The sequence below is a fragment of the Petromyzon marinus genome, chromosome 4, assembly GCF_048934315.1.
Source record: "Petromyzon marinus isolate PM22_M1 ecotype Great Lakes invasive population chromosome 4, UKy_Petmar_22M1.pri1.0, whole genome shotgun sequence".
NCBI classification, from domain to species: domain Eukaryota; kingdom Metazoa; phylum Chordata; class Hyperoartia; order Petromyzontiformes; family Petromyzontidae; genus Petromyzon; species Petromyzon marinus.
In genome coordinates, this window is record NC_133670.1 from 24465061 (window position 1) to 24536119 (window position 71059).

The 71059-nt window shown below is 52.6% G+C and overlaps 3 protein-coding genes and 2 non-coding genes across 6 annotated transcripts in view; 2 read left to right on the top strand and 3 right to left on the bottom strand.

Annotated features, from left to right (window-relative positions):
• Positions 1–2215: 2215 nt before the first annotated feature.
• Positions 2216–36304, bottom strand: LOC116937673 (LIM and SH3 domain protein 1). The gene is made up of 7 exons (XM_032944804.2): positions 35680–36304; positions 22084–22178; positions 9705–9789; positions 7756–7863; positions 6904–6997; positions 6298–6425; positions 2216–5746 (listed from the first exon to the last, which is right to left on the bottom strand). Exons 1-7 carry the CDS (start codon positions 35746–35748, stop codon positions 5573–5575), a joined length of 753 nt encoding a protein of 250 aa, XP_032800695.2. The 5' UTR covers positions 35749–36304; the 3' UTR covers positions 2216–5572.
• A 6562-nt stretch (positions 36305–42866) lies between these two features.
• RPL23 (ribosomal protein L23) lies at positions 42867–47526 on the top strand. The gene is made up of 5 exons (XM_032944806.2): positions 42867–42974; positions 43995–44078; positions 44763–44891; positions 46390–46503; positions 47387–47526. The coding sequence occupies exons 1-5, from the start codon at positions 42962–42964 to the stop codon at positions 47467–47469; spliced, it is 423 nt and encodes a 140-aa protein (XP_032800697.1). The 5' UTR covers positions 42867–42961; the 3' UTR covers positions 47470–47526.
• A 2996-nt stretch (positions 47527–50522) lies between these two features.
• LOC116937633 (tumor necrosis factor-inducible gene 6 protein-like) overlaps positions 50523–71059 on the bottom strand; it is a 27564-nt gene continuing 7027 nt past the window's right edge. For both annotated transcript variants that reach the window (XM_076060314.1, XM_032944802.2), the window contains 6 exons: positions 70796–71059; positions 66881–67018; positions 61735–61896; positions 61072–61300; positions 54588–54628; positions 50523–53848 (listed from right to left, as the gene is read on the bottom strand). The exon at positions 70796–71059 is cut by the window's right edge. In XM_076060314.1, the coding sequence (XP_075916429.1) occupies positions 53442–53848; positions 54588–54628; positions 61072–61300; positions 61735–61896; positions 66881–67018; positions 70796–70919 (1101 nt within the window). In that variant the 5' untranslated portion in view covers positions 70920–71059 and the 3' untranslated portion in view covers positions 50523–53441. The remainder of the gene's footprint in view (positions 53849–54587; positions 54629–61071; positions 61301–61734; positions 61897–66880; positions 67019–70795) is intronic.
• TRNAG-UCC (transfer RNA glycine (anticodon UCC)) lies at positions 56187–56258 on the bottom strand. Its single transcript has one exon. It is a non-coding gene; the product is annotated as a tRNA-Gly (tRNA).
• Positions 68737–68808, top strand: TRNAG-UCC (transfer RNA glycine (anticodon UCC)). The gene has a single exon. It is a non-coding gene; the product is annotated as a tRNA-Gly (tRNA).

Sequence of the window (71059 nt, forward strand, 5' to 3'; positions counted from 1 at the left end):
CGACTCTCGCTGTCCCATGTTCCTCGCTGGCGTTGGCCCTGAGCCGGGAATCGAACTCGGGGTAAGCCGGGTTCGTAAAGCAACGCGCTAAGCACTGCGCCACCGCTCCCCACAACAAACAAACAACAACGACCGCCACACGCCACCAAGTGGCGGTGACGTCACCACGGCGCCTGTGCCAGGCTAGGTGCACGTTGAGGCCACGTGAAGTGTCGAACGCCCGCTGGCAGGAGGTCAAGGGGCAGACTCAGGTGCCGTGGTCGACTGAGATGCCTGGAAGATGCACCACCTGTGCCCCCTACTGTGCCAACTCGCTGTGTTTTAGCCACACGGCGCTCCATGACAAACACAGCACACACACAACACACAGACAACACAGAAAACAACAACACACCCACACGCCATCGTCTCCTTATCAATCTTCTTTCGCCACTACTCGTAAATTCCCCCAACACAAGTCTATAAGGGAGATCTTTGCCGCATTGTCGTGTATGTGTGTGTACTGTGTGTATATTGTGTATATTGTGTGTATGTATTGTGTGTATTGTGTGTGTATGTATTGTGTGTGTGTGTATTGTGTGTATGTATTGTGTGTATTGTGTGTATGTATTGTGTGCATTGTGTGTGTATTGTGTATGTATTGTGTGTGTATTGTGTATGTATTCTGTGTATTGTATGGTTGTGTATTGTGTGTATGTATTGTGTGTTTTGTGTGTATGTATTGTGTGTATTGTGTATATGTATTGTGTGTATTGTGTGTATTGGGTGTATGTATTGTGTGCATTGTGTGTATGTATTGTGTGCATTGTGTGTATTGTGTGTATGTATTGTGTGTATGTATTGTGTGTATGTATTGTATATTGTGTGTATTGTGTGTGTATTGTGTGTATGTATTGTGTGTATTGTGTGTGTATGTATTGTAAGTATTGTGTGTGTATGTATTGTAAGTATTGTGTGTTTGTGTGTGTATTATGTGTGTGTATGTGTGTGTCAGTGTGTGTGTGGGGAATGATAGTGTAGCGGTTAGTGCGCTGCACTATGAACCTGGCGACCTCGATTCCCGCTCACGGCCAACACCAGTGACGATTATCTGAACCGGTCCCGGGCCTCCCCTAGGTCGGCTCAGCCTCAAATGAGTACCCGGTGTGCTGTTTAAACATCGCCACTGGGGAGACAAAGGCGGTCGGGCGCGGTGCTGGCCACCCACCCCTCGTGTACCGTTACGGCCTTCATAGGTGCTCGCTAACAGCACTTGCCCCTACAGTCTGTTAAGGCTATATGGGGGATATTTGTGTATTGTGTCAATTGTGAATGTGTGTATGTATGTCTTTGTACGGTCATTCAGCCCGCATGCCCAGCCACCGCATGCCTTAACAGCTTTTGTTCGGCCGGATCGAGGGGGCTAAACGGGCGCGGCACGGACTAGAGAAGAGATGGAGTGATGTGGTACAGGAGGATGTGGAGCTGAGTGGACTTGCCGATGACTGGTACCAGCGGTGTCAAGATCGGCCTCTGTGGAGGAGGCTCGTGAAGGACGCTGCTACTGCTACTGTGCAGTTGGAGGCAGTCGCCCTCCAGCAATAACAACGGAGGGCAGAGGAGCGACGCTCACAACAACGAGCGGAGCGCCGGGCGGTTAAATCACAGCAAGTTGGCACAGTAGGTGTATCGGCCAGTCATCTCGGTCAGTCGACCCATGGAACCTGGGTATGCCCCGTGACCTCCTGCCGGCGGGCGTTCGACACTTCACATGGCCTCAGGGTGCACATAGCCTGGCACAAGCGCCATTGTGACGTCACCGCCACTTAGTGGCGAATGGCGGTTGTATGTAGGTGTGTGTGGTGGGGAGCGGTAGTGTAGCGGTTAGCGCTCTGCGCTACAAACCCAGCGACCCGAGTTCGATTCCCGCTCACGGTCAACACCAGTGACGATTATCTGAACCGGTCCTGGGCCTCCCCTAGGTCGGCTCAGCCTCAAATGAGTACCCGGTGCGGTGTTTAAACATCGCCACTGGGGAGACAAAGGCGGTCGGGCGTGGTGCTGGCCACCCACCCCCTCGTGTACTGTTCCGGCCTTCATAGGTGCTCGCTAACAGAACTTGCCCCTACAGTCTGTTAAGACTATACGGGGGATATTAATCTTTGTGTATGTGTGTGTGCATTGTGACCGCACGCGTGCGTGACTTGGTGTAAAATGAGTCTCAAAGGACACGGGGAAGATTTGCATCTTCTACTCACTACAGCCTTTTTATTTGTATATTTTTTTGTGTTATTTTTAGTTACAAACGCTACTTTTAATCTTTATTTTTGTTTCTGCTCAGACGAGCAACACCTCTCTACTGACCCACGGAGAGCCGACGTGAAGCCATCGGCTGCTAGACCCCATCCCTGCCCCTCTCGACGCCACGATCCGCCCGCCCCTCCGCATTGAAGCGACGAAAGTCCCCGCGCACTGACGCCCGTGCACATCCCGCCAGAAATCTGCCTGCAGGAGGAACCCCGGGCGACTTGCCAGCCTACAACTTTGTTTGTGTCTTGTGCCCGCAGATTTTGTGCTTTTGTTTGTGTTTGTGGTTTTTTTCTCTCTCTCTCTCCGTCGTTCACCCGCCCGACGACCGCGCAGCGAGAGTTGCAGCGCAGCTTCGCATCTTCGTTGTGCAACAACGCTCATTCGTCGACTTTCGTCCGTGTGTCCGACTGGTTTCTTTGTGTTTTGTTTAAACGAAACCTCGCCGCGAGTTTTGTTATCGCCAAAGACGACGACGTCGACGTTTGTTCGGGTCAAGGCGTTCGTAAAGCGCTCCCCCCCCCACCCCCCACAGGTTCGTCTCATCTTCACACAGCACAAACGGACCGCTCGTGAATCACGCCCATTGCGGTTTGTCTTTTTTGGCGAATGCGAATTGGGCGAAACGAAGTAAACTTTAAATACCCCCTCCACTCCCCCACACATACACATACACACATATACACACATACACACACACACATACACACACACACCCACCCATCCACGCCGCGCCCACCCCTCCTTCATTCCAGGTAATGCTGTGCTCCTCACCCACAAGGCATTTATTGTCTCGTCAGGTCTAGCACACCCCCACCCCCGTGCCGAATACATTTAGCCACCGATTCGTCCAACCTACTTGCTGGACATCCATCTCCTGGGCAAAATATAAAGAGGCGCACGTTACACCGTGGTCTTTGCATGATCCACCAACCCCCTAGCCCCCGTCACTGCGCCGCTCGAGTCACGGGCCACGCACCGCCGCTGTCACCGCCGCCGGCAATAAATTATCCGCTTAATTCGCGCGTCAATTGAAGCCACGAATTGCCTCTCGCCCGTGTAAATCTCCCCGCGCGAACAGAGCGACTCCACGTTAATTGATAAATAAATAAACAGGGGGTGGGGGCGGTGGGGGCGGTGGGTGGTGGGGGGGTGGACGAAGCGGGTCAACTCGTCGCTGCGTCGTGAACCCGGCGACCCGAGTTTGATTCTCGACGCGCGTTCCTGCAAGCGCAATCATCTATTTTAATCGATGCAATCGATGTTGCATGCCGCAACCCCCCCCCCCCCCCCACCAAAGCCTCTTAGGACAGGAGTGGCAGCGGCACAGCAACTGGGTTCTTTGTGAACCTGTTTGTGTGCACCTGTGAGTGCTGTCCCCATGCACATTGCAGGCTTCCTCCCACTGGCAATTGAACCAACATCCCCAACTGTTGCAGGATCCTCCCGAAAAGATGTCTTGAGATTCAGCGAGGATTGGAACGCTCTTTCGTTCCATTATAATCGGAAGCCACTGGAGCTGTGCACTTTTAAATAATCTCGATTGAAAAGCCATTTCTTTAGAGCTGATTTTTTTTGTGTTTAGTGTTGCTGTCCCCCCCCCCCCTCCATCTCCGATTAGCACGGTTGGCTACGTACGGTGCGAAAGAAGTTCCCCTGGATAAATCAATGTTATTATTGTGCACCCACCGACCTCCCTCCCAAACTCCTGTCTCCTGCTGCCTGAAGATTAAAAACAAAAATGGCATTGGTGTTTAAGCACAAATGAAAGAGGACATTTTAAACAACTTGAGCAATGTCCCATCTCCATGGCAGCCAGGTCACAGAGGTCGACTCCCATTCAAGCCGGCTCCTCACCTACGGTTGAGCAACTTGGTTGCAATGCATGCAACTGGATTGCTTGTGCGAGGACGTTTCGGCAACCAGTTGCAACCGGTCGCTCAACCGGTTGCCTTCAAGCCTCGATCTGCTCGGCGATGTTTTTAGCGGCGTATTTAATCACGTGCCATGCGTTGGCGAGCCACTGTGATTGGTGGTTACAATCCTGAACGTGCCATTTTACCTTTGTTCTTACCCCGCACCCTCGATTCGCACGGTTGGTGACGTACGGTGAGAAAGAAGATCAACATGCATACGTGCAACTTCCTCAATGCGCAACTGCTCTCCCCGATGTGGACAAAGGAGTCGCGGGCGATTATTACAGTTGCACGCTTTCTGGAGAGATTCTGATTGGCACGACTGATCACTTGGATCCGGACCCGGCGTTAAAGATCGCACCTCACACACCGTGGTGTCTTGAGAGATGTCGCCAGAAAGTTGATGATTTTCAATTGGCATGAGAACAGGTAGGCAGTCCCTTGGTGCAACAATTGAGCGAGTACAGCAAACCCTTCTGAACGGGTCATGCGTGCCCCTTTCCACGAATCGGCACTGACCAGCGTGCTGAACTACGGTCAATCGATCCACCGCTACCGACATGGTGCGGAGTGGCGCCCGTTCTCAATGCACAATATTGGGGAATTGAGAACGGCCGGAGGTTTCTGTGGTATCATAACTGAGGCTGCTGAGGTGCATTATGGGAGACGGACGACATCACCTGGAACTTGTCGAGGAGCGCCACTGTTACGTTTAGGCAATGTCACGTGATGAAGAAGCCGCCGCTCGACGCATGAGCTCAGGAGAGCTCAGATGAGCTCACGTGTTCAGGTGAGTTCAGGTAAGATCAGTTCAGTCAGCCCAGGTGAGGTCAGCATCACTGGGATGAACCCAGGTTCACTCAGGTGACCTCACGTGATCTCAGGTGATCTTAGGTGAACTCCAGTGATCTCAGCTCAAGCCAAACTTCACTCACGTGAGCACAGATTCGCTCACGCTCACAGGGTGACTCGTGCTCACAGGTGAACAGAGGCTCACTCGTGCTCACAGGTGAGCAGAGGATCACTCGTGCGCTCACCCGGGTGAGTTCAGGCTCACTCGTGCGCTCACCCGGGTGAGTTCAGGCTCACTCGTGCGCTCACCCGGGTAAGTTCAGGCTCACTCGTGATCTCACCCGGGTGAGTTCAGGCTCACTCGTGATCTCACCCGGGTGAGTTCAGGCTCACTCGTGCGCTCACCCGGGTGAGTTCAGGCTCACTCGTGATCTCACCCGGGTGAGTTCAGGCTCACTCGTGATCTCACCCGGGTGAGTTCAGGCTCACTCGTGATCTCACCCGAGTCAGGTTCACTCAAGCAATCACACAGGTTCAGCAGGTGGGGGCGGGGGGGAGTGGGGGGGGGGGGCGGAGGCTCAGGTGCGCTCCACGTAGTTGGCGGGCAGCATGCCGGTGGCTCCGGTGCGTGCCACCGTGCCGTAGAGCCAGCCGTCGTCGATCCGCTGCACGTTACAGAAGAGCTCCCCCTCGGCGAAGCTCAGCTCGTCCTCGTCCGCAGCCACGTAGTCGTAGAGCGCGCGGAACGTGCCCTGTTTGGGGGGCACGGTGGGGGGGGCACGGTGGGGGGGGGGCGGGGGGGTCACAAGATAATTCAGCAGTGGCTACTGTCGCGTTAGCGAGGACATCTGTGATAAAGAGCTTAATAGCTCACTGGATTCCTCCGGTATAAATACATATTCTGATTCTGCATTGTCTGTGTCGGGTGGTGGAGGGTGTACGACAACACACGTTTTGTTTGACACGTAGTAGGCTTTCGCGACCAATATCCACAAGACGTTTGTTGGGGGTTGGATCGCGTAAATCTAAATGTGGCGGCGGGTTTAACGACACATTGAGATCTACACGATCTAACCCCAAAGAGACCTGTATTATGGACACACCTTTTACTCACGTGATGCCTTCAACTAAGAGTCTGCTGGGTGTTTGAACATCTTAACGCCCGTGTGATTGCCAGCAATGGATAAAAGCCTTTTATTATTTTTTGTTAAACGATTCCGACGCTCTCTGCCTCGGTTGGCCGTAGGAGCGCGCCGAGTTCTCCCGATCGAACTGGCTCGCGAGCGGCGCCGTCAACACTCACGTCCACCGGGGGGCGGTGGTGGAGCGGGTGGGGGGCCGTCATGGGGGGTAGCGTTCCCTGTTGGGGGGCCACGCTTGTCTGTCTCGCCTGACCGCCCCCCACGGCCGCCTTCCCCAGCTGGGGGTAGCCTGCAAAAGACAAAGACAAAGGTTCAACCCGCCCATGTAGCCTTAACAGACTGTTGGGGCAAGTGTTGTTAGCGAGCAGCACGTATGAAGGCCGGCACGCCACACGAGGGGGTAATCTGCACACACACAAAAGAAAAAGATCCCCCGTATAGCCTGGACAGACTGTTAAGAAAAGTGCTGTTAGCGAGCACCTATGAAGGCCGGCATGGCAAACTTGGAGGTGGGTGGCCAACACCACGCCCGACCGTCTTTGTCTCCCCAGTGGTGATGTTTCCACGCCACACCAGGTACACGTTTGAGGCTGGCACAGCGACAACAGCCGCCACTGGGGGGGGGGTATTTTGGCTAGACCGCAGCAGGGCACTGCAACGTTAGGGATGTGATGCAAAAGGGAGGTCGAGTTTCTGCGGCATTCGGACAATCGCGCTATGAATGTCGATCTCGGCCCCCCCCCACGTCCCCCCACCACCCCCCTCACCGGCGTGGCGACCCCCGGGGATGGCACGGCCCCCCGCGGGGCGGTCAGGCGCGGCGGCCCCCACTGACACCACCCCCGCGTCCTGGTACTTCACCTGTACGGTGGGGGGGGGGGGGGGTAAGGGAGTGTGCGGTCAGGGGGAGAGGGAGAAGAGAGAGGAGTGAGGGTGGTTAGGTGGAGAGAGAGAGAGGGGCGGAGAGATGGGGCTAGGTATAAGGTGAAAGGTAGGCGTTGGTGGGTAGGGTCAGAGAAATGAAGGAGTCAGGAGAGAGGGAGAGATGGGTCAAGGAGGGAGGGAGGGGAGGGGAGGGAGGGAGGGAGACAGGGAGGGAGGGAGGGATGAGAGGCAGATGAGAGGTCAGGAAGAGGATAAGACAGGAGATGGGTTCGGAAAAGGCAGCGGGAGAGGAAGGGAAGGAAGGGGAGGAAGGGGAGTAAGTTCAGGAAGAGAGATCAGGAAGTGCATCCCGCACCTCCGATTAGCACCGTTGGCTACATACGATTTCGAAATAAGTTCAACATACGCACACATGGGAAAGAGAGAGATGGGGGTCGCCAATTGTGCATAGGAGACACGTGATATGATCTCAGTGGATTATCACGTGGTTCTCAGGGTGAATCGTCCAGCAGGTGATCGATGGATACAAGTCTCCATTGCCCGGTCGAGGGTGTGAGCAGGGCAGGACAAGGCCACACAGCGGCAGGAGAGTGCCGAGCAAGAGGGCAACACATGCCAGGGCAAGGCTAGGAAGGTGAGCGCACATCAAATTTAAGGTAGCGTAGGGCAGCGCGCAGAGCTAGTTAGGGCAAGGTTAGGGCAGTTGGGAGCAGTTGAGGGCAGGGCAGACCCACGTTGCTTATCTGCTCCTGCGCCTTCTTCATGCGCCGCAGCTCGGGAGTGTCTGGCACGAGGCTGAACGCCTTTCCCCGGCTCTTCTCGAAGTCCTCCTTGTATTTCACCTGCAGAGGGACACGTGGCATTTAAACACGTGGCATTTAAACACGTGGCGACCACGTGTTCAAAAGCGATCAAACGTCCTGATTTGGACCGGGGGCCGTACCAGCTTCGGATTGGACGTCCGTCCCGGGTATCGCGAAATAGTTGGCCCTGATTTATTTTTTTAATCTGGCCTCATAGAGGCTGGGGCCATCGTGAAAGGGAAAAGCGAGGCCACTCACGGGTGTGGGGGGCGGTGGTGAAAGGGGGGGGGGCTGTCGGGGAGAGGGGTCACAGCTCAACACGTGTGCCGGTTGAACCTCCCAGAAATGTGTGGTGTCGTTTAGTTTTAATCATACGGTGGTATGCACGAGAGAGTGGACGGGCGGGTAAGCCAGCCACCTGAACCAGTGACAGTCCTGTGATCGTGAAACGTGCGTATTACAGCAGCTGTTTGTTAAACAGGAGCACAAACCGTGGTCTGGATTTGATTTTAAACTGTAATTTTTATTTTATTTTACCAGGTAAGGCTCCACTGAGCTAGAAGCCAGCTGGCCACAAATGACAGCTGAAAGCCGTGGCTTATTGCGTGCAAGTTTATAGGAGCCAAATACTCTAAACGCGTGATGTTGATTCTAAATGTGAAAGGGAAAACCGGAGGACCCGGAGAAAAATCCACGCGACCACGAAGAGAGAGACACCACAAACTCCAAATAGACAGCAGGCGTCAGGATCGGACCCACGACCTCCTGTATACCAGGCGAGGGAGATAACATCTCGCCATGTTGGCGCGGCCTGTTAAATAATCACGGCTGGGTTGTTTTGGTGCTATATACAGCAACAGTGTCGACATTAATGACCACTTGTCCCAGTAAACATGTGTCGGGGTGTTAATCAGCACTCCCCATCCTGTTGGCTGGTAGCTCCCCCTTCTCGTCAACAGGGGGCGGAAGCGATACCACGCCAGTGTTAGTGACCATAGCCTAAAGGGGTCAGCGACGATCCCTGAGAAGCGGATCCTGGGACACATTCCACGGACCCCGGGAGGGGGGACCGGGGGATGATGTCACCTTCCAGAAAGTTCTGGAAGGGAGGCGTGGCTAGGGCGGAGCAAGCCACGAGCCAGCCGGACCTCTCAAGGGTCTGGCTGAGTCATCTCCAAGCCGAAGACTGAAGACCTGGCCTGAAGTTAGGACCCTGGACCCCAAGCTCCGCCGTCGATCTAAGGGCCGGAGCTGAGTGAGGCCAGTGGTCAGAATCCGAAGACCCTGGCACGGTCGGGTCAGCGTAGCCTCCCCTAGGGCCACAGCCGGAGGACGGAAAGTTAACGGGGTTCCCAGTGCTAGGGCCCGTGTAGTCCGGAGGCCATACCTCCCCAGGTATCGGGTAAAGGGGCCGCTACCCCTTTGTGTTAGGGACCTTGTATAATAGAAACCTAATAAACATCGTGTTGCCTCACGAGAAGGTCTCCATCAATTATTACCCACTACACATGTAACGTTGGGCAGACGTCAACCAAACGTAAACCAACGTTTGCATGTTTACCGCGTTTTTTTTGCCAGATTATGAACGCGAATGTATATGTATTATACTCTTTGGTTCTATTCGGTAAAGTCACGTAAAAGTATAAAACAACAAAAAATGTAAAATAAAAAAAATACAAAATTCACGACGTTTCGGCCACAACACAAGTGGCCTTCATCAGGTGAAGGGACCAGACTGTCTCGAGGACAGCGCTGACTTCACCGAATAGAACCAAAGAGTATGGATCCTTGCAGTCACGAAAGCTTCAAATCTAGAATATATTATTATTGTTTTTGTTTTTGAGTGAGCCACGGTGAGGAGTCAGCACCGTGCGAGTGACCTGGCTCTGTAGTTCGCTCTGCTGCTTGAGTCTCAGGTTCTCGGGGGTGTCCGCCACCGTGGTGAACGTCTGTTTGGGGTAGTGCCTGCACCGCATCAACACATCGTCGTCACCGTCGTCAACAACATCAACAACATCATTGTCGTCATCAACTACATCAACAGCAACATCATCGTCATCAACAACATCATCGTCGTCATCAACAACAACAGCAACATCATCGTCGTCATCAACAACATCAACAGCAACATCATCGTCATCAACAACATCATCGTCGTCATCAACAACAACAGCAACATCATCGTTGTCATCAACAACATCATCGTCATCAACAACATCATCATCAACAACATCAGCAACATCATCAGCAACATCGTCACGATGATGATCATGCTGCTGATTAGTGCTTGGCACAAATGAACCACAAAACCTCGCTCATCTCTGTCAAGGAGCACAAACCACCATCACGCGACACTCCGCTCACCCCCCTCGCAGCGGCAGCAGCGGCGGCGGCTTCTGGCTCAGCCGTCGGACAAAGACGGCGGTCACCGAATCGTCGCGGGGCGCTTTCAGATAACGCTGCTTCTGCGGCCGTCTGGAACGCGCTCTTGCCTTCCGATATTGGGAAGCCATTGGAGTTATGCAACTTTTAAATCATCAACCACCAGCACCAACCAAATATGTCAATTCTCACACTTTAAAAATCCCGTACCACCCGCTCTGTGCGTCCTAGAGCCCGTGCCCGTGCCATCAATGTGATTACATCGCCACTGTGAAGAGGGGGGGGGGCGAGTGGGGGGGGGGGCATCCCAGGTCCGGGTTTAGAGAGCAACCGCGTCACAGAGGTTCAGCCGTCGTCGGGAAGTCCGACTGGGGTCGCCGGGTTCACGGCGCAGCGCCGCTGTGTCACCACTCCACGCCCCTCCGCCCCCCTCCGCCCCCCACCGCCCCCCCACCGCCCCCCACCGTCCACCGCCTCACAATTAACGTGGAGTCGCTCTGTTCGCGGGGAGATTTACACGGGCGAGAGGCAATTCGTGGCTTCAATTGACGCGCGAATTAAGCGGATAATTTATTGCCGGCGGCGGTGACAGCGGCGGTGCGTGGCCCGTGACTCGAGCGGCGCTGTGACGGGGGCTAGGGGGTTGGTGGATCATGCAAAGAACACGGTGTAACGTGCGACTCCTAAGAGGTGGCCAGAAGATGGATGTACAGCAAGTAGGTTGGACGAAGAGGTGCCTACATGTATTTGGCACGGGGTGGGTCTGCGAGACGTGAAGAGACAATGTATGCCTTTTGTGTTGAGGAACGTACAGCAAGTAGGTATTTAAAAATACATGCCAACAACGACTGCGCATTGCCACCAAGTGGCAGTGAGATCACCACAGTGCTTGTGCCAGGCTAGGAGTCCACCTAGGGGAGGCCCAGGACCGGTTCAGATATTCGTCACTGAGTGTTGGCCGTGAGCGGGAATCAAACCCTGGTCGACAGATTCATAGCGCAGCGCGCTAACCGCTACACCACCGCTCCCCACTCACTCACCCGCACGCACGTGCGCACCTACACACGGCAAAAATTGCGCACCCTGAAATGTAACAACGCAGCCAGAGCGCGCGCCCCCTCCTCCCTGGTTACCGGTTACCAAGCAGACGGCACCGATAACGCGCGCCACGTGCCGCGTGCCAGGTGGGCGGTGATAGCAGCTACAGCGCAGAGGGGTTTCCTCCTGAACTAAATACGCCACTAATTGATTACCGATATGGGGGTTGACAAAGAGCCGCGTGCGCGTGGTTTTTTTGTTTGGTGTTCAAATCCCCGGCAAAGTCGGCGGTGAGCCGCATTTCGTTGGGTCCTTCTGGACCCAACGAAATGCGGCGCGACGGAATACGACGAGAGGAGGCGACAGGCGCCCGCTGATAACGAACACGCGCCGCATTGTAAACATCGCCACTGGGGAGACAAAGGCGGCCGGGCGTGGGGTTGGGCACCCACCTCCTCGTGGGGCCGTGCCGGACTTTATAGGTGCTGTTCGCTAACAGCACTTGCCCCGACAGTCTGTTGCAGGCTATATGGGGCGGGGGGACCTTCGTTTTTATTCGAGTCAGGCAGGGCTGGTTCAGACATCACTCCCCGATAATGTCGGCAGTAGTGGCCGGGAATCGAACCCAGGTCGGGAATCAAACTCGACCTACAACAACAACCGCCATTTACCACTAAGTTGCGGTGACGTCAACACGGCGCCTGTGCCAGCCTGAGTGCACTTTGAGGCCAAGTGAAGTGTTGAAGGCCTGCTGGCAGGTCACGGGACAGACCCAGGTGCCATAGGTTGGCTGACTGAGATGACGCCTGGCAGATACACCAGCTGTGCCTCCTACTGTGCCAACTTGCTGCGTTTAGTATGTGTAATGACAGTAGAGTCTACCTGCGGTGTGAGTGGACTAGTGGCCACGGGAGGTAATGACAGGGGAGTCAGCTTGCAGTGTGAATGGACTAGTGGCCACGGTAGTTAATGACAAGGGAGTCAGCCTGCAGTGCGAATGTACTAGTGGCCATGGAAGGAGCGTGGTCTGCTGGTGGAGTGAGCGTCCAGAGCCAGCGAGCAGGTTCGGGAATGGGGGCCCGGAAATAAGAGAGACGCGCGGGAGACTCGAGGCAGTTGCAGTGGGGGTCTCCGCCCGTTCGAGTCAATGCGTCCCGTCAATATAGAAACCACCTCGAGACAAGTGCATCGAAGTCGTCATTATATATGTGCGCGCGTTTAAATTCTTTCGCGGCCGTACGTAGCCAACCGTGCTAATCGGTTGGCCACTGCGCGACACCGCACACACATACATAGCCGGCGACAGGTTGCCGAGGACAGCACAGCATTCTGTGGGTCCTCAACAGCGTCAGAGCTCACTATGTGATTCCATATCCGGAACTCAACGCGACCGCCAATGGCGACCATGCTCAAAACCAGCGGCGCAACGGCGCTCTGGGATTTGCAATATTCCCCACGACCGGGGAGCCAGGCAGACCTCTGCAAGGGACTGCCACGGTGTTCATTTGAAACACGAAGCGGTGCACCGGACACGTCACCCGTTCTCCCGGGTGGACTCACGTCCAGGGGTTTACCCCAGGGCGTGAGTCCACCCCTGGCGAGCTTTTAATTTGCTCCACACCGAGCGGTCTTTGTCGTGCGGTGGGCGTCAGTGGGTCACACGAATAATAAATAAATGCACACGTGCATGTATTGACATTCACATGCATTGACATTTTCTTGTGTATCCGGTGCTCGTAAGTGTGCGCAAGTCACGTGTAAAAGCATTCGCTGAGCAAATGAGAGAGCCGCAGCAGCAGCAGAGGACAGCGCTTGACCAAGTCGGATTGGCAATTGACAGGGCCTGGCAATCGGATTTGTGTGCCCCGGGCCGGATAAAACACACTAAGAGAGACGTGGATCATCATCAGAATTTCACACAATCGCAGAATGCATAAGGAACCCCTCGGGTGTGATATCACAAACTTTCCAACTGTGGCTCAAGCGCCCCGAAAAGCACGCACTCGCACACACACACGCAACAACAACAACCGCCATTCACCACTAAGTGGCGGTGACGTCACCACGACGCTTGTGCCAGGCCATGTGCACCTTGAGGCCACATGAAGTGTCGAACGCCCGTTGGCAGGAGGTCATGAGGCAGACCCAGGTGCCACGGGTCGACTGACTGAGATGACTGGTGATGCACCACCTGTGCCCCCTACTGTGCCAACTTGCTGTGCTTTAGCCACCAGGCAATCCGCTCGTTGTTGTGAGCGTCGCTCCTCCACCCTCCGTTGTTGTTGGAGGGCGACTACCTCCAACTTCCCAGTAGCATCCTTCACGAGCCCCCTCCACTGAGGCCGATCTTGACACCACTGGTACCAGTCATCGGCAAGTTCACTCAGCTACACGTCCTCCTGTACCACATCACTCCATCTCTTCTCTAGCCCATGCCGCGCCCGTTTAGCCCCCTCAATCCGGCCGAACAAAAGCTGTTTAGGCATGCGGTGGCTGGGCATGCGGGCTACATGACCCAGCCAACGCAGCCTTGCCTGCCGAAGGAGCTCACCGATGGGACTTTGCCCAGATCTTTCAAGGATTTGTGAGCTCCTCGCACAATCCAGCCTGGTTAAACCCAGGATGGATCATAGGCAGGCCAGCCTAAATGTTTCTAACCGGCGAAGATGCTCCATTAAGGGGGTCCACGTTTCGCAAGCATAGAGAAGGAGGGCGGAGCGACAGACCAGGTAGCTTCGACACAGTGTTACGCAACCAATGAAAATATATTTCCGCTCGACTGATTCGGAGTGGGACCTCTGCTGTTAAACCGGAGCCGGTCATGAGCACACTGCCCAGCTATGGGAAACTCTCCACTCTCTCCACAACTGCCCTATCACCGATTGGAAGTTGTGGGGGTGGAGTTTGCGATGGTACAAAATACCCAGGCAGGTGCTTAGTTTTGGTGCGGCTGATGGCAAGGCCCCACCTCTTAGTGGCACGCTGCAGTTTCAGCAGCAGCGCCTCCAACTCCTCCTTTGAATGAGCAGCAATTACCAAATCATCGGCATACATAACGTGGTTGACCAATAGGGAGCCATCCCTTGACCGCACCCGGGCATCAATCAGCCTCCCATTATATCTGTACCAAATGGAAATTTCCCCAGTACAGCTATTGAAGGCTTCACGAACTACGTGGTCAAAATAGATGTTAAATAATGTGGGAGCCAGAGGACATCCCTGTCACACCCCAAGGTGCACAGGGAATGGCTCTGACTCCCGGCCACGTAGTTTTACCCGGGCCCGCTCACCACCATGAAGGTCCTTAATGATCGTGAGCAGAGGGTCAGGGACTCCGAAAGCACGAATAACAACCCAGAGCCCAGGCCTACTGATGGCATCATAGGCCTTGACCAGGTCAATAAAGCAGAGATGTCGGTCTTGTTGGAATTCCCCACACCTGTGCTGTAGCAGACGGACAGAAAATATGGCATTTGTGCAGGACCGCCCTTTCCTGAAACCGCATTGGGGATCCGCAAGCCTCTCCTCAGCGTGCCTAGCAAGGCGATGTTGAATAATCCTTGCCAGGACCTTTCCCGGCACACTGAGGAGTGAGATGCCCCTGTAGTTGTTACAGTCTGTGCGGTCCCCCTTCTTAAAGAGGGGGACCACCAGGGCATCCTTCCAATCCTGCGGATCCCGTCCAGTGGTCCAGACTGTTGTTATGATGTCATGGGCAGTCTGTGCACAAACGCCACCCTCCCTCAGCATTTCGCTTGGGAGATCATCTCTGCCCAGTGCCTTTCCTGGTCTCAGACTCTGGATCGCCTTCAGTACTTCCTCAACAGATGGCACATCAGCCAGCCACTCACAGGGGGTGACTTCATCTTCCAATATTTGAGGCACCGCAGCCTCAGCAGGATCATCCCCATTTTGTGCCATGATGTTTTCCTGGCTGAGGGATGTCCCCTCCCCCAGGACCTCCCAGAAATGCTCAGCAAATCTGCAAACCTGTTCCTGGGGGTCGGAGATTGGATCACCATTTTTTCCCCTAATGATGGTAATAGGTGTGGCGCTGCAGGTTACTTTTTTGATGGAGTTAAATAGGGATTTGTGATAGCGGGCCATTGAGGCAGACTCCATCTCCTCAGCAACCCACGACCACCACCCATCCTTACAGCGCCTCACGGCTCTCCGAACCTCTGAGCGAAGGCTGCGGTAAGCCTCCTCATTCTCTGAAGTGGGATGCTGTAGACGATTAGAGTGGGCCTGTCGCTTTTTCTCAACCATCCTCAACACCTCATCTGTCAGCCAGTGTCTCTGGGGACGTCTGGACCGCGTACCCAAAGCAGCCATTGCAGCTGCATGAGTCACAGTCCTAAACCTCGCCCATTTACCCTCGACATCAGGAAGAGTGGGGGACGATGCCAACCCCAGCCGCAAGCGATGATGAAATTCTAGCTTGCAACTTTCATCAGCTAGCTGAGACCAGGCCACCTTAGCTTGAAATGGGGTCCTGGGTGTACACCCACCACCGGAGTGAAAGAATGGCAGGCGCATCTTACAGATGACTAGTCGATGGTCAGAGGGCAGATCAGCTCCACGGTAGGTCCTGGTGTCAGGAACATGGGCTCGCATCCGCTGCTCCGTCACTATGTAGTCCAGCAGATGTTATTGCTTGGACCCGGCATGCATCCATGATGTTGTGTGGATGCACCGATGCCTGAACAGCGTGTTGGTAATTACGAGCCCATGGGTTGCACAAAAATCTAGCATCCTCCTACCGTTTTTGTTGAGCTGATCTGTCCCATTCCTTCTAATCACTCCAGACCATGTGCCAGCATCATGACCAACTCGGGCATTGAAGTCACCCAACAAGACGACTCTATCCCAAGGGGCCACTTTAGCCAGCACCTGTGACAGGAGATCATAGAAGGCATCTGACTCATCGGCCTTGCCTGCATCCCTCCACGGATGTTCGTCTTCGGTGGGGGCATAATTCACCATGACCACCACTCCTCGCCTCCGGTTGATGGGAAGGCGAGGCCAAAGTAGCCTGGGGCTTACAAGCTTCCCACACCTCACCGCCACACTCCCACGCCCCCCTTCATTATTTTGTTTAGAAGAGCCACACACAGGCACGCACTTGCTCACACGCACGCACACGCACGCACGCGCACGCACACACACACGCACGCGCACGCACGTGCTCACAAGCGTCGCCACGCCATGCGCATCATACGTCTTAAGTGTTATTGTTATTTTAAGCCGTTACTGACCTGTTATATAGACACCGAGAAACAGAAATGTCGGACGTGATTCATATTCGCGTGATTCTTCTTTGTTTAAGTCGCTGCTAAATGCGAAAGGACAATCCTCACGCCAGGGATCTCGGGGTGTTGATTCAATGACTCAACTGGAACTCGCTTTTGTCAAAAGCAAACATCGCCCCCCCCCCCACTCCTGTGCTGCAGGAATCCTCCCATCTTGACAGGGGTCGTCACCGGGGGAGGGGGGTGGGGGGTCCCCATCGGTCCCCACATCTCTCATTATTGTTTCAGGGATCGGGGGGTCAACTTGAGGCATCGTTGTGCAACGGCACCACGTGTCCCCAGGGGTGCTTATGGAACGCTCCGAGTCAGTACTTTCTCTCGATTTTCGAAAAACAAAACATATATGTAAAAATAATTCACTGGCTTCTCGAAAACTAAACTTATACTTTACCAGGTAAGGCCCCACTGAGCTATGTAACTATTTTTAAAATGCGACCTGGCTATCACAAGTGATAGCTCAACGAAGTGGCCTGTCATCATCGTGTGGAAATTCATAGCAGCAGTTAAAAACTCTGAATGCACCTTGGTTGTGAATGTTGAGGGAAAACCCGGAGAGGAGAGAGAGAGAGAGACATGCAAACTCCAAATATAATCCATACTAGAGGTGTTTTGGGGTTAGATCGCTTCGATATAAATGCATCGTTAAACCCGCCAACACCCGACACGGCCAATTAGTAAGGGTTGTCACGTCAACAAAACATGCAAATTCGTTACTAGTACAGCACACCGGTGTGTTGAAGAATAAACCCACAACATTTACAATTCGAGTACGACGATTTGCCAGTAATTACAACCAGATTTGGTGGAGAAACCCTCGTCCTGTTTCGTTCTTAAATAACGACGCATTTATATTTACGCGATATAACCCCCAAAAAAACTCTTATGGATGATATCCGTCGCTAAAAGCCCTGCTGCGTGTTCAATGCAAATGTCATACAGCAGGCAGTGTCGGAATCGACATGGGTATGGGATCCACCCCTTCCCCCATGATGCAGTGGATGGACCACGGCTGATTATCATCATTATCATCATGTGTGTCACTGGTGCACGCATGCCGGCCGCGCCGCTACATACACCACAGATGTAAAATAAAAAAATACATTCTTGAATGGAATCGTTACAGACCTCGTCACCACCACTGTGCAAACCAACGCTTAGCGCATTCGGCAGGATGAACACCGAGGAGATGGAGCGATAAAATCGATGAACGTGCAGGCGCTGGGTAGATTGTTTACATCGCAGGATCGCGAGAGGTGGTGGCTGCGGCGGCGGCTTGGGGGGTCCTTCATCCAGCAGTGGATCGACCACGGCTGATAATGGTGATGATGAATTGACAGAGTTGACCCGAAGGTGAATCGATGCCTCCCCCTACTGCTCCGAGACGGACTCGCATCTGTCGAGAGTTGAGCATTCACGATGCGAGAGTAGTGTACCATCATCACCAGCAGCAGCCACGGGCAATCCACTGCTGGATGAAGGCCTCCCCTAAATCAGGGTGGAGGGGGGGGGCTTGATCTGGGGGGGGGGGGGTAGAAGGATGATGACGATGAGAGGTGTTGCATCGCAATCGTGCGCAATGGTCACGCATTGAATACAAATTCGCGATTATCAACCTGGCTGCCCCTTTGTATGTACGTGTGTATGTTGAACTTCTTTCGCACCGTACGTAGTCAACCACGCTAACCGGAAGTGCGGGGGGAGGACAACAAACTAAACACAACAACAACAAGCAGTTCGCAACAAATACGTTTCTCAATCTAGATGATGTAAAAGCGCCATAGCTCCAGCGGTTTCCTAATATCGGAAGGGAAGAGCGCGTTCCAGACGGCCGCAGAAGCAGCGTCATCTGTAAGCGCCGCGCGATGATGCGGTGACCGCCGTCTTTGCTCGATGGTCAGCCAATAGCTGCTGCTCCTGCGAGTCTGACCAGAGGGACTAACTTCAGCACACCGGTGTGTTGGAGAGTAACGAATTGGCACGTTTTGTTTATGTGACAACCCTTACTAATTGGCTATGTCTGGTGGTGGTGGTGGGTAACGTTGGTCGCGAACGCCTTCGTAGGTGTCACACTAGCGAGAGAGCATGCAAGCTCGGTGGGAGGTCGTCTATGTTGACTGGTAAGGCACGTGGTGGTGGTGGGGGGGGGGGGGTGGTTGTGGTGGTGGTGGGGATGGTGGGGGGGGGGGTGGGGGGGTGGTGGTTGTGGGGGGGGGGGTGGTAGGGGTGGTAGGGGGTGGTGGTGATAGGGGTGGTAGGGGGTGGTGGTGGGGATGGTAGGGGTGGTGGGGGGGGTGGTGGTGGTGGTGGGGGTGGTAGGGGGTGGTGGTGGTAGGGGTGGTAGGGGGTAGTGGTGGTGGTGGGGGGCTTGGGCAGGACGCGTCCTGGCTAGAAGGAACGACGACAGCCGATTGGTCGAGACAAACGAGGGAGCGGCAGCTTAAGGGATGGAAGGCGCCTGGCGGGGGCGCCCCATCGCGTGGAGATTGGAGTCCGGAGATCGGCGGGTGCGAGGAGCAGGGCTGGGATATAAACTACACTAATCTATTTATATATTTTAAAAATTCCAGGAAAGGCCCACTGAGATGTACAGCTATTTTTGCAGAAGCCACTTGGCTATCACAAATGATAGCTCAACGAAGTGGCTTATCATCCTCATCGTCGTTTGGACATTGATAGCAGCAGCCAAATGCTAATAAAAGCGTGATGTCCATTCTGAACGTGGAGGGGAAACCGGGGGATCCGGAGTGAAATTAATTCAACCACGGGGAAAGAGAAAGAGAGACGCCGCAAACTCCACATTTACAGCAGGCTTCACAGTCGGAATTGAACCCACTACCTCCTGTATGCCAGGAGAGGTAGTTAACATCGCCTAGCCACCGTGGCGCATCAAAACGTGACGAGAAATTGCGCAACGCCTCGCTCCCAAACCGAGAGGAGAATAACCAAAATAAATAATCCCGCGCCGCCTGCACGAGTTCGCAAATTTCTGAGCGGTTCTCAACGCCGTCGCTCGATCGCTGGAGGCGAACGAGCGAGCCGGGACCCCCCCCTCCCCCCCACCAACTTCGTAGGCATACACCGGTTCACTCCCCCCACCGCACCCCACACATGGAGCCACGTGGCGTCACTGTCAAGCTATTAAACGTTTGATTTAAAGCTTTCGTGACTGCAGGGATTCATATTCTTGGTTCTTTCGGTAAAGTCACGTATAGAAGGGAAACAATGAAATAATAAAAATATAAAACAATAAAATTATCACGACGTTTCGACTGCAACACAAGCAATCGTCATCAGGTGTGAAAACCACAACAAGAAAATTTGAAAAAAGTGGCGGTTTTTTTAACGTTAGCACAATGGATAGCGATTTTACAGTTTGTTCAGATGGACGAGTCTATTATTTTTCGTCTCCCCCCTCCTCTTTTGCGAACATAAATGGACTCGTCCATCTGAACAAACTGTCAAATCGCTCTCCGTGGTGCTAACGTTAAAAAAACGCCACTTTTTTTCAAATTTTCTTGTTGTGGTTTTCACACCTGATGACGATTGCTTGTGTTGCGGTCGAAACGTCGTGATAATTTTATTGTTTTATATTTTTATTATTTTATTTTTTCCCTTCTACGTGACTTTACCGAAAGAACCAATACTATTCAAACTTTGTTTTTTATTTGACCAGGTAAGCCCCGCTGAGCTCAATATAGCTCTGTTTTCAGGAGCTACCAGGCCACGAATGCTTAGCTCAACAAAGTGGCTTATCGCGTGCAAATGTATAGCAGCCAAATACTTTAAACGCGTGACGTTGATTCTAAATGTGGTGGGAAAAACCGGAGGACCCGGAAAAAACTCCACGCGACCACGGGGTGAGAGAGACACGCAAACTCCAAATATACAGCAGCAGGCGTCAGGGTCGGGATCGAACCCACGACCTCCTGTATACCAGGCGAGGTAGTTAACATCTCCTAGCCACCGTGATGGTGATGAGAGAGAGACACGCAAACTCCAAATATACAGCAGCAGGCGTCAGGGTAGGGATCGAACCCTCGACCTCCTGTATACCAGGCGAGGTAGTTAACATCTCCTAGCCACCGTGATGGTGATGAGAGAGAGACACCGCAAACTCCAAATATGCAGCAGCAGCAGGCGTCAGGGTCGGGATCGAACCCACGACCTCCTGTACACCAGGCGAGGTAATTAACATCTCCTAGCCACCGTGATGGTGATAAGAGAGAGACACGCAAACTCCAAATATACAGCAGCAGCAGGCGTCAGGGTCGGGATCGAACCCACGACCTCCTGTACACCAGGCGAGGTAGTTAACATCTCCTGGCCACCTTGGAACATTATGTGTGCCGGCGTCTCAGCCAACATCCCCAGCTCTCGGGTCACGCGCCGTGCCGTGAGTAAACCTGTGACACGTTAAGTGTCCCCGGCACGGTAACCACGGAGACCGGCGTGACAGGTGACATCATGAATCTCACTTGGATCGCACGTGGGTTCAATAAAGAACATTGAGATTAATCGAGACGGACAGGGCTGCAGCAGCTGGGAAAATCAGCGGGGGTGAGCAGGTGGTGTGGTGTGTCAGTGTGTGGTGTGTCAGTGACTCAGGGTGTGGTGTGTCAGTGTGTGGTGTGTCAGTGTGTGGTGTGTCAGTGTGTGGTGTGTCAGGGTGTGGTGTGTCAGTGACTCAGGGTGTGGTGTGTCAGGGTGTGGTATGTCAGGGTGTGGTGTGTCAGGGTGTGGTGTGTCAGGGTGTGGTGTGTCAGTGTGTGGTGTGTCAGGGTGTGGTGTGTCAGTGACTCAGGGTGTGGTGTGTCAGGGTAGGGTGTGTCAGTGTGTGGTGTGTCAGTGTGTGGTGTGTCAGTGTGTGGTGTGTCAGGGTGTGGTGTGTCAGTGACTCAGGGTGTGGTGTGTCAGGGTGTGGTGTGTCAGTGACTCAGGGTGTGGTGTGTCAGTGACTCAAGGTGTGGTGTGTCAGGGTAGGGTGTGTCAGTGTGTGGTGTGTCAGTGTGTGGTGTGTCAGGGTGTGGTGTGTCAGTGTGTGGTGTGTCAGGGTAGGGTGTGTCAGTGTGTGGTGTGTCAGTGTGTGGTGTGTCAGTGTGTGGTGTGTCAGGGTGTGGTGTGTCAGTGACTCAGGGTGTGGTGTGTCAGGGTGTGGTGTGTCAGTGACTCAGGGTGTGGTGTGTCAGTGACTCAAGGTGTGGTGTGTCAGTGTGTGGTGTGTCATGGTGTGGTGTGTCAGGGTGTGGTGTGTCAGGGTGCGGTGTGTCAGGGTGTGGTATGTCAGGGTGTGGTGTGTCAGTGACTCAGGGTGTGGTGTGTCAGGGTGTGGTGTATCAGGGGGTGGTGTGTCAGTGACTCAAGGTGTGGTGTGTCAGGGTGTGGTGTATCAGGGTGTGGTGTGTCAGTGACTCAGGGTGTGGTGTGTCAGGGTGTGGTGTGTCAGGGTGTGGTGTGTCAGGGTGTGGTGTGTCAGGGTGTGGTGTATCGGGGTGTGGTGTGTCAGGGTGTGGTGTGTCAGGGTGCTCACGCGCTGCAGTAAGGCTTCTTGTCGTATCCCTTGTAGTTTTTCATTTGCAGGGTCATCTTGCAGACCTCGCAGTGGAAACACGCTTTGTGCCACACCTGTCGAGACACGTACACCCCATCACACTCAACCACACTCAACCACACCACCACACACACTCACCCACACCACACTCAACCACACTCCACACCACCACACACACTCACCCACACCACACCCAAACACACTCCACACCACCACACACACTCACCCACACCACACTCAACCACACTCCACACCACCACACACACTCACCCACACCACACTCAACCACACTCCACACCACCACACACACTCACCCACACCACACTCAACCACACTCCACACCACCACACACACTCACCCACACCACACTCAACCACACTCCACACCACCACACACACTCACCCACACCACACTCAACCACACTCCACACCACCACACACACTCACCCACACCACACTCAACCACACCACACACCACCACACACACTCAACCACACCCCACACCACCACACACACTCACCCACACCACACTCACCCACACCACACTCAAACACACCCCACACCACCACACACACTCACCCACACCACACTCAACCACACACCATACCATCACACACACTCAACCACACCCCACACCACCACACACACTCACCCACACCACACTCAACCACACCTCACACCACCCGACCTAACCCCACAAACATCCATCATGAATCAGTTCCGCCGGCTTTGTGGCGCAGTGCTTTAGACACTGCGCGTCTGGGGGGGAGTCGATACATCATTGGTGTGACATCCCAACAGCAGAGACCCCCCCCTGGTGTGACATCCCAACAGCAGAGACCCCCCCTGGTGTGACATCCCAACAGCAGAGACCCCCCCTGGTGTGACATCCCAACAGCAGAGACCCCCCCTGGTGTGACATCCCAACAGCAGAGACCCCCCCCTGGTGTGACATCCCAACAGCAGAGACCCCCCCTGGTGTGACATCCCAACAGTAAGGGACCCCCCCCCCCGGTGTGACATCCCAACAACAAGGGACCCCCCCCCTGGTGTGACATCCCAACAGCAGAGACCCCCCCCTGGTGTGACATCTCAACAGCAGAGACCCCCCCTGGTGTGACATCCCAACAGCAGAGACCCCCCCTGGTGTGACATCCCAACAGCAGAGACCCCCCCCTGGTGTGACATCTCAACAGCAGAGACCCCCCCTGGTGTGACATCCCAACAGCAGAGACCCCCCCCCCTGGTGTGACATCCCAACAGCAGAGACCCCCCCTGGTGTGACATCCCAACAGCAGAGACCCCCCCTGGTGTGACATCCCAACAGCAGAGACCCCCCCTGGTGTGACATCTCAACAGCAGAGACCCCCCCTGGTGTGACATCCCAACAGCAAGGGACCCCCCCCTGGTGTGACATCCCAACAGCAGAGACCCCCCCCTGGTGTGACATCCCAACAGCAGAGACCCCCCCCTGGTGTGACATCCCAACAGCAAGGGACCCCCCCCTGGTGTGACATCTCAACAGCAGAGACCCCCCCCTGGTGTGACATCCCAACAGCAGAGACCCCCCCCCCTGGTGTGACATCCCAACAGCAAGGGACCCCCCCCTGGTGTGACATCCCAACAGCAAGGGACCCCCCCTGGTGTGACATCCCAACAGCAGAGACCCCCCCTGGTGTGACATCCCAACAGCAGAGACCCCCCCTGGTGTGACATCCCAACAGCAGAGACCCCCCCTGGTGTGACATCCCAACAGCAGAGACCCCCCCTGGTGTGACATCCCAATAGCAGAGACCCCCCCTGGTGTGACATCCCAACAGCAGAGACCCCCCCTGGTGTGACATCCCAACAGCAGAGACCCCCCCTGGTGTGACGTCCCAACAGCAGAGACCTCCCCTGGTGTGACATCCCAACAGTAAGGGACCCCCCCCCCTCAACAAATTCTCCCGAGTTTCGGTGAGGCCTCGAAGGCGATTGTAGGAGCAGGGCAGTCCGAATGGATGTTTTTACTCAAGAGTTAATCAGGCGTAAGGGGCCGTCCATAAATGACGTCACGCACCTAGGGGTGGGGGGGGGGGGTTCAGACATTTGTGACGATGTGTGACGAGGGGGGGGGGGTTTGAGAAATGTGACGTCACATCAAAATGCGCAACTTTAAATAAATATAGACAACACGTTCTACTTAATGAAATAGACTTTTTAACAAATGTTTTCTCCTACAACATCAGAGTGCAGCGCCACATTAAATACGCACTACAATGACAATAGTTTAAAGCGATTTGAAGCATGTTTTATTTTCAAAATGGAAACATGGTTTAGGGGGAGGGGGGGGCAAAGCTTTGTGACGTCATATTTGAGGCGGGGTCTGACTTTTTGTGACGCCGTGTGACGAGGGGGTGTGGGGGGGGGTCAAAAATCGTCCAAAACCGCGTGACGTCATTTATGGACGGCCCCAAATCAGCCCGGGCAATGATGACCGCGGGCGCCGGGTGTCCACGTGGAGCCGCCACGTGCCGAGGGCGCGTTTGTGTTGTGGTGAGAGCGGTGATTGTGTACCGCACTGTACGTGTACGTGATTGTGTACCGCACTGTACGTGTAGGTGATTGTGTACCGCACTGTACGTGTACGTGATTGTGTACCGCACTGTACGTGTAGGCAGCGGTAGCGTCGTGGTCAGCGCTACCTCGCCACGAACACGGCCACCCGAGTTCGATTCCCGCTCGCGACCAATAGCTGGCATCCCCTAGGTAGACTCAGCCTGCAATGAGTACTGGTACCTGGCGTGGTGTGTAAACATCAGCACTGGGGAGACAAAGGCGGCCGGGCGCTATGCTGACAACCCAACTCGTGCGCCGTGCCGGCCTTAATAGGTGCTCGCTAACAACACTTGCCCCAACAGTATGTTAAAGGCTATGCGGGGGATCTTTGTCCTTGTCACATTACTGTAATTAAAACAGGTTAACAAATCGTAGTTAATGGTGGAAATTCCACATTCTTCTACCAGGAAACGGTGGTTCATGGATGGCTCATTTGGGAGCCGGGCTCCACAATCTTGAACCTGTAATCTCTGCCTGGGGTCAACTGAGGATTCAGCCGCATCGCCACTAACTTCCTTAACCACCACTAACTACCGCCTCCACCACAGCCATCATAGCCATCACCATCTCCAGCATCATCATCATCGTCACCACCACCACAATCACAATCACCGAAAACCTCATCAAAGACAACGATCTCCCGTACAGCCTGTAACACACTGGTAGGGCAAGTGCTGTTAGCGAGCACCTATGAAGGCCGGCACAGCCCACACACCCGGCCGCCTTTGTCTCCCTAGTTGCAAACCTTTACAAATCGCACCAGGCACTCGTTTTGAGGCTGAGTCGACCTACGGGATACCCAGGACCGGTTCAGATAATCGTCACTGGTGTTGGCCGTGAGCGGGAATCGAACTCGGGTGACCAGGTTCGTAGCGCAGCGCGCTGACCGCTACACTATCGCTCCCCATCATCATCTCTACCACCACCTACACCACCACCAACAACAACACCACCAACAACACCACCACCCACAACAACAACACCACCAACACCACCAACAACACCACCAACACCACCACCAACAACACCACTACCACCAACAACACCACCACCCACAACACCACCACCAACAACAACACCACCAACACCACCACCAACAACACCCGCCTGTCGCCACTGACTGGCGGTGACTTTAAAGACCACAGTGCACTCTGGGCCACGTGTAAGTGCTGAAAGCTCGGCTAGAAGGTCATGGGACAATCCCCCCCCAGGGTGTTGTGGGCCAACTGACCGAGATGACTCATGATTCACACGTAGAGATACACGAAGAAAAACACACGAACCAAAGCCAAAGATCACCCGTGTAGCCTGACAGACTGTGGGTGCAAGTGCTGTGAGCGAGCGCTTATAAAGGCCGACACTGCACACGAGGGGTTGGGGATTGCCAACACCACGCCCAGCCGCCTTTATCTCCCCAGTGGCGATGTTTACACACCGCACGAGGTACTCATTTGAGGCTGAGACCGGTTCAGATAATCGTCACTGATGTTGGCCGTGAGCGGGAATCGAACTCGTGTCGCCAGGTTATGTAGCGCAGCGCTCCAATCGCTACACTACCGCTCCCCACCACAACAACAACCGCCATTCGCCACTAAGCGGCGGTGACGTCACCACGACGCTTGTGCCAGGCCATGTGCACCTTGAGGCCACGTGAAATGTCGAACGCCCGCTGGCAGGAGGTCACGGGGCAGACCCAGGTGCCACGGGTCGACTGACTGAGATGACTGAGATGACTGGCTGATGCACCACCTGTGCCCCCTACTGTGCCAACCTGCTGTGCTTTAGCCACCCGGCGCTCCGCTCGTTGTTGTGAGCGTTGTTGGAGGGCGACTACCTCCAACTGCCCAGTAGCGTCCTTCACGAGCCTCCTCCACAGAGGCCGATCTTGACACCACTGGTACCAGTCATCGGCAAGTCCACTCTGCTCCACGTCCTCCTGTACCACATCACTCCATCTCTTCTCTAGCCCATGCCGCGCCCGCTTAGCCCCCTCGATCCGGCCGAACAAAAGCTGTTTCGGCATGCGGTGGCGGGGCATGCGGGCTACATGACCCAGCCATCGCAGCCTTCCCTGCCGGAGGAGCTCACCGATGGGACCTTGCCCAGATCTTTCAAGTATTTGTGAGCTCCTCACACAATCCAGTCTGGTTAAACCCAGGATGGATCGTAGGCAGGCCAGCCTAAATGTTTCTAACCGGCAAAGATGTTAAACACACACACACAATAGCACATACACACGTAAATACAAAAATAGCCGCACACCCATATTTCACGCCGACTATTTTATAGTTATTTTAAATTCTCACCAAATATTTTACTGACAAACTGAAGTCAGAGAGAGAGAGAGGTGTGTGTGCATACTGGATGTGGAGTTCCGGGTGCGAAAATATTTCCCGAACCGCTGATCCGGAGACAGACAACAGCTTAAATTAATCAGTCACTTCTGTGTGGGATAGAGTGCTTCCCCCTCGCACGCGCTCGGTTTTTCTCCGGCACTGCGGTTTCTTTCCACGTGTATAACAAACACTCAGTAATTGCCTGAAAACATCTTAATATACAGAGAACTGCAGAGCAATCCTTGGGTCCTGCTCACTGCCTGACAGCCGTCCGGATTGGTCTGTGGAACCTCGGCGATTGTGAGATGCAATTTGCCCAAACGACTCGAGATAAGATGAATAATCAAAGATTGTTGTTAAATCAATGAAGTCCTGGCAATAATAATATAGCGTTAATAATAATGTAGTGTTAATAGTGATATAGTGTTAATAATAATATAGTGATTATAATAAAATATTGTAAAAGAAAAGTGTTAATAATATAGTGTAAATAATAACATAGTGTTTAAAATAATATAGTGATAATAATATAGTGTTAATAATACTATAGTGTTTATAATAATATTGTGTTCATAGTAATAATAATATAGTGTTAATAATATAGTGTTAATAAGTGTTCTATCTGACCCGGATGCTACCGATGATTAGTGAATCACTTACTATACAGTACTGTGCTTTATTAAACATTTATGTACATTCATATACATTTTATATGCATTCTTACATTTTATATAGACACTCATATAGGTGTACAGTAGTATTTAGTTGTGTGTAGTGTATCTCCATATACAGGATATAAAAGGCAAAGTTGTGATTATGTGTGTCTGTTGAAAACTTGAAATTTGCCATGTGGGTACTTTCTGGACTGTGCACCATGCAAAAATTATAAAAAATATATATATATATGAGCTCCTCCCCCCCAAAAAATATATATATATATTTTTTGGGGGGGAGGAGCTCAATAATGCATTTATTTTTTTGCACGGCAAGTAATCTGTGACGTCAAATCTGTCACGTGACCCGCGCGTGTGGAAGCGTAACGCATTGTAGTGTAGTGGTTAGCGCGCTGCGTTACGAACCCGGCGACCCGAGTTCGATTCCCGCTCACGGCCACCACCGGTGACGATTATTTGAACAGGTCCTGGGCCTCCCCTAGGTCGACTCAGCCTCAGCCTCAAACGCGTAACTGGTGTGGTGTGTGAAGATCGCCATTGGGGAGACAAAGGCGGCCGGGCGTGGTGAAACCATTTCCCGGGCGAAGCCGCGTAGTTAAGCTAGTAGTAGTACATAATATTACATAGAAACATTCTATATAGACACTCGTATAGACGAACCGAAACTTTCGCGAATTCGCGCTTATGCTGGAGTACACGGAACCGAACCCCGCCACGTTCTCTGAGTCACGTAGAAGGGAAACAATAAAATAATAACACAATAAAATTCTCACGACGTTTTGACTGCAACACAAGCAATCATCATCATCATCAGGTGTGAAAACCACAGCAAGAAAATTTGATATAAAACTAGTTTTTATTTTACCTGCCCAAGGTTTGCATGCAGTAGGAAACCATGTCAGTGTCGCCACAGTGTCCGTGTGCTGCAGCTAATGAACGTTGACTGTAATTACATTCTAAAGCTTACAGGCATGCAAGGCGGTGTAGTCACATGCCTCTTGTATCCTACAATCGCTCCTATTTTTTGAAACACATCGCTCGGGCTGTCTCGTATTTCGCCTGAATGCATCTCTGTTCTATCCCTTACGATTAGAGATCTTCATCCTTACATCCCTGTTTCCTATCCCCACGGCTCAATCCCACGTCTCGGACATCTCACAACAAACCTCTATCTTGACACCTTCCATCTCCCCGCACCACTATCTCTTGCCCGACATTCCTCCTTTCGATTTAAAGCTTTCGTGACTGCAAGGATTCATCTTCTTTGGTTCTTTCGGTAAAGTCACGTAGTATGAGAATAAAATAATAAATTGATCAAATAAAATAACTCAATAATATTCTCATTTATTATTATATTCTCATTCTACGTGACTTTACCGAAAGAACCAAAGAAGATTCCTCCTTTCATTCCACCGTATATCGAGTCGGCATCTTCATCATCCAGCAGTGGAGTGACAACTGGCCTGTCCGCATGCGGCATCTCTCTTAGCTCACTGCATCATCTCTAACCGCCGTCTGCAATCTCTTATGTCATATCCATTTGTCTGCACTCTACCACTGGCATCTCACGAGGATTGCATAACTTGACAATATTCAACCGTGCCTTCTGTTCAAATTTGCTTACTAATTCCATTGGGATTTGTTGTTTGATACTTGTGTGAGGCGTGATGTTGAGCAATAAAGCAAGATGATGATGATGATAATCATCTTACACTCGTGGTTAGCGAAGCCCGCGCATGATGTCCTTGCATATTTCTGCACACGTGGCTAGGGCCGTCCACACCACGTGACCGTCCCTCTCCTCCGACGCTTTCAAACTAAACTACATCTGACATCGTGACGTCGAAGGGCCGGCCCCCCTCCACTCCCCCCCCAAAGCGTGGGGCCCAGGGCGGTCGTCCCGATTCGCCGTACCCCCCAGGGACGGCTCAACCGACGTGGCTAACCCACTCGGCGCGACTCGATGGCCCTTCGCTGTCGATGGTGCGCATCCCCTGCCGCTGTTACCGGCGTGCCGCATGACCTCAGCATTGTTTTCCGGCAACGCGTTTGCTACTCATTATCTGCGATGTTATGGATTCATTTTCCCGCGACTTTGTTTCTTCTCACCAAAGTCCACCACGGGTCACGCTTGTGAAACAGCTTACGGATGAATGCTTCTCACCCGCGTGAACGAATAATTACAATAACACTGACGACGACGAAGATCATAACGAAGGTGGTAATGGAACCTCCAGAATATGGATTCTACTTTGGGCCCACTCTGTGCTCGCAGTGACACCGTTAACCCACCAAACTCGCCACATTTGGGGAGTCTAACTGTGGGGGGGGGGGGGGGGCATCTCGTCGGTACGGGTGAGGAACGACGTGCCACAGCTTGCGTCCCGAGCAGCCTTTGTTGAGATCTCTCACTCACGAATGCCCTAAATCCCTTTTTAATCGCAAACAGCGGCCACCGACAGAGTGGCCTCGCCTGGAAACACAGGTCACGTGGTGCAATCAAAGACAAAGCTCCCCCGTGTAGCCCACACGAAGCTCGGGTCGCCCGGTTGGTGGCGCAGCGCGCTAACCGCTACACGACTGGCGCAATCACACACGCAGCAGCAGCAGCAGCGACACACACACACGCAGCAGCAGCGACACACACACACAGCAGCAGCGACACACACACAGCAGCAGTGACACACACACACAGCAACAGCAGCGACACACACACACACAGCAGCAGCGACACACACACAGCAGCAGCAGTGACACACACGCAGCAGCAGTGACACACACACAGCAGCAGCAGTGACACACACACACGCAGCAGCAGCGACACACACGCAGCAGCAGCAGTGACACACACGCAGCAGCAGTGACACACACACACAGCAGCAGCAGTGACACACACACACGCAGCCGCAGCGACACACACGCAGCAGCAGCAGCGATACACACGCAGCAGCAGCAGCGACACACACACGCACACACACACACGCAGCAGCGATACACACACGCACACACACACACGCAGCGACACACACACGCAGCAGCAGCAGCGACACACACACACACAGCAGTGACACACACACACAGCAGCAGCAGCGACACACACGCAGCGACACACACGCAGCAGCAGCGACACACACGCAGCAGCAGCGACACACACGCACGCAGCGACACACACACGCACGCAGCGACACACACGCGCACGCGCCAACACACGCGCCGTTACCATGCACACCTCGCACAGATCGCGTGTGTGTCCGTGTGTGCGCGCGTCGTGGGGAGCGGTGGTGCGATGGTTAGCGCGCTGCGAACCCAGCTACCCAAGTTCAATTGTTCGTTCACGGCCAAGACGAGCGACGATTATCTTCCTGCCCCGGTCCCGGGCCTCCCCTCGGTCGACTCAGCTGTCAATGAGTACAGCATCTGGTGCGATGTGTGAACATCAATCAGTCGAGAGACAAAGGCGGTCGGGCGTGGTGCTTGGCCAACCATCCCCCTGGCGTACCGCTCCGGCCTTTATTGTTAACAGCACTTACCCCAAACAGCCTGTTCAGGCTGTTCGGGCTTATACAGGGGAGAGCTTTGTCTTTGTGCGCGCGTGTGTATGCGTGGAGGTCTGCATCATCCACCCACGCAACTGCGTTACGAAGGCACACACGACCCGAGTTCGACTCCCGGTCGCGGGAAAAACGTGAACTCACAAATGACATCCGACCCTAACATCATGGTGCTCCCCCGAAGGTTGGCTCAGCCTGAAATGAGTGCCTCGCGCGGCGCGTGCACACCGGCGCTGTGCCCTCGGAAGCGGCCGGGCGTGGTGCTGGCACACACCACCACCAGCACGTCTCGTTGCACCGTATCGGCCACAACAGCAGCTCAACAACAGTTGCTTTCTGCCCACATACTGTCGGCCATATGGGGGGGGGTTGAATCTTTGTCTAGACGACTGCTCGCAATCGGCCGTCCGCGTGTATTCGATATGACACGTGTGACGTATGTGTCGTGGTTTTTATTTCGTTCGCTGGCTGCGTTGTGTGTTGTGTATATGCTGCGCGGTGGTTATACGAGCGTCGTGTGCTTGTGTGTATGTTGGCTATGTGCTCTGCTGTGTCCTCTTCCTGTGCCGTATGCTGCGCGCGCGCGCCTGTGTGTGTGTAGTATGATGTGCGTTCTACATGCTGTGCTGTCTGGGGGTGTATGCTATGCTGCAACGTTCAGTGTCATTCGCTGCGTGTGCTGCCGTTTGCTGTGTGTATAAGTTACCCTGTGCCACGCGTGATTTGCAATGTGTTTTGTGTGCTGTGCCTTGTCCTGTGCCCTGTATGCTGTGTTTGCTATGTGATGTGTATGCTGTTATGTCTGTGTGGTGTATAAACTCTGACATATTTGCGTGCTGTGTATGCTATGCTGTGTAATGTATGCTATTCCATGTTCTGCGTGCGCTGTGCTGGTATGCCTTTTATATGATGTTATGGTGTGCTATGCTTTATGCTATGCCGTGTAATGTGTGTGTGTTATGATTTGCATGCCGGGCTGTGCTTGAGGCTATCGTGTTACTTTTTATGCTGTCCTCTGTATGATTTTATTTGTATGCTACATGCTGTTACGTGTGCTGTTTGTGTACCGCTATTGGCTGCTCTGCTGTGTGCTGTGCATTATTCATGTACTGTGCATACTCCGTATATGCTATACTGTGCTATGCTTTACGCTATTCCGTTTCATGTGCACATTATGTATGTTGTGCTATGCTATTCCGTGTGCTGTGTATGGAATTCTGGGCTGTGTGATGTGATATATGGCGTGCAAGTTCGTGTGTTGTATATGCTATGTGTGCTGTGGTGCGAGGTATGCTGTGTTGTGTATGCTACGCTATGATCTTCCTTGTGCGGTATATGCTATTTCATGTGTAATTCCACGTGTTGTAGATGCTTTTGTATGCTGTACTACGTGATAGTTCGCGTGGTGTATATGCTATGTATGCTGTGCTACGTGCTAGTCCATGAGCTGTGTATGCTATGCTACGTGCTAGTCCATGAGTTGTGTATGCTGTCCTACGTGCTAGTCCATGTGCTGTGTATGCTGTGCTACGTGCTAGTCCATGAGCTGTGTATGCTGTGCTACGTGCTAGTCCATGTGCTGTGTATGCTGTGCTACGTGCTAGTCCATGTGCTGTGTATGCTGTCCTACGTGCTAGTCCATGAGCTGTGTATGCTGTGCTACGTGCTAGTCCATGTGCTGTGTATGCTGTGCTACGTGCTAGTCCATGAGCTGTGTATGCTGTGCTACGTGCTAGTCCATGTGCTGTGTATGCTGTGCTACGTGCCAGTCCATGAGCTGTGTGTGCTGTGCTACGTGCTAGTCCATGTGCTGTGTATGCTGTGCTACGTGCTAGTCCATGTGCTATGTATGCTATGCTACGTGCTAGTCCATGCGTATGCTATGCTACGTGCTATTCCATGAGCTGTGTATGCTGTGCTACGTGCTAGTCCATGTGCTGTGTATGCTATGCTACGTGCTAGTCCATGAGATGTGTATGCTATGCTACGTGCTATTCCATGAGCTGTGTATGCTGTGCTACGTGCTAGTCCATGAGCTGTGTATGCTATGCTACGTGCTCGTCCATGTGCTGTGTATGCTGTGCTACGTGCTAGTCCATGTGCTGTGTATGCTGTGCTACGTGCTAGTCCATGAGCTGTGTATGCTGTGCTACGTGCTTGTCCATGAGCTATGTATGCTGTGCTACGTGCTAGTCCATGAGCTGTGTATGCTGTGCTACGTGCTAGTCCATGTGCTGTGTATGTTGTGCTACGTGCTAGTCCATGTGCTGTGTATGCTGTGCTACGTGCTAGTCCATGAGCTATGTATGCTGTGCTACGTGCTAGTCCATGAGCTGTGTATGCTGTGCTACGTGCTAGTCCATGTGCTGTGTATGCTATGCTACGTGCTAGTCCATGAGCTGTGTATGCTGTGCTACGTGCTAGTCCATGAGCTGTGTATGCTGTGCTACGTGCTAGTCCATCAGCTATGTATGCTGTGCTATGTGGTAGTCTATGAGCTATGTATGCTGTGCTACGTGCTAGTCCATGAGCTGTGTATGCTGTGCTACGTGCTTGTCCATGAGCTATGTATGCTGTGCTACGTGCTCGTCCATGTGCTGTGTATGCTATGCTACGTGCTAGTCCATGAGCTGTGTATGCTGTCTTACGTGCTAGTCCGTGAGCTGTGTATGCTGTGCTACGTGCTAGTCCATGAGCTGTGTATGCTGTGCTACGTGCTAGTCCATGTGCTGTGTATGCTGTGCTACGTGCTAGTCCATGAGCTGTGTATGCTGTGCTACGTGCTAGTCCATGTGCTGTGTATGCTGTGCTACGTGCTAGTCCATGTGCTGTGTATGCTATGCTACGTGCTAGTCTATGTGCTGTGTATGCTGTGCTACGTGCTAGTCCATGAGCTATGTATGCTGTGCTACGTGCTAGTCCATGAGCTGTGTATGATGTGCTACGTGCTAGTCCATGTGCTGTGTATGCTATGCTACGTGCTAGTCCATGAGCTGTGTATGCTGTGCTACGTGCTAGTCCATGAGCTGTGTATGCTGTGCTACGTGCTAGTCCATGAGCTATGTATGCTGTGCTATGTGGTAGTCCATGAGCTATGTATGCTGTGCTACGTGCTAGTCCATGAGCTGTGTATGCTGTGCTACGTGCTAGTCCATGAGCTGTGTATGCTGTGCTACGTGCTAGTTCGTGAGCTATGTATGCTGTGCTACGCGCTAGTCCATGTGCTATGTATGCTGTGCTACGTGCTAGTCCATGAGCTATGTATGCTGTGCTATGTGGTAGTCCATGAGCTGTGTATGCTGTGCTACGTGCTATTCCATGAGCTGTGTATGCTGTGCTACGTGCTAGTCCATGAGCTATGTATGCTGTGCTACGTGCTAGTCCATGAGCTGTGTATACTGTGCTACGTGCTTGTCCACGAGCTATGTATGCTGTGCTACGCGCTAGTCCATGTGCTATGTATGCTGTGCTACATGCTAGTCCATATGCTGTGTATGCTGTGCTACGTGCTAGTCCATGTGCTGTGTATGCTGTGCTACGTGTTAGTCCATGTGCTATGTATGCTGTGCTACGTACTAGTCCATGAGCTATGTATGCTGTGCTACGTGCTAGTCCATGAGCTATGTATGCTGTGCTATGTGCTAGTCCATGTGCTGTGTATGCTGTGCTACGTGCTAGTCCATGTGCTGTGTATGCTGTGCTATGTGGTAGTCCATGAGCTGTGTATGCTGTGCTACGTGCTAGTCCATGAGCTGTGTATGCTGTGCTACGTGCTAGTCTATGTGCTGTGTATGCTGTGCTACGTGCTAGTCCATGTGCTGTGTATGCTGTGCTATGTGGTAGTCCATGAGCTATGTATGCTGTGCTACGTGCTAGTCCATGAGCTATGCATGCTGTGCTATGTGCTAGTCCATGTGCTGTGTATGCTGTGCTACGTGCTAGTCCATGAGCTATGTATACTGTGCTACGTGCTAGTCCATGTGCTGTGTATGCTGTGCTACGTGCTAGTCCATGTGCTGTGTATGCTGTGCTACGTGCTAGTCCATGTGCTGTGTATACTGTGCTACGTGCTAGTCCATGGGCACAGGATGTCGGGAGCTGTCCAGCCGCGCGTGGTTCTAAAAAACCGAACGTGGCCCCAAGGCGTAAAGCAGCTCTGTTGAGTCGCTCAGAATCTTTAACGCGGATTAAGCCCTCTCGAGGCTCCGTGGTTAGGAGCTGTAACACCCCCACCCCCCCAAAAAAATAAAAAATCACATATATCGGCGTCTCCCTCCCTCCACACCATCCTCTCTTTCTCTCTCTTTCTACACACACGTATTGCTTACACACAAACACTGTATACGATATCCCCGCGTACAACAATAATCGCAAAAGGCGCGTGCGTGGGCGCCGAGGAGTAACGGGACGCGCCTACCTTGTCCAGGCAGCTCACTTTCTCCGTCGGGTACACGATCTTGTCGCATCTCGCGCACGGAGGGTTCATGACGGCGGGAAGAGCTTCACAACCGCGGCGGTGACGGTGGATGTCGGCAGCTCGGCGCTTGTGCGCGCTCTCTCTCTCGTCTGTGGCTCGCTACCCCCCCTCCTACTCTGTGTGCTGCTCGCTCTCTCGTTTGCTCTCTCCCCCTCTCTCTCCCACTGTGTGTGTGTGCTGTTCGCTCTCTCGTTTGCTCTCTCCCCCTCTCTCTCCCACTGTGTGTGTGTGCTGTTCGCTCTCTCGTTTGCTCTCTCCCCCTCTCTCTCCCACTGTGTGTGTGTGCTGTTCGCTCTCTCTCGCTCTCTCGTTTGCTCTCTCCCCCTCTCTCTCCCACTGTGTGTGTGTGCTGTTCGCTCTCTCTCGCTCTCTCGTTTGCTCTCTCCCCCTCTCTCTCCCACTGTGTGTGTGTGCTGTTCGCTCTATCGCTCTCTCGTTCGCTCTCTCCTCCTCTCGGCCGGATTTTTTTTTTGCTCAACTCTCCCAGCATTCAGCGCGCAATGCACCAGCGGTCTGAGATATTGGCTGAGGGGAGGGAGAACGAGGGAGGGCTTGGGTGGGGGTGTGTTGGGGGGGGGGGATAAGAAAGGGTTGGGTGAGAGAGGATTTGTGGTGGGGGTGGAATCGGGGGGAGGTGGGGTGGAATGGGGGGGGGGGGAAGGAGGATTTAGTTGGGGGTGGAGGTGGGGGGGAGGGAGATGAAGGAGGCTTGCGTTGGGAGGCGATGAGGATGGATGATGATGATGGGGAGTGAAGAGAGCTATTGAGGAGGATGACGAGGGACGTTCGGGGGGCGGTGGAGAGAAGCAAAAGAAGGGGGTGCTTGTGTAAGGGGAGGTGTTACGAGGGAGCAGGGAGATGGTGTTGTGAAAAGGAGGGAATACGACGGTGAAGGGAGGGAGGAACGAGTAAGCTCGTCGAGGTAGGGGAGATGTTGAGTGAGCGATGACGGGGAGGGAATGGAGAGTAGGAGGGAGGATTGAGGAGGAGGAGGAGGGAGGAGCAGGGAGGAGCAGGGAGGATGTGGGGTGGTACGGGGGGAAGGGGGCAGATACGTGTCGAGAACGGGCCGCGAGACGGCGTGCATTGTGAATGCGCGCACACACACGCGCACACACACACACGCACGCGCACACACACACACTCCATGTCGGTACTGGGGACAGTTTGACCATACTTCACCACGCCTGTACAATCCGGTTTGGTGAAGGCGATGCCCAGGACTAGTTCAGGCATCACATCACTCGCCAATGTTGTGTTTAGTTCCTTGTCCTTCCCCCGTATCTCCGATTAGCACGGTTGGTTACGTACGGTGCGAAAGAAGTTCAACATACATCACCGTTCGCCGCGCCCAGGACGCGAACTCCGATCGCGGGGTCGATAGCGCAGTGCGCTAATCACAGCCCCACCGCTCCCCCGCCCTTGGCAATTACATATAATTTGATCGTGGTTACCGATCAATTATTGAATCATGTTCTCAAGAGAGGACACTCAGTGACAAACCTTGGATTTCACTGCATAACAATCCGTTATGCATTATGCATCGAGAAGTTTCATGTTAATATTTCCATGAAAGCACACGCAGATCCCCCGTATAGGCCTAACTGACTTTTTGGCAAGTGCCGTTAGCGAGCGCCTTGGACGGCCAGCACAGCACGCGACGGCGTGGGTGGCCAGCAGCACGCCGTTATAATTATTCGTTAATTAATAGAGCTTCTAGAAGACAACAACAATTATATGCTTAGTGAAATTCAATTCAATGCAGCCAATGAGACGGAACAAACTAGGCAGAAAATGCAAGAGAGACGATACACACGACACAAAAATAATACAATAATGAATCATTTTTTTTTTGTGCGCAGAGGGAATGAGGTGGTGAATGCGGGGACTGGGGGAGAGAGGACGGCGGGCGGTAGGAGAGGAGGTGGGAATTCAAACGTCCAATGCTCGGCTCCAATTGACACACGTGTCAGCTAAATCGGTGGGACGAAACGTGGGTGTTGTATTCACTTTTGCATTGGCAAGTGGGGCAGTTGAGGGGCGGCTAGGAGATGTTAACTCCTTCGCCTGGTATGCAGGAGGTCGTGGGTTCGATCCAGACCCTGACGCCTGTTGGATATTTGGAGTTTACATGGTCTCCCCGTGGTCGCGTGGACTTTTCTCCGGGGTAAAAATCACGCGTTTAACTGCTATTTGAAAAAATACATCCACGTGATAAGCCACTTCGTACGTAGAGCAATCATTTGTGGCCCGGTCGCTTCTGAAAAAGAGCTATATAGCTCAGTAGACCTTACCTGATAAAATAAAAAAAATAGTTGAGTTGATTTCACCAAGAAGCACAAGTTTCGCGGGCCGGGTTTCAACCATTACTCGGGTTCGACTCCCTACTGTTGTTTTTTTAATATTTGAGAATCTATGGCGATTGATCTCAACAGCCAGCCATAGAGTGCCCTTGTTATGGGCGGTCTTTCGGGCTTTGACCACTTCAATGTGAAATTGTAGTTCTTGCTCTGCATCTGCATTAGCCATACAAAATAAGAAGATGCGTGGTCTTTATTATAAAAAGCGTGAAAATAACAAAGAAACAAAAAAAATCTTAATTGTTTCTATAACCCTACAAGTGCATTCCGTGTAATTAAATGTCCTGTCAAGAAAAGTAACATTTCCTGTTGAGAGAACGTTTGGTTAGGGCCCAGCGATTCTTAACCTGGGGTGCACGCACCCCCTGGGTGTGCGAGATGCCCTTTCTGGCGGTAGCGAGACATGGCCAATTTTTTTTTAGAAGCTGAATAATCGAAACGCAAATTAAGGCACGGGCACGTAAGTACAACTACTTGATTTCATAAAACCTATATACTAACATTTTGATTTTTTTTTTTTTACGATTGAGAACCAAAGGGGTGCAAGGCTGCAGGAAAAGGTTAAGAACCACTTGCCCGCTAGGCCACGTCGCTCGAAGGGACGATGGCCGCTCGTCAAGGCTAACGGCGGGGTGGCGGTCAACGGAGTCCACGCGACACGGAGGATGTCCGCCGCCCAGATGGGGGACGATGACGGGGACGAGCGGCAGAGCGATCGTCGCTTGTCGCAGAGATTCGCGGCATCTAAACAGCGGCCGCCATCGTAAATACTGGTGGGTGCATTAACCATAAAAATCATACCCGCCGTTTGCTTCGCAAGTGGACGTTAAAGATCCCGTGACGTAGTTCTCAAGAGTATTGCCATTGCGTGGCGGCGTCGTGGTCCAAAATTTGAAAAATGTAACCGGAATTTTTTTCATATTTCAATCATCGCGCCCCGACTGGGAAAACTTGATGGGACCCTCCTGGAAAGAGTCACGCGAGCTGGGTAATAAAGGTGATGCGGCGATGACATCAGCCCGTGTGTGGGTGGCGAGATGGAGTGTTGCATCACTGGGCCGTCTTTTTTTTTCGTATGGCTGCTGATGTTATGATGATATTGAGACACGTCTTCTGCAAGATCTTTCTAAACGGACGGTGGTGGTCTTCTGTCCTCTGGGTGGTTATGGTCAGGCGTTGCTATGAAGATTCAACTTCCAGGGTGGTTATGGTCAGGCGTTGCTATGAAGAATCACCTTCCAGGGTGGTACGGTCATGTGTTGCTATGAAGAACCACCTTCCAGACTGGTACGCTCATGCGTTGCTATGAAGAACCACCTTCTAGAGTGGTACGCTCATGCGTTGCTATGAAGAACCACCTTCCAGAGTGGTACGGTCATGCGTTGCTATGAAGAACCACCTTCCAGGGTGGTAGGTCACGTGTTGCTATGAAAAATCACCTTCCATAGTGGTACGGTCATGTGTTGCTATGAAGAACCACCTTCCAGGCTGGTACAGTCATGCGTTGCTATGAAGAACCACCTTCCAGGGTAGTAGGTCATGCGTTGCTATGAAGAACCACCTTCCATAGTGGTACGGTCATGCGTTGCTATGGAGAACCACCTTCCAGGGTGGTAGGTCATGTGTTGCTATGAAGAACCACCTTCCATAGTGGTAGGTCATGCGTTGCTATGCAGAACCACCTTCCATAGTGGCACGGTCATGCGTTGCTATGGAGAACCACCTTCCAGGCTGGTACAGTCATGCGTTGCTATGAAGAACCACCTTCCATAGTGGTACGGTCATGCGTTGCTATGAAGAATCACCTTCTAGAGTAGTACGGCCATGCGTTGCTATGAAGAATCACCTTCCAGGGTAGTAGGTCATGTATTGCTATGAAGAATCACCTTCCAGAGTGGTACGGTCATGCGTTGCTATGAAGAACCACCTTCCAGAGTGGTAGGTCATGTATTGCTATTAAGAACCACCTTCCATAGTGATACGGTCATGCGTTGCTATGAAGAATCACCTTCCAGAGTGCTACGGTCACGTGTTGCTATAAAGAACCACCTTTCAGAGTGGTAGGTCATGTGTTGCTATGAAGAACCACCTTCCAGAGTGGTACGGTCACGTGTTGCTATGAAGAATCACCTTCTAGAGTGGTACAGTCACGTGTTGCTATGAAGAATCACCTTCTAGAGTGGTACGGTCACGTGTTGCTATGAAGAATCACCTTCTAGAGTGGTACAGTCACGTGTTGCTATGAAGAATCACCTTCCAGAGTGGTACGGTCACGTGTTGCTATGAAGAACCACCTTCCAGGGTGGTAGGTCATGTGTTGCTATGAAGAACCACCTTCCAGGGTGGTACAATCATGGGTTGCTATGAAGAACCACCTTCCAGAGTGGTACGGTCATGCGTTGCTATGAAGAACCACCTTCCATAGCGGTACGGTCACGTGTTTCTATGAAGAACCACCTTCCAGGGTGGTAGGTCATGTGTTGCTATGAAGAACCACCTTCCAGGGTGGTAGGTCATGTGTTGCTATGAAGAACCACCTTCCATAGTGGTAGGTCATGCGTTGCTATGAAGAACCACCTTCCAGGGTGGTCGGTCACGTGTTGCTATGAAGAACCACCTTCCATAGTGGTAGGTCACGTGTTGCTATGAAGAATCACCTTCCAGGGTGGTACGGTCACGTGTTCCTATGAAGAACCACCTTCCAGAGTGGTAGGTCATGTGTTGCTATGAAGAACCACCTTCCATAGTGGTAGGTCATGCGTTGCTATCAAGAATCACCTTCCAGGGTGGTAGGTCATGCGTTGCTATGAAGAATCACCTTCCAGAGTGGTACGCTCATGTGTTGCCATGAAGAACCACCTTCCAGGGTGGTACGCTCATGCGTTGCTATGAAGAATCACCTTCCAGGGTGGTAGGTCACGTGTTGCTATGAAGAACCACCTTCCAGAGTGGTACGGTCATGCGTTGCTATGAAGAACCACCTTCCATAGTGGTACGGTCATGCGTTGCTATGAAGAATCACCTTCCAGAGTGGTACGGTCATGTGTTGCTATGAAGAACCACCTTCCAGGGTGGTAGGTCACGTGTTGCTATGAAGAACCACCTTCCAGAGTGGTACGGTCATGCGTTGCTATGAGGAACTACCTTCCAGGTGGTAGGTCATGTATTGCTATTAAGAACCACCTTCCAGGGTGGTAGGTCATGTGTTGCTATGAAGAACCACCTTCCAGAGTGGTAGGTCATGTGTTGCTATGAAGAACCACCTTCTAGAGTGGTATGGTCACGTGTTGCTATGAAGAATCACCTTCCAGAGTGGTACGGTCATGTGTTGCTATGAAGAACCACCTTCCATAGCGGTACGGTCACGTGTTGCTATGAAGAATCACCTTCCAGAGTGGTACGGTCATGCGTTGCTATGAAGAACCACCTTCCATAGCGGTACGGTCAAGTGTTTCTATGAAGAACTACCTTCCAGGGTGGTAGGTCACGTGTTGCTATGAAGAACCACCTTCCAGGGTGGTAGGTCATCTGTTGCTATGAAGAACCACCTTCCAGGGTGGTAGGTCACGCGTTGCTATGAAGAACCACCTTCCATAGTGGTAGGTCATGTGTTGCTATGAAGAACCACCTTCCAAAGTGGTAGGTCACGTGTTGCTATGAAGAACCACCTTCCAGGGTGGTAGGTCATCTGTTGCTATGAAGAACCACCTTCCAGAGTGGTACGGTCACGTGTTGCTATGAAGAACCACCTTCCAGGGTGGTAGGTCACGCGTTGCTATGAAGAACCCCCTTCCATAGTGGTAGGTCATGTGTTGCTATGAAGAACCACCTTCCAAAGTGGTAGGTCATGTGTTGCTATGAAAAATCACCTTCCAGAGTGGTAGGTCATGTGTTCCTATGAAGAATCACCTTCCAGGGTAGTAGGTCATGTGTTGCTATGAAGAACCACCTTCCAGAGTGGTACGGTCATGCGTTGCTATGAAGAACCACCTTCCAGGGTGGTAGGTCACGTGTTGCTATGAAGAACCACCTTCCAGGGTGGTAGATCACGTGTTGCTATGAAGAACCACCTTCCAGGGTGGTAGGTCACGTGTTCCTATGAAGAACCACCTTCCAGAGTGGTAGGTCATGTGTTGCTATGAAGAACCACCTTCCATAGTGGTAGGTCATGCGTTGCTATGAAGAATCACCTTCCAGGGTGGTGGGTCATGTGTTGCTATGAAGAACCACCTTCCATAGTGGTATGGTCATGCGTTGCTATGAAGAATCACCTTCCAGAGTGGTACGGTCACGTGTTGCTATGAAGAATCACCTTCCAGGAGATCAACACATCGGTGTGGTGCTGACGCAGTCGTAATTTGGCCACGTTTGTTCATATCGTGACAACTTCATTAATTGGCTGTCGGGTGGTGGAGGGCGTACCACACACATTTTGCTCACGCGATGCCTTCTAATAATTTTCTAACGCGATGTTTGAACGTTTGTTATCGATACACGATTTTCAATACATACTCTGTTGCCGTGTTGTGGCCAGGTCGCTTCTGATAAAGAAGCGAAAAGCCCATTGGGGCCTTACCTTGAAAAAAACCCATAAATTATTGAATTTTATTTGTATATATTTTTAAGTGATTTGTTCACCTTGCCTATACCTTGCACTCTTTGTTGGTTGTCACGTTCAGATTCTTCTCGCACGCCACGATGGCGTCACCGAATCGGGCGTGCGCGGTGACGTCGCCACGCCTCCCGCGACGCGGTTGCGTCATCGCGTACACCCCGCCCCTCCGCCCGCCGCCCCCCGCCCCCCGCCACCGCCTTCGTCCTCCCACAATCCCGCGCGGCTCCTTCTTTTCCGGGCCGCCAACATGTCGAAGAGAGGTGCGTGACGCCGGCTCCCGCTCCCGCTCGTTGCAATCCGTCGCCATCCTCGCTCCCATCGCCTCTGCCACGTTTTGCCGCCGCGAGGCTCCCTCGATACCAGTGCCCGCCTGCCACGGCGTGGGGAGGGGAGTTGCGGCTGCGGCGGCAGATGATGATTACGGGCGATGGTTTGGCGGTCGGTCGCGAGCGGTGGCTGTTCGTGGCGGCCATCTGCAGCGATGTTGAATTTAGAGTAATTGTGAACTGAATGATCGTCCTTTTGTGTAGCTTTTACGTAAGTAACTTCACGTGTGCGTGCGTGTGTTGAGAGTGAGTACGTGTTGTATAGTTAGACTGGTCATAGAAGCGTCTGTGCCCTAGGCCTGAAGCCTGAGTTGAACGATTACAAGTAATCGTGACTTGGGGTGTAAATGCCGAGTTAGCTACGTGCTGTATGCATGCTTGCGAAGGCCACGTTCAGGTGATCAACCGCACTTATGAACCTGCGCGTACTATGGGGGGGTGCCTGCGTATTGGCATCGCGAGAGCTGGGAAGACAAAGGCGCGCGGGAGGGGATGCGCGATGTGCTTCCCGCTATGCTTTTACCCCATAAACGCAAACACGCGGCTCCATCTGTGTGAGAGTACTCACGATTTACCCCACCACGAACGTACACGCGGGGCCCGCGGTAGGCTCGAGTCCTGTGTTCTTTGTGATTGGCAGTGGTGGTTCATACGCGTACATAATTTAAAAAAAACCCACGCAGTAGTTTGTGTCGTATGGGTTCATAATTGCGGATTAAAGGTGTAATTTTAGATGTGTTATCCACTCCGTTCAGAAGCAAAGTGGATCTTGTTCACTCTGAGGAGTTGAAGACGGCAGCAGCGGAGTTTACGGTGTGGTCAATGGTTTGAGATTCGTGGCCGCAGTCGCAGGCCACGAATCCGTAACGCCGTTTCGGGCAATGGCCCTTAATCATGTCATCTTGAGAGAGAGGAGTGCTTGTGGTGCCGGCTAACGTCGAGTTCTCTTGGCAGGACGTGGCGGGTCGTCCGGTGCGAAATTTCGCATCTCGCTGGGTCTGCCCGTCGGCGCGGTCATCAACTGCGCGGACAACACTGGTGCGTGGGCCCTGTGTGGGTGCGTGGGCCCATGTGTTGGGTGCGTGGGCCCATGTGTTGGGTGCGTGGGCCCATGTGTTGGGTGCGTGGGCCCATGTGTGGGTGCTATTATGTATGTTGAACCTCTATAACTCCGTGCTAATTGGAGGTGGACGAAACGATGAGTGGACTCCCCCAACTTAATTTTTTTTAAATTAGGCCATCAACACAATGGCTCTTGTGCAGCATTGTTCGTTCACTTGATGATTGGGAAAGAAGTGGGATGAAATCTATTCAAAGATAAGTATATTCTATCGGTACATAACCGTGAAGCAGTTATCACCCGCGAGAGCCGTTCCTTCCCAAAAAAGCATCCGCCCCATAGTCCACGCGGGCCCTGATGGGGTGGGTCGTCACCGGAAGGAGAGCAAACTCGGCATTGCTAATGGGTGAGGGGGCAGCACTCACTGTTGCAGCACCTCTCAATCAGTAGTGCTACAGTAAGAACCACGAATAAGCTGGCTTTAGAAGCTGCTATATTTAACAAGTCACCACGGTGGGGAAATGTGGCTCATTTTTTTGATGGCTTTCAAAAAATGTTGCCTTTTTGAGAATGCAATAATGTTGGTGACTGTGAAGTTGGTGTTGTGTTTTTGACGGCGTTCGGTTTGTGCCCCCCATTTGTGTGTGCCGTGTGTTCCACAGGCGGTAAGAACCTGTACATCATCTCGGTGAAGGGCATCAAGGGTCGTCTGAACCGCCTGCCAGCTGCCGGTGTGGGTGACATGGTGATGGCCACCGTGAAGAAGGGCAAGCCCGAACTCCGGAAAAAGGGTCAGTTGCCCTCGCGTCAGGATGGGACTAACTTACATTTGGGATTTTGTGCCATAGCTCATAGCACAACAGGCCACCACGGAGGGTGCTTTGCTCGTGAGGAGGTTTGACTGAATGAAGGCCTTGCTGGATGGAATAGAGGACATGAATGGAGCTGAGTTTGGAGGATCTTGGAATGAGATGATAGAGGCATATTATGACAGTTTACCCAAATCTGCAACATCTTGTTAAGATAACAGATGTGTAAATCTTGGAATGAGAAGATGTAAAGAGAAGATTGAGGGATATGACAGTTACCCCAAACGGAGCAAAATCTTACAAAGACCACAACAAGACATATAAACGTAACAACTAGATAAAGGAACAAAAAAACATAAGGCAGTTGTGAACAGCGAGTTCCTTTCCAAAAAAGCATCCGCCCCATAGTCCACGCGGGCCCTGATGGGGTGGGTCGTCACGGGAAGGAGAGCAAACTCGGCATTGCTAATGGGTGAGGGGGCAGCACTCACTGTTGCAGCACCTCTCAATCAGTAGTGCTACATTCTAAGTCGTTCTCACACTGCACATGCGCTTTGATTGCTGAGCGTGTGGAATTAGTCATCGAAAAGACTTGATTTTGTTTCGTGGATTTTGTGTACGGCGATCTGTTATCCCTTGATGAAGCGCAATATATACGTCCAGTTTATGTATTCTCCGTAAAATTATAAGCTTGTCACAGTTCAGCCTCCCCGGCCCCTCCATCGTAACGATACGGTGGCTTTTCAAGACTAGGTAGGGATTAACAACTCCATTTTATCGTTTTATTTTCTCTTAGCCTAAATGCAACAGCATATAATTTACACATGTATCCTAATTTATTTTCATGATTGATATCACTTTTTTTATTGCATTGTATTTTAGTGTTACATGGCTGTTGGCCAGTATTCATTTTGTGGCTGCTGTATATAAAGTGTGCTGTTTGATCGGAGATAAATTACAGTTTGAGCTAAAATTGTTATGTTATTTACTAGTCATGTTGAGATATTCAACATTTTACGAAGTATAAATTCCGTTTGGCCTTCTAATGAAGGGCTTGGCGTGGATTATTTTGCATTGGCTATTAAGGGTCTCCTGAGTTCACGTGCCGTGTGGGTTTACACGTGTCCATTGAAACAGCATTAGCAATTCACATACACGCTGAATAGCCCAGCATGTATGGCACATCCAAGCCGGCAAGACGTGAGCAGTCCATTGACTGATTAATCCGTTTCATTCCGGATGACCCAAGCGGGGTTGGTTATTTGACGCTAATGGATTGGTACTTTATAGAAGTCGATATCTGCTGTGGTGGTGGTTGTGAGATGGGAGTATGGGGAGGAGGGTGGTTGTTATTGGTCTTGATGTAAGGATGTCGATGGTGCTTTTTTAAAGAGGGCCACAGAAGTGGTTGGGGGTTGCGGAGCAGGTGGCATGGTGAGGTGCCGGTCTTGAACTCGGGTGGCTTTGTGTTTCCGTGCAGTGCATCCTGCGGTGGTGATACGGCAGCGGAAAGCCTTCAGGAGAAAGGACGGGGTGTTTCTCTACTTTGAAGACAACGCAGGGGTCATAGTGAACAACAAGGGCGAGATGAAAGGTGGGTGTGCCTCTGATGGAAGAATGTTAAGAAATACTCTCGCCGATGATTGCTGTGACTTGATGAGGAAGTTTGACCGAAGGCCTTACTGGATGGAATAGAGGACATGAGAAGATGTAAAGAGAAGATTGAGGGATATGACAGTTACCCCAAACGGAGCAAAATTTTACAAAGATCACAACAAGACATATAAATGTAACAACTAGATATATAGGAACAAAAACCATAAGACAGTTGTGAACAGCGAGTTCCTTTCCAAAAAGCACCCGCCCTGTAGTCCACGCGGACCCTAATGGGGTGGGTTGTCACGGGAAGGAGAGCAAACTCGGCATTGCTAATGGGTGAGGGGGCAGCACTGCCTGTTGCAGCACCTCTCAATCAGTAGTGCTACATTCTAAGTGGTTAAACAATGTGGACAGAGAACATCCCAGGAGTGTAAAGCCACAGTGACGTCCGCTGTACATGTTGCAGCAGTGGTGGGATGCGTTGATAGTTGAGTGAACATAATAGCGATTTGTGTGGACAGCATGTGTCTCTAGGTACCAATTAAGTTCTTTCGGTAAAGTCACGTAGAATGATAATATCATTATCATTCTACGTGACTTTACCGAAAGAACCAAAGAAGATGAATCATTGCAGTCACGAAAGCTTTAAATCGAAACCAATTAAGTTGTGCAGGTGGTGGGGTTGCGAGTGCCTGGCTGAATATTCTCAGTGGAGTTTGTAATTGGTTGTGTAAGCATGCTGTGGTGAGTGTTCGTTTGTGCAGTGCCTTGATAGTGTGTGCATCCTGGTAAAGTGAGTGTAGTTGCTTGGGCGTTGTCGAGTGGCTTGTCGTCGTGTGTGATTGCGAGTCGCGTTGATGGGGTTGGTGTCGTTTCAGGCTCTGCCATCACGGGCCCCGTGGCTAAGGAGTGCGCGGACCTGTGGCCCAGGATTGCCTCCAATGCGGGCAGCATCGCCTAGCCCCGGCCACATCACGTTTGTCACAATAAAAACAACCATCCAATTCAATAGAACGTGTTCATGGGTGTGTGTGCGCACTTTTCTGTGTCTCAGGTGGTTGGAAACCTAACAGAAATGGGTTGGGGTTTTGACTTGATGAAATCTGCACACCTATATGTAAAGTACATACAAATGCACCGTTAAAGCGTCCTTGCGTTCCAAAAGAACGCATGCAAGTTATACTTGTACACGTGGCAATCGGTTTAGAAGTTTTTATGGTTTTGGTGAAAATGTAAGGTATCCTCGGACTGTTTTTGTACAGCTTACAATCTCTTAAAGGCGAAAAGTTCATTTAAATATGATTTACACCAACCAGGTTATATTAATCCATCAAGCTCCATACCCATGGGGTGAGTTTTAAGGACTTGACATCTACTACATGTCTTGACTAGATCTAGGAAGAGTAAACAGTGGTCTCTTATTGGTGGTTGCTGCTTCAATTTTTTTCTCCAACGTCGCAAATAAGTGCGGATTAATGTTTGAGAATGGAGCTAAGTGAGCTCTGCCTCCTAATGTAGATTTTCTGTACATTTGCAGACCAGTCGCTGGGTGTGTGGCCCATTATGAAGCTTGTCCCTGAGGCTTGCATGCTATCCAGCATGAGGCCTGGGTGTGTAATTTGGGCATCATTTCTCTGCAAGTGAATGCGTCTGACTCCTGAGTTGGGCTTGAACCAATGATGAGTTGTGAAATAATCAAGAACCAGTTTGGCACGATATTGCATGTACGTATGTTGAACCGTGCTAATCGGAGGTGTGGGGGAAGGACAAGCTCAACAAAACAGTTTCCAATCGATATGGGTCGTCAATAGCTCCAGTGGCTTTCTAATATCGGGAGGAAGAGCGTTCCAGACGGCTGCAAAAGCGCATCTGAACGTGCATGATGCAGTAACCGTTTTTGCTCGATGGCTAGCCAAAAGCCACTGCGAGGATGACTAGTTCTCGTGATTGCTTCTTGAGATCGGTGAGATTCATTTGTGCCAAGCACTGGGTAATGAGTGCTTGTGATATATTGGACAACTTGGAAGCCATTGCAGCTCGGCGAGCATTGAATGGAAATTGAATGGAAATGGCCGGATCTTGCAGCACCCGTCACGACACGTCCCACAATATTGTACGCTAATACAGAACCAGCGGCGTGCAAAATTATTTGCAGGCTGCCTCAACAAATGTGCGCAGCCCTATGTCCTTGTAAATGAATACTTTTAGTCGCATTAAGTCGGTACAAGCAAACTGGACCGGTGTGGTGCTTTTCCAGGAGGCTGTGTTGACGGGAAGTCGACAGTTCATACAGCCAAGCTAATGCTAAAAATGCTTGGGGTTCAGTGTTAATGGCTTAAGTTTAAGGCTTGAATATATAAGGTGTAATTTTAATAACAGGCTCATGGACTTAAAGCATTCGTGACTGCAGGAATACATATTCTATGGGTCTTTTGGTAAAGCCACGTAAATAGAAAAATAAAAATATCACGACGTTTGATCGCAACAAGCAATCTTTCACGTGAAGACGATTGCTTGGGTTGCGATCGAAACGTGATTTTTTTTCTATCACTTTTAGGCTCGATATTACAGAGCCACTAGGCTGATGTAGATCCAGTGCAACGACTACAATTTCATATTCAGGTGGTCAAGCCACAAATAAGCGCGTCACGAGCAGCGGAGTGCGTTGCTGTGATGTTGCCGTATGTGTGGATCGGGACATTGCGTTTTTGTACGGTCTGTTCTGGATGACCACATTCGAAAACTGCGCCCAGGTTTGTGCATCGTCACCAGGTATCCGCATCTACTGCTGCCACGGTTTGCGTAGCAGTGGATGCGGTTTAGGGTGAACCACGTGCTTCTTGGTAGATTAAAACCAGGCATCTTGAATAACCAAGCTGCCTCTCACCCCCCCCCCCGCGCGCCTCTCCACCCACCGTAACACATTATAATCAATGCACCCAGCACAATGGGGGAGATTGTGTAGGGGAGCGTGCACACTGTCGCCCGTGTGTGGTGTGTCGAGTTTAATCGCTTAACCACTTCCATACGCGCGTGCCTTCAAGTTGCACGTCATCTCTGATTCAATGAACAACCCTCCACTTCAGTGGCGAGGTATCCCGCTCAACGAGCGAGCTGAAATTCAATTACGCAACACGATGCATTTGGCGCTGTTTATAGCGCCAATAAATGCGACCGCACATCTTGTAAGACATTACGGAAACGGTGGGAATAATCGCAGAGGAGGAGGAGGCATCCTGCGAGTCGATAGAATTATAGCAACATTGGATTCTATAATGTGAGTGTTATGGATAGGCGTGCCTTGCACTTTGTTGTGTTTTAGAATATACCGGAGGAGTCTGATGAGCTACAAAGCTTTTTTTTGTTCACAGATGTCCAGTAAATCCGTACTCCATGCCAACTGAGAAGCGTTACAGAAAGTATGGAGCGAGAAATGTTTGAATTTGAGACCCTTCGCCTCACGGGGCTAAAGGACTCCCGCGTGTGCAAGGGGAGAGAGAGGTCTGTGCGTGTGTGAAAGATCTCGTTGTGTTAGAACACATTCAACCCAAGAGCCCCAAGAGGACACCTTCCCAGCACTGTAGGTGGCCATCGAGTGGAAGGAATAAGCTGAAATGTTCTCGGAACACTGCGACCCCAGAAGCCCTCCACTAACGAGTGCTCACTGCCTGTTGACGCTTCTCGAACTCCTGGCCACGCCAGCTGCTTTTCATTTCACGCGATTGTTCCAACGAATGAGCCGAGGCTCGTTAATTTACCGCATCTTGACTTATTAATTACTGCCAGCTGACAACTTGGAACGCCGATTGGTCAATGTCTTGAGACGCATCTCCAATATCTTCAGGCAAACTACTTCGATTGCCTCGTCTACGCAAGATAAAAAAAAAAAACATTTGCGCATAAAGCAGTGGTTGGCAGTGGCACGAAAAATAATCTGTGAACACTTGTCAAGCACCGCATTTAAATGATGTATAACAGGCCACGTTTCATGCAATATCCCTTCATACACAAGACGACAAGTACGCCTTTTATTTTCCCTGCTGTGTGCGGTCATCATGGCGCTCGAATGAAAACATTTTAGGTACGCAAGAGTTTAAATCACGCCGAGTTTAAGTGACAACCTGAATGTTTAATACGTTCGATGTGTGTGGGTGTGGGGTCGTTCGTTCAGGGGCACAGTGCAGGGTACATCTGCCAGTCATCTCGGTAAAGTTGGCACAGTCGGTGGTACAGCTTGTGCATCTGCCATTCATCTCAAATCAGTGAAACCATCGCATCCGAGTCTGTCCCGTGACCTCCTGCCCGCAAGCCTCCGACACTTAACGTGGCCTCAGCGTGCACCTAGCCTGGCACAGGCGCCGTGGTGACGTCGCCGTCACTGAGTAGCGACCGGCGGGTCCTGGCGTCGGTTCGAGAAGGGCAGAGAGGCCCATGGACTCCGTCACACTCGAGAATAGTCCAGTTCTAATCACGGGCTGGCTGAGAGAGAGCTCTGCGCACATGGCCATTGTCAACATGCTCCTGAACAATTACCCCCGGGTCGTCTAAAAAATAAGAATCTATGTCCGTGGCTTGTTTCGCACCACCGACGCGTGCGTTCACCGCGTCAGCTGCTACGGAATGAATTCACGCAACATGCACGCAAAGAACACAATCTGGCCACTTTTTGTGTGTGTACATATATAAACGTAGGCTTTCACGACCGATACGATTCATAATCGGTTTTCGTATGGGTTAGGTCGTCGTGTAAATAAAATAACAAAAAACGGTGTGTCGTAAGCACTCCTCCACCCAACGCAGCCAATTAATAATTGCAAGTGTCACGTAAAATCAAGCGTGGCCAGACCCAATGCACTGCGGCACAACATTCACGTGGTTAGGGTAACGACGTGTCGTTGGATATCACATTAATAATCGTGAGGTCGTGAACAGGAGCTCAGATCGCGCACCAACGTGCATGTTGTGAGATTCCTCTCCCAACATCAACACCGCCGCTGCTGCTGCTGCTCAAGCAGTCATAGATTTGGCAACGTCTGATGCACGTGACACTTGCATTATTAATCGCCTCTGTTGGGTTGGAGAGGGTTTACGACAAACCTCTGTACACGATCAAATCCAAAACAAGCCAATTGTGGAACACAATCTGCCATGTCTTAGTACAAATTGTGTACATGCGATATATGTATACTATAGTTACACTGCACGCGGTCCTCGGTTGTGAACAGCATGGCACACACACGCACGCGCGCGCGTGTCCGTATGCATGCGTTGTGTGTACAACGGGGGCTACGCGTGGCGTCATAAACACGTCACACGTCCCTCACCTGATTGGAAGCATCTGCACACGCGAATTGCCTTCGGCTAAATCACCAGGAACGCGGCGTAGCGCAACACCCCGGTCGTCGATCACCGCGTGGGAGCGCTCGAATCGTGTGCTGTGATGCGCGCGGTTCCTTTGAGTGCCTTTTCGTGTTCGCGCCATCGGCGCCGTCTCCTCGGGGTGCACGGCGAAGCGATGGCGACCGCCGCCCCAGGCCCCGCGCTTTGGGGGGGGGGGGGCGCGCTTCGACGTCACGGTATCAGATGTTTGTAGGCGTCACTTCGGTGTGCCTGCAGGAGCTGTACACCCATAATAGAGGGGGTTTTTGGGGGGTTAGATCGCGTAAATAATTGGTATTGGTCGCGGAAGCCTGCTGCTACGTGTTAATAAACCAAGTAGTTGCGAGGTTGTCGCGTTGCGTAATCCCAATGTGAGCAGTTTGAGGGCAATGTTTTGAAACTTGGAATGTGACGCCGCTCGTAACACAATGGCCACATTGCATTGCCAAATGACACGGACTTGTAGACGGAGCGCCCATTCCTGTTCGCCGTGGCGTCTCACGCCAACTCACATCTCACACACTCGTGTGTCGACACGTTTTAAAGGGGAACCCCCCGCCCCCATGCAGCACGTGGCCTGCGAGCAGCTTTTAGTCTGCTCGCAGGCCACGATGATCGCTTCGTGGTCTTGCCTAGGGCACCCCCAGTGGCAGCTGTCCCTATGCGGCACACACTGGTCACGCAGCACGTGGCCTGCTAGCGGACATCAGTCTGCGGGGGGGATGATTGGTGCTGTGTGTGATCCCAACTGAGTCAGTTCAGACAGCGCGCACTATGTTCTGGTTAAGACATCTGAAGTGTTAACACACCTGAAGTGTTGACCAGGGCTGCCTGCCAGATTCCAACCGCGAACCTCTGCGACAAGCGGCGAACGCGCTACCGCTGGCTGTGTTGATGCATACACATACATATATATGCATCATATATACACCCTCTATATGTGTTTCTATGTATTTGGATATACGCCTATTTAAGTGTGATTTCACACGTACAAGTAGAATATAAGTGTACATTATTTGTGTTTGTATGTATGTGCATACGCACATATCTGCACGTGTGTACTTATATGTGCACACACGTGTGTGCAGCCGCGCATGTTATACCTGTATGGCTATGTGTATACTGTAGTTTTTAAAACATCGAATATATACAGGTATAGGAATATTTGTGTGCACCCACGTGAAAGCATATTCGCATATGCCAGATTGCTTGTGTGTATGTGTAAACTATACATGTGAACATTTGCATATGTATACACCCTTGTGTTGTCCTGCTGATGTGTACACGTGTGTGTAGACCGCATGCAGGCACACACACGTGTATGTGTATAATTGTACACGTGTGTATGTCTGTGTACATCTCTAACGAGAGACACACACACACCTATGTACGCGTCTGACGATGATTCTAAACTACCTGGTGGACAAGACGTACAACTCGACGCATTCGGCAATTACACTGTGGCCTTAAAACGGAATAACAAGATATAATCGGCGACGTTCCGGGCAATGGGCCTTCTTCAGAGCACACGAAGAAGGATCACACAGAACAACACTAAGCATTGCCATTGGTGCTGCTGCTGCTACTGCTGTTGTTGTTGACGCTGCTGCTACTGCTGTTGTTGACGCTGCTGCTACGGCTGTTGTTGTTGACGCTGCTGCTACTGCTGCTGCTGTTGTTGATCGTCTCTCCGCCGTAGTTGCTGCGACTGCTGTTGCTGCTACCGTTGATGTTGTCGCCACCTCTGTTGATATGAGCAGTGTTGTTGACGCTGCTGCTGCTATTCGACTTGTTGTTGTGTTTGTGGTTGTAGTCGTTGTAGTTGTGCCTGGGTTCCCACGGTGTAGGAGTGGCACCCGGGAGCGAACTTGGCCGTGGAGGCTTCAGAACGCGGTAATGCGCCACGAAGCCACGGTCGGTCACAGACGAATCCGATCGGAACTTTAGGGTCATCACGTTACCTGGGGGCGGAGGGGGGCAGTAGGGGGGGGGGGGTGGGGGGCAGGCATGGGGCAGGGGTTGAATATCGCAGGGACAACAGCGCAGGTCACGACGAGGTACCCCTGGTGATCCAGCGCCCGCTTGGGAGACGAGGGTTGGTGCATCACAGCGAATTATAAAATATCACACCCGCCTGGGACTGCGAGATTCCGCTACGTGGAGCGAATGGATTCTCGCAACCATCTGTGCGGAATTATATTAGTAGGCGTCTGTACACTCGTAGACGTGGAGTTTCTCCAGGTTACTCGGGTGTCATTCCCCCTCTCGAGTCAAACTCTCATTCCTGGAATTAACCAAACACGCGCGTTCCTGGGCGTGATTCTAAAGTCGTGTGTCTCTCCGTCTCTCTCTCTCGCGTTAGACGCGTGTGTTCTGTCCTTGCGGCACGATGGCACGATGTTCAGGAGCCGAATGCCACCAACGTCGAGGTCTGCTGCCGGCCACGACGAGAGGGCTTCACGAGAGAGAGAGTGCGAGAGAGCGAGACTGTTCGTGCCGTTTTGATTTTCCTCCTCTTCCATAAAAGACGCGCAGACCTACAGTGGTTCACTGCTACGCTCCAATAGTTTGGGTTGCATGGCCACAGTCGCACTGTGCATGGCTTGTCTCCTGCCGGGAGTGGTTGTGTCGCTCCGAGAGATGAAGCTGCGTGGTGTCGCGAGTGTACGAGCGAGTGGGTGCGGGGGGGGGGGGTCTTACTTGTGCTGACGATATCTTCGGGTAACTCGCTGCCACAGAACCTGCGGCGGGAGAGACAACGGCGTGAAAGTCCGCGCCCGAAGGTGGTGCGTTACCCCCCCCGAACGAGGTTCCACCAATACCCGCCAATCGCGACGAAGCGACTGTGACGTCACCACGCGCGCCCGTGCCAGGCGAGGTGCGCTTCGAGGCCACGTGAAGCGGTCGAAGGCTCGCTGACGTGAGGTCACGGGAGCAAGACCCAGGTGCAATGCGTTGGCTGAGCTGACTGGAAGAAGCACCCACGCGTGCTCCCCACGTGCATACACCCACACAGCTCACGGCTACAATTAACAGTGCAGCAAATAGGTTGTGTGCGGTTGATCGGAGCAACCCGGCGCTGCGCTCGATCCCAGTCGGGATCTCGGAAGCTCAGCAGGCTCGAGCCTGGACAGCGCTGGGGTGGGTAACGGGGGCCCAGCGGTAGAGGCACGCGTTGCGGGTGAGTGCTCAGCTGGGATGCGAACCCGGCTCCCTTCGTCGGCGGCTCGGATGCGGCCTACGTGTCGTCATCACGCGCTTGCTTACGACGCACCGGATGAGGAATTGATTATTAAAATAAACATCCTAATTAGAATGGAAACCCTCCTGAAAGAGGGGAGTCGTTGAGAGTCTTGAGACTGTGAGGAGGCTTTCTTGGCAAACCAAAAATAAATCCTGCGCTCGGCCCTCCAGGGGGCACCTGAAGGTGGCCGATCGAGAGGAAGACGTCGTCAGTTGAACGCGCAAGTGGCTCTTCTTCTTCTACTTAATCTGGGGTGCGCGCACCCCCTGGAGGCGCGAGACACGGCTAGATGTTTTTTTAGAAGGTAAATCACCGAAACACAAATTACGCACGACAATAATAATGATGGTGGTAATGGTCAGAGACGTCTATAGGGGTGTGTGGGACCCAGGGAGAATCGTGTGGGCCCCCTCGCCCCCCCCCCCAACGAGGCCTTCAAACTAAACCGGTAGTATTACATCCGACGTCGAAGCGCGCCCCCCCCCCAACAAAAACACGGGGCCCGGGCGGTCGCCCAGATTCGCCATTCGCCGTAGCGCTAGGGATGGCTCTGATATAATGAATGGTTATTGGTGCCTGTACTCCGCTAACAGCACTTGCCCCAACAGCCTGTCACAGGCTATACGGGGGATCTTTGCCTTATGGTATCTGTACCTAAACCCCAGCCAGAAGATGGTGGTGACGTGCCTGTGAGAGCCGTCCGTGAAGGACCTCTCGACTCTGTGTGTGTGACAAAGGGCAGAACTAAAGCCACACTCTGGTTGTTGTTGTTGGCGGTGGTGGTGGTGGTGATGGGACCGCGATATCTGGCAGAAGGAAGGAAGCGATGGTGCGGTGTGATGCCACGAACGGAAATTTCCTTCACGACCCCTTTAACCTTTCCCTATGAGCGCAGTTCGACATGGGTCTTGGACACGTGGAGACGAACACCGTTAATTATCACTATTTAAAGCACACAAAAATGTCTTATTAGTACATTCATAAAAATAATAAAAACGACATAGAAGCGGGTGGGGGGGTGAGTTGAAAATAAATATGTATTAAAAAATATTGGTTGCGACGGCCGGGAATCGAACCCGGGTCAACTGCTTGGAAGGCAGCTATGCTCACCACTATACCACCGTCGCGCACGCACTCCCAAGCGCGCGCCACGCATTCTAATTCTCGGCGCGGAGTGGGAGAGACGGCGATGATGGAGTCTGGGTGGGTGGGGTTGTTATTTTATTTCTTTAAATCACAGTTGCTCGCCGCAGAACCAAAAAGCCGAGCGGCCACCAACAAACAAGTTTGTTATTATTGTTAAAATAAGAATTGGGAGGGTGGGGGTGATGATGGAAGGAGGAAATTCCAAAGTGGAGTCGTGCTAGGGAAGATGCAGAAAGAGAAGTGAGGTGACCTGCAGTGTGGTGAATGCGTGGGGAGTGAGTGAATGCGTGAGTGGGTGGATGTGTGAGTGAATGTGTGAGTGGGTACATGTGTGAGTGAGTGAATGTGTGAGTGGGTGCATGTGTGAGTGGATGCATGTGTGATTGAGTGAATGTGTGAGTGGGTGGATGTGTGAGTGAGTGAATGTGAGTGGGTACATGTGTGAGTGAGTGAATGTGTGAGTGGGTGCATGTGTGAGTGGGTGCATATGTGAGTGAGTTAATGTGTGAGTGAATGTGTGAGTGGGTGAATATGTGTGTGAGTGGGGAGCGGTAGTGTAGCGGTTAGCGTGTTGCGCTATGAACCTAGCGACCCGGGATCGATTCCCGCTCACGGCCAACACCAGTGACGATTATCTGAACCGGTCCTGCTCTTCCCCTAGGTCGACTCAGCCTGAAATGAGTACCTGGTGCGGTGTGTAAACATCGCCAGTGGGGAGACAAAGGCGGTCGGGCGTGGTTGCTGGCCACCTACCCTCTCGTGTACCGTTCCAGCCTTCATAGGTGCTCGCTAACAGCACTTGCCCCTACAGTCTGTTAAGGCTATACGGGGGATCTTTGTTTTGTGGGTGACTGTGAGCAAGTGAATGTGTGAGTGGCTGGTTAACTGTTTAAGTGAATGTGTGAGTGAGTTGGTGAATGTGTGGGTGAATATGTGAGTGTGAATGGGTGAATGTGTGAAAGAATGAGTGAGCTGTACATGCTAATTAGGATATCGTCGAAAGAGTGTGGAAGACCGAGTCCTCAACATGGGTGGAGAGTTGAATACACGAGAGAGGGGAACGGGAAGGGTACCCACGGTAGTAGCGATAGAAGAATGACAGGGAGACGACTGCCTGCCGATGAGCGAGTGACTGGAGCGAATCAGTGAGTGCTGGATCATCAATCAAAGATCCCCCGTATAGCCTCAACAGACTCTTGGGGCAAGCGCTGCGAGCGAGTCGCACCTCTGAAGGGTCGGCACGGCACACGAGGGGGTGGGTGGCCAGCAGCACCACGCCAGACAGGACACCACTGCTACCATCACCATCACAATACCATCGCGGTGGCTAGGAGATGTTTACTACCTCGCCTGGTATACAGGAGATCGTGGGTTCGATCCCAAACCCTGACGCCTGCTGCTGTATATCGGGAGTCTGCGTGTCGCTCTCCCCGTGCTCGCGTGGATTTATGTCTCCGGGTGCTCCGGCTTTTCCCTTCCCAAATTTGAAATCAACATCACGCGTTTAAAGCATCCGGCTGCTATACATCCCCACGCGACAAGCAACTTCGTTGAGCTCTCATTTGTGATAGCCTCGTCCCTTCTGAAAGAAAGAACGACGGAGCTCAGCGGGCCTTGCCAGGTAAAATAATAATAATAATAAATAAGTAAATATTTTAGTTTATAACCAGGGCCCCTCTCTCACGAGCCTCGCTCGTTACGCCACTGCTTGGACTTCACCGCCACGGCCGCAGCTCGGTGGCTCATCCTCGACGATCTTCCCACACGTGGGAGGTGGACACCTCATCTCCCACACGTGGGGGGTGGACACCTCATCTCCCACTCGTGGACGCCTCATCTCCCACTCGTGACAGGTGGACGCCTCATCTCCCACACGTGGACACCTCATCTCCCACTCGTGACAGGTAGACACCTCATCTCCCACACGTGGGAGGTGGACGCCTCATCTCCCACACGTGGACACCTCATCTCCCACACGTGACAGGTGGACGCCTCATCTCCCACACGTGGACACCTCATCTCCCACACGTGACAGGTGGACGCCTCATCTCCCACACGTGGACACCTCATCTCCCACACGTGACAGGTGGACACCTCATCTCCCACACGTGGGAGGTGGACGCCTCATCTCCCACACGTGGACACCTCATCTCCCACTCGTGGACGCCTCATCTCTCACTCGTGACAGGTGGACGCCTCATCTCCCACACGTGGACACCTCATCTCCCACACGTGACAGGTGGACGCCTCATCTCCCACACGTGGACACCTCATCTCCCACACGTGACAGGTGGACGCCTCATCTCCCACACGTGGACACCTCATCTCCCACACGTGACAGGTGGACGCCTCATCTCCCACACGTGGACACCTCATCTCCCACACGTGACAGGTGGACACCTCATCTCCCACACGTGGGAGGTGGACGCCTCATCTCCCACACGTGGACACCTCATCTCCCACTCGTGGACGCCTCATCTCTCACTCGTGACAGGTGGACGCCTCATCTCCCACAGGTGGACGCCTCATCTCCCACTCGTGGGAGGTGGACGCCTCATCTCCCACTCGTGGGAGGTGGACGCCTCATCTCCCACTCGTGGACACCTCATCTCCCATTCGTGACAGGTAGACACCTCATCTCCCACACGTGGGAGGTGGACGCCTCATCTCCCACACGTGACAGGTGGACGCCTCATCTCCCACTCGTGGACGCCTCATCTCCCATTCGTGACAGGTGGACGCCTCATCTCCCACTCGTGGACGCCTCATCTCCCACTCGTGACAGGTGGACACCTCATCTCCCACTCGTGGACGCCTCATCTCCCACACATGGGAGGTGGACGCCTCATCTCCCACTCGTGGACGCCTCATCTCCCACGCTGCGTTCGAGCGCGGTTTAGCGAAGTCCGTCACGTTTTGTTTTTAAAATTTGTATTCGAGCGGCAGCAACGTTTGGCTTCGGCAAATTGCGCAAATCAAATATTGGGGGAGGGGGGGGGGGTGCCAACCTGATCCCCCCCACCGCCCCGAGCTGACAATGTAACCACTACGCCAAGCGTGTGTATGTGGAACTTCTGTCGCACTGCACGTAGCCAACCGTGCCAATCAAACAACACATCACCGCCCTTCGCACTGCATCCTCGTGCCGGTGTCGCTGCGATACCCACGTGGCGCCTCGCCGCCTCTTGCTGGGAGTGGGTGAAACAAATTCTCGGCGCTCACCGTGAACGCGTTGCGAGGCCGTGGCTGTTCCCTTCACGCCGCGCGGACGACGAAGCCACGCACCCTCATCGCCATCGTCGCCATCATCATCGCCGTCGTCGCCATCATCATCGCCGTCGTCACCATCGTCATTGCCGTCGTCGTCATCGCCGTCGTCGCCATCGTCATCGTCGTCGTCACCATCGTCATCGCCGTCATCGTCATCGCCGTCGTCACCATCGTCATCGCCGTCATCGTCATCGTCATCGCCGTCGTCACCATCGTCATCGTCGTCGTCACCATCGTCATCGCCGTCGTCGTCATCGCCGTCGTCGCCATCGTCATCGCCGTCGTCACCATCGTCATCGCCGTCATCGTCATCGTCATCGCCGTCGTCGCCATCGTCATCGTCGTCGTCACCATCGTCATCGCCGTCATCGTCATCGTCATCGCCGTCGTCACCATCGTCATCGCCGTCGTCACCATCGTCATCGCCATCGTCGTCATCGCCGTCGTCGCCATCGTCATCGCCGTCGTCACCATCGTCATCGCCGTCATCGTCATCGCCGTCGTCACCATCGTCATCGCCGTCGTCGTCATCGCCGTCGTCGCCATCGTCATCACCGTCGTCGCCATCATCATCGCCGTCGTCGCCATCATCATCGCCGTCGTCACCATCGTCATCGTCGTCGTCACCATCGTCATCGCCGTCGTCACCATCGTCATCGCCGTCGTCACCATCATCATCGCCGTCGTCGTCATCGCCGTCGTCGCCATCGTCATCGCCGTCGTCGCCATCATCATCGCCGTCGTCGTCATCGTCATCGCCATCGTCACCATCGTCATCGTCGTCGTCACCATCGTCATCGCCGTCGTCACCATCGTCATCGCCGTCGTCACCATCGTCATCGCCGTCGTCACCATCGTCATCGCCGTCGTCACCATCATCATCGCCGTCGTCGTCATCGCCGTCGTCGCCATCGTCATTGCCGTCGTCGCCATCATCATCGCCGTCGTCACCATCGTCATCGCCGTCGTCGTCATCGCCGTCGTCGCCATCGTCATTGCCGTCGTCGCCATCATCATCGCCGTCGTCATCATCGTCATCACTGTCGTCGCCATCGTCGCGAGGACCATCACGGTCAACGTCGCCACCGCTGTCGCCATCGGTATTGGGTGGGCGTTAAAATGACCACGCGTCAACCCTTCACCACCACCACTGTTTGCCGCTGTAACTGCGAAAAAGAGCTTCATAGCTCATCGGATTCCTCCTCCTCCAGTCTAAATACAAATTCTGATTCTGAGTGGAATGGGAGGGGGGGTCAGAGCCACTCCCCCCAGTGGGCATGCCGATACGTTGCCCGAATGTTGGCCCAACGTTGGCCCAACTTTCCATGTATAATGGGTTGGGGCTGTCCCTCGCTTGTCTCTCTACCTCCTCCCCTCCACCTCCTCCCCTCCACCCCTCCACCTCCTCCCCACCCTCCTCTCCTGCCTCCAGCGTCCCGTGGCGGCGCCGACCGTGTGAAACGGCAAATGTGGCATGCTCACACCGCATCGCACCGCACCGCATCGCACCGCACCGCACCGCACCTGCCCACGAGTCCCGAGACGTCGTCGTAGCTGTCGTAGACCTCGAGGAAGTCGGCGAGGCACGCCACGGCGTCCTCCTCCACGCTGAAGTCGCTGAACGAGATGACCACGCGGCTGCCGTAGGGCACGCGAATGTGCCAGTAGCAGATGCTTCTGTCGCGGTAGGCCGGGTAGTCTGGTGACGTGAAGTCCCTCTGCTGCTCCGTGAAGATGCCTCCGCACTGCTTGCCTAGCGGCGGTGGAAGACGCGTTTTGCCCGCACTCCGGTTTGATCGCGAGCTCGCGCACGCACGCACGCACGCGCGACGCACACGATCGGACTCGAGACAGATCGGTTTTCTTTCTGCTGCCAATTGTTGTGAAACGGACCAAAAGAAATTCAAGTGAAAGACAGACGAAGAGAGGAGCGGGGACCGGATGAGAGAATCGCGTCTTGGAGGCGGACACGGAACACCGGGGGAATGAATGAACGATTCGCGGTGGTGGTGGCGACCCGCTCACGGCCAACACCAGTGACGATTATCTGAACCGGTGCTGGGCCTCCCCTAGGTTGGCTCAGCCTCAAACGAGTACCCGGTGCGGTGTGTAAACAAAGGCGGCCGGGCGTGGTGCTGCCCAGAAGAGTCCGTCAAGGCTCCACGGGGCATCTTTGTCCTTGTTTACCCTTGGGGTTGAAGCAGTAGGCGTCCCACCGCTCCTCCTTGTCGATGCGAACCCCGTACTCCACGACGCCCTTGACGCCGAAGCCACAGTTGTGGCTGGGCTTCACGATGGGGTAACCGACGCGGGCCCCCGCCAGCCAGCCAGCCACGCAGTTGTGCAGGCCTGGGAGGGAGAGAGAGAGAGACACACCGAAGTCTCCTCTTTTACACAACGCGATTATTAACGAAAGCTAAACAAAATTTTTTATTGTACCAGGTAAGCCCCCCACCCCCCACCCCACTGAGCTGCTACGTCGGCTCTCTTTTCAGAAGCGATCTGGCTAGCACGAGTGATGGCTCGACGAGGTGGGCTCATCATCATCATCATCAACACGTGGCAATGTTATAGCAGCAGCCAAACAGCTCCGAACGCGTTTGGTGTTGATTCTGAATGTGGAGGGGGGAAGGGGGGAACCGGAGGACCTGGAGGAAAATCCACGCGACCACGGGGAGGGAGACGCCGTGAACTCCAAATAAACAGCAGCAGGCGTCAGGGTCAAACGCATAGTATGGAAGTCAGATGATGATGATGATAATGAGTGGTACGTGTTATGATCCACGTGATGGTGGCGAGCGGTGAGTGACAGATTTATCGATGGTTGTGATGATGACGGGTGGTATGACGAGTGTTGGTGTGACGAGTGGTGTTGTGACGACGAGTTTTGGTGTGAAGAGTGTTGTTGTGACGAGTGTTGTTGTGACGAGTGTTGGTGTGACGAGTGTTGGTGTGACGAGTGTTGTTGTGACGACGAGTGTTGTTGTGACGAGTGGTGTTGTGACGAGTGGTGTTGTTGTGATGAGTGTTGTTGTGACGAGTGTTGGCGTGACGAGTGGTGTTGTTGTGACGAGTGGTGTTGTTGTGACGAGTGGTGTTGGTGTGACGAGTGTTGTTGTGACGAGTGTTGTTGGTGTGACGAGTGGTGTTGTTGTGACGAGTGTTGTTGTTGTGACGAGTGTTGTTGTTGTGACGAGTGTTGTTGTGACGACGAGTGTTGTTGTGACGAGTGGTGTTGTGACGAGTGGTGTTGTTGTGATGAGTGTTGTTGTGACGAGTGTTGTTGTGACGAGTGTTGGCGTGACGAGTGGTGTTGTTGTGACAAGTGGTGTTGTTGTGACGAGTGGTGTTGGTGTGACGAGTGTTGTTGTGACGAGTGTTGTTGGTGTTACGAGTGGTGTTGTTGTGACGAGTGTTGGTGTGACGAGTGTTGGCGTGACGAGTGGTGTTGGTGTGACGAGTGGTGTTGTTGTGACGAGTGTTGTTGTGACGAGTGTTGGTGTGACGAGTGTTGGCGTGACGAGTGGTGTTGTTGTGACGAGTGGTGTTGTTGTGACGAGTGGTGTTGGTGTGACGAGTGTTGTTGTGACGAGTGTTGTTGGTGTGACGAGTGGTGTTGTTGTGACGAGTGTTGGTGTGACGAGTGTTGGCGTGACGAGTGGTGTTGGTGTGACGAGTGGTGTTGTTGTGACGAGTGTTGTTGTGACGAGTGTTGGTGTGACGAGTGTTGGCGTGACGAGTGGTGTTGTTGTGACGAGTGGTGTTGTTGTGACGAGTGGTGGCATGACGAGTGGTGTTGTTGTGACGAGTGGTGTTGTTGTGACGAGTGTTTTTGTGACGAGTGTTGTTGTGACGAGTGTTGGCGTGACGAGTGGTGTTGTTGTGACGAGTGGTGTTGTGACGAGTGGTGTTGTTGTGACGAGTGGTGTTGTTGTGACGAGTGTTGGTGTGACGAGTGTTGGTGTGACGAGTGTTGGTGTTGTGACGAGTGTTGGTGTGACGAGTGTTGTTGTGACGAGTGGTGTTGTTGTGACGAGTGTTGTTGTGACGAGTGTTGTTGTGACGAGTGTTGGTGTGACAAGTGTTGTTGTGACGAGTGTTATTGTTGTGACGAGTGTTGTTGTGACGAGTGTTGTTGTGACGAGTGTTGTTGTGACGAGTGTTGTTGTTGTGACGAGTGTTGTTGTGACAAGTGGTGTTGTGACGAGTGGTGTTGTTGTGACGAGTGTTGTTGTGACGAGTGTTGTTGTGACGAATGGTGTTGTTGTGACGAGTGTTGTTGTGACGAGTGGTGTGACGAGTGTTGGTGTGACGAGTGGTGTTGTTGTGACGAGTGTTGGCGTGACGAGTGGTGTTGGTGTGACGAGTGTTGTTGTTGTGACGAGTGTTGTTGTTGTGACGAGTAATGTTGTTGTGACGAGTGTTGTTGTGACGAGTGGTGTTGTTGTGACGAGTGGTGTTGTTGTGACGAGTGTTGTTGTGACGAGTGTTGTTGTTGTGACGAGTGTTGTTGTTGTGACGAGTGTTGTTGTGACGAGTGTTGTTGTTGTGACGAGTGTTGGTGTGACGAGTGTTGGTGTGACGAGTGTTGGTGTTGTGACGAGTGTTGGTGTGACGAGTGTTGTTGTGACGAGTGGTGTTGTTGTGACGAGTGTTGTTGTGACGAGTGTTGTTGTGACGAGTGTTGGTGTGACAAGTGTTGTTGTGACGAGTGTTGTTGTTCTGACGAGTGTTGTTGTGACAAGTGGTGTTGTGACGAGTGTTGTTGTTGTGACGAGTGTTGTTGTGACGAGTGTTGTTGTGACGAGTGTTGTTGTTGTGACGAGTGTTGTTGTGACAAGTGGTGTTGTGACGAGTGGTGTTGTTGTGACGAGTGTTGTTGTGACGAGTGTTGTTGTGACGAATGGTGTTGTTGTGACGAGTGTTGTTGTGACGAGTGGTGTGACGAGTGTTGGTGTGACGAGTGGTGTTGTTGTGACGAGTGTTGGCGTGATGAGTGGTGTTGGTGTGACGAGTGTTGTTGTTGTGACGAGTGTTGTTGTTGTGACGAGTGATGTTGTTGTGACGAGTGTTGTTGTGACGAGTGGTGTTGTTGTGACGAGTGGTGTTGTTGTGACGAGTGTTGTTGTGACGAGTGTTGTTGTTGTGACGAGTGTTGTTGTTGTGACGAGTGTTGTTGTGACGAGTGTTGTTGTTGTGACGAGTGTTGGTGTGACGAGTGTTGGTGTGACGAGTGTTGGTGTTGTGACGAGTGTTGGTGTGACGAGTGTTGTTGTGACGAGTGGTGTTGTTGTGACGAGTGTTGTTGTGACGAGTGTTGTTGTGACGAGTGTTGGTGTGACAAGTGTTGTTGTGACGAGTGTTGTTGTTCTGACGAGTGTTGTTGTGACAAGTGGTGTTGTGACGAGTGTTGTTGTTGTGACGAGTGTTGTTGTGACGAGTGTTGTTGTGACGAGTGTTGTTGTTGTGACGAGTGTTGTTGTGACAAGTGGTGTTGTGACGAGTGGTGTTGTTGTGACGAGTGTTGTTGTGACGAGTGTTGTTGTGACGAATGGTGTTGTTGTGACGAGTGTTGTTGTGACGAGTGGTGTGACGAGTGTTGGTGTGACGAGTGGTGTTGTTGTGACGAGTGTTGTTGTTGTGACGAGTGTTGTTGTTGTGACGAGTGTTGTTGGTTTGACGAGTGTTGTTGTGACGAGTGTTGTTGTGACGAGTGATGTTGTTGTGACGAGTGGTGTTGTTGTGACGAGTGTTGTTGTGACGAGTGTTGTTGGTGTGACGAGTGTTGTTGTGACGCGTGTTGTTGTGACGAGTGTTGTTGTGACGAGTGTTGTTGTGACGAGTGTTGTTGTTGTGACGAGTGTTGTTGTGACGAGTGTTGTTGTTGTGACGAGTGTTGTTGTTGTTGTGACGAGTGTTGTTGGTGTGACGAGTGTTGTTGTGACGAGTGTTGTTGTGACGAGTGATGTTGTTGTGACGAGTGGTGTTGTTGTGACGAGTGTTGTTGTGACGAGTGGTGTTGGTGTGACGAGTGTTGTTGTGACGCGTGTTGTTGTGACGAGTGTTGTTGTGACGAGTGTTGTTGTGACGAGTGTTGGTGTGACGAGTGTTGTTGTTGTGACGAGTGTTGTTGGTGTGACGAGTGGTGTTGTTGTGACGAGTGTTGTTGTTGTGACGAGTGTTGTTGTTGTGACGAGTGTTGTTGTGACGAGTGGTGTTGTGACGAGTGTTTTGTTGTGACGAGTGTTGTTGTGACGAGTGGTGTTGTTGTGACGAGTGTTGTTGTTGTGACGAGTGTTGGTGTGACGAGTGGTGTTGTTGTGACGAGTGGTGTTGTTGTGACGAGTGTTGTTGTTGTGACGAGTGTTGTTGTTGTGACGAGTGTTGGCGTGACGAGTGGTGTTGGTGTGACGAGTGTTGTTGTTGTGACGAGTGTTGTTGTTGTGACGAGTGATGTTGTTGTGACGAGTGTTGTTGTGACGAGTGGTGTTGTTGTGACGAGTGGTGTTGTTGTGACGAGTGTTGTTGTGACGAGTGGTGTTGTTGTGACGAGTGTTGTTGTTGTGACGAGTGTTGTTGTGACGAGTGTTGTTGTTGTGACGAGTGTTGGTGTGACGAGTGTTGGTGTGACGAGTGTTGGTGTTGTGACGAGTGTTGGTGTGACGAGTGTTGTTGTGACGAGTGGTGTTGTTGTGACGAGTGTTGTTGTGACGAGTGTTGTTGTGACGAGTGTTGGTGTGACAAGTGTTGTTGTGACGAGTGTTGTTGTTGTGACAAGTGTTGTTGTGACAAGTGGTGTTGTGACGAGTGTTGTTGTTGTGACGAGTGTTGTTGTGACGAGTGTTGTTGTGACGAGTGTTGTTGTTGTGACGAGTGTTGTTGTGACAAGTGGTGTTGTGACGAGTGGTGTTGTTGTGACGAGTGTTGTTGTGACGAGTGTTGTTGTGACGAATGGTGTTGTTGTGACGAGTGTTGTTGTGACGAGTGGTGTGACGAGTGTTGGTGTGACGAGTGGTGTTGTTGTGACGAGTGTTGTTGTTGTGACGAGTGTTGTTGTTGTGACGAGTGTTGTTGGTGTGACGAGTGTTGTTGTGACGAGTGTTGTTGTGACGAGTGATGTTGTTGTGACGAGTGGTGTTGTTGTGACGAGTGTTGTTGTGACGAGTGTTGTTGGTGTGACGAGTGTTGTTGTGACGCGTGTTGTTGTGACGAGTGTTGTTGTGACGAGTGATGTTGTTGTGACGAGTGTTGGTGTGACGAGTGGTGTTGTTGTGACGAGTGTTGTTGTGACGAGTGTTGTTGTTGTGACGAGTGTTGTTGTGACGCGCCCCACCGGCCCTCTGCGCCGTGCGGAGCTGCTCCACCGTGGCGAGGTCCCCGCCCTCGAAGCGGCAGACGGCGCGCGCCTCGCGGAACGAGAGGCGGTAGCGGCCCTGCCGCGCCTCGCGGTGGTACACACCCGCAGCGCTCTCTACGGGGTCACACCACGGGGGGCACCACGGGGAGACACCACGGGGGTCACGGGGGCACACCACGGGGTCACACCACGGGGGTCACGGGGGCACACCACGGGGTCACACCACAGGGGTCACGGGGTCACACCACGGGGAGACACCACGGGGAGACACCACGGGGTCACACCACGGGGGTCACGGGGTCACACCACGGGGGTCACGGGTCACACCACGGGGAGACACCACGGGGAGACACCACGGGGTCACACCACGGGGGTCACGGGGTCACACCACAGGGGTCACGGGTCACACCACGGGGAGACACCACGGGGAGACACCACGGGGGGCACACCATGGGGGACAACCACGGGGGTCACGGGGGGACACCACGGGGGACAACCACGGGGGTCACGGGAAGACACCACGGGGGTCACGGGGGGACACCACGGGGGTCACGGGGGGACACCACGGGGGTCACGGGGGGACACCACGGGGGGGGGGGGGTGCCGCAGCGGTCAAAGATGGAAAGGTCACTCTAGACTACAAACTCAGCTATTTTTGTATTTTACCAGGTGAAGCCCACTGAGCTCTTGTTCAAATGCGACCTGGCCACAAATGATAGCACAACGAAGCGGCTTATCACGTGGAAATGTATAGCGGCCAAATACTCTGAACGCGTGACGTTGATTCTAAACGTGGGGGAGAAAAACCTGAGGCCCCGGAGAAAAATCCAAGCGACCACGGCAAGAGAGAGACACCGCAAACTCCAAATATACAGCAGCAGCAGCAGGCGTCAGTTTCTGGATCGAACCACGACCTCCTGTACACCAGGCGAGGTAGTGAACATCTCCTAGCCACCTTGGTGTGGGATAGGGCGGTAGGGTGGGGGTCGGTTATGGAGAGGTCAACTCTCCTGCTTTTGCACGGCTGACGTGGACGCAGACCAACAACTGCAGCTTCACATTCGGGCGAGCAAGCCGGACAACCGCGTCACGAGCAGCGGAGGTCACTGATGATGGGCCAGTGATGAAAGCGGGTTGCAGATGGAAGGGGTCACTGATAATGGGGGGTTCACTGACCGAGGTCATTGATGCAAGCAGTCACTGATAGGGGTTAGTTATCGAAGGGGCTCACTGCTACGGGTCAATGATAGGGGTCAATGTTAGGGGTCAATGATAGGGGTCGATTTTGGAAGGGGTCACTGATCATCATCTCTGAACTCTATCCTCCCTCTCCGGTTCGCGTATTACACCTCTTATTCGCTTTAATTCCTCAAGCATCCATCTGAAGCGATCACATTTGCCTTCAGCGCTGTGATCCATCGTCTAACGCTGAATCAGATCAATCTCAGTTGGGCATTCATCTCTCACACTATCATCTGAAGGCAATGGGTTCTGTACTCGTTCCATAGTAAATATTATTTCCCCCCCATTCAAGGCAGTGTTCTATATATGATTAAAAAAACACGTCTGAATTTGTCATCTGTTCCACTTCGGAATCCCCTCCTCCCATCATGATCTACCCCCCTCCCCACCCTCCCAATTCTTATTTTAACAATAATAACAACCTTGCTTGTTGTTGGCCACTCGGCTTTTGGGTTCTGCGGCGAGCAACTGTGATTTAAAAAAATAAACTCACAACAACACCCACCCACCCAGCGTGACTCCCAGCATCGCCGTCTCTCCCACTCCGCGCCGAGAATTAGAACGCGTGGCGCGCGCTTGGGAGTGCGCGCGCGACGGTGGTATAGTGGTGAGCATAGCTGCCTTCCAAGCAGTTGACCCGGGTTCGATTCCCGGCCGTCGCAAGATATATACTTTTTTAAATCTCACAAACTTCAGTTTGCGGATCACATTTTGTCGTGTGTGTGTTTTTTTTTTAAATCGATAGGGTTATTAAGACGCGCGCGCCGGAAAGCGCGTTTTCATTTGGATGGCGCTACATCGGTCCGCGCCGTCCCGCGCCCGCGGAGCGGTGGAGGCGGTCCGGAGGGGCGTGGTGCGCCCCCTACTGATGGCGATGCGATCAGTAGGGGGCGTCCCATGGCAGGGCCCACGGCAGGTCAAATGGGAGGGGACTCAATCTTTCAGATTCAATGTTGGGATTCAATGTCATCGCCCACCTCCTCCACCCGCCGTCACAAAACGACCACTGCTGATGTTATACAAAGCGGCACAAATGCGATCGCGATCCCCAGACGGATGATGGTGATGATGATGGTGATGACGGTGGCTATGACGTCAAAGCTGCAGCTGCTGTTGCTTCTGTGGAAGCTGCTGCTGCTGATGATGATTATAACGACGATGATTGTGTCGACGCCTAAAGGTAGATGAGATACGTTCAGCTCGTGACAAACTCACAACCTCCCTTCTGCTGGTCGCCATGATGAGCGATCCCGCTCTGTTGTGTGAGCGCAGCCACAGGCCCCTTGTCAATCCACTGCTGGGCCATACTTCACCACGCCGGTCATTGCGGATAGGGAAGGGGGGCCCGGTGGTTCCAAGAAACCGGTTCAACAAGATACCACTCGCTCCTGGCGTTGTTACACGTGCGGCGGCGGGGGGGATAGCGCTAATCACAGCACCCACCGCTCTACCGCCCAGTCGCGGATAAGCATCGCGTGGACGAGGCGGCGTCTCAATGAAGACGAAGTGTCTGCTGATGCTGGCCAAGTACAAATCACAAAGACGACTCAACAAATGTGTCGATAAAGGACGTTTCGAGCAATGACCCTTCTTCACGGCACCACAAATATATGGAGTGGACACGAGCTGGGGACTGCGCTTAACACCGTGAGGTGGACCTGTTAAGAATGAGAGTTTCTAAAAAAAGTTTCACGATGACCAGTTTGTTGCTTTAATTGGCACGTGTATTTTAACCTATTACGGAACAACACCCCGGTTTGCGTCGGGGATGCGTTTCTAAAACACCGAAACGACGTCAATCGAAGCGATGCACGGCGGGTTAGTGGATGGAGACGGAGGCTAAGAGGCGGCGGATAACGAGAAGAGGCGTAAGTGTGGTGGGTGAAAGTGTGGGCACTCACTACACAACTCCCCCTCGAGAGGAGGCTCTCCAAACCTCCCCCTTGTGGAGGCTCTTCCGGCAGCAGTGCTGTGAGCGACACATTTGCAGAGCTGCGCCTTTGACCTCTTACAGCGAATCTGTCAATGCCCACCGCTGGATCGACGCCTCCGCACGTCCTGCGGTATCGTGGTGGTGGTGGTGGAGTTGACCATACTTCACCACGCTGGTCGACGAGGTTTGGTGAAGGCGGGGAGCATAGAAGTGGGCACCGCAGTATTATACAACAATGGAGGGATTGTGCTGAAGTGGCGACGCAACGAAGCGCGTACCAGGTGGGAACACGGAACGGACGTTGAAAAGTCGTCTCGAGTGCGATTTTAAAAACCGAGCCGTGGCGTTCAAACGAGTTGGGACTTTACCCGTGGCGAACTCCTCAATCTCTCTTTCTGTCTCTCTCTGTCTCTCTCTGTGTCTCTCTCTGTCTCTCTCGCTCTCTATCTGTGTCTCTCTCTCTGTCTCTATGTCTCTCTCTCTTAGTGTCTCTCTCTCTGTGTCTCTCTCTGTGTCTCTCTCTGCCTCTATATGTGCGTCTCTCTCTCTGTGTCTCTCTGTGTGTCTCTCTCTGTCTCTCTCTGTCTCTCTCTCTCTGTCTCTATGTCTCTCTCTGTGTCTCTCTCTGTGACTCTGTCTCTCTTTGTCTCTATGTCTCTCTCCCTCTCTTAGTCTCTCTCTGTGTGTCTCTCTCTCTCTGTCTCTCGCGTACTCACCGAGCCAGATGGAGTTGTGCCAGATCCCGTTCCTGAACCCCCACGCGTCCCCGAAGCGGGGCTCACAGACGAGGAGGAGGAGGAGGACGGTGACCACCGACGGCACGAGCGCGGGGCTCCGCATAGCTCCGCGAGTTCCTCGTGACCCCGAGTTGTTCCTCGTGACCCCGAGTTGTTCCTCGTCACCCCGAGTTGTTCCTCGTGACCCCGAGTTGTTCCTCGTGACCCGAGTTGTTCCTCGTGACCCCGAGTTGGTCCACGAGT

Bases quoted from the DNA above. Each gene is read 5' to 3' on its own strand.
- LOC116937673 (XM_032944804.2), bottom strand. From the start codon at position 35,748: ATGAACCCTCCGTGCGCGAGATGCGACAAGATCGTGTACCCGACGGAG. The intron at 6,998-7,755 runs GTGGGTCTGCCC...CCCACCGTACAG, and splicing joins CGCAGGAGCAGATAAGCAAC to GTGAAGTACCAGGACGCGGG. The intron at 6,426-6,903 runs GTGAGGGGGGTG...TGTCTTTTGCAG, and splicing joins CCCCGGGGGTCGCCACGCCG to GCTACCCCCAGCTGGGGAAG.
- RPL23 (XM_032944806.2), top strand. The intron at 44,892-46,389 runs GTCAGTTGCCCT...GTTTCCGTGCAG, and splicing joins GCCCGAACTCCGGAAAAAGG to TGCATCCTGCGGTGGTGATA. The intron at 46,504-47,386 runs GTGGGTGTGCCT...GTGTCGTTTCAG, and splicing joins CAACAAGGGCGAGATGAAAG to GCTCTGCCATCACGGGCCCC.